The sequence below is a fragment of the Homalodisca vitripennis genome, chromosome 2 (genome assembly GCF_021130785.1).
Source record: "Homalodisca vitripennis isolate AUS2020 chromosome 2, UT_GWSS_2.1, whole genome shotgun sequence".
NCBI classification, from domain to species: Eukaryota; Metazoa; Arthropoda; class Insecta; order Hemiptera; family Cicadellidae; genus Homalodisca; species Homalodisca vitripennis.
This window is the reverse complement of record NC_060208.1, coordinates 159,086,298-159,150,000: the sequence shown is the minus strand read 5'-3', so window position 1 is coordinate 159,150,000 and position 63,703 is coordinate 159,086,298. Positions and strand designations below refer to the sequence as shown.

The window sequence follows — 63,703 nt, the reverse complement described above, 5'->3', positions numbered from 1 at the left end:
GTAAATTAACTAAAACATTCTTTTTAAAGAGTTCTGTGAACCTCTCACAAACCCCAAAAAGACACGAGAGAAATATTTTTTCCCTCGACAGAGAAATTGTTTAATAAACAAAACAGCTTACACTAAACTATGGTCAAATGGTTTTTTTAGTTTATAAAAACTTTTCATATAATCGCATATTAAATATGTTTAATTTTTTAGTGTACACTTTTTAAATTATGACTACCTGTGACTTTTTAAAATGGTATCTTATTTGTAACAACTATTAATAAAAATTTTTGCAAAAAAGTATTAATTAAAATATATTGTTTTAGGTACGCATATTGTCATAAAAACTACATAAAATTCAAACTCTCTAGGAAATCAAGAAGTTGGAAGAACAAAATGTAGTTACGAGTATTCTAGATGTTTCAACCCCAAATTTAACGCTAATGCGTGACTCAACTTTATGAATAGTCTTTCATTTTTCTGTTGAGTGTAAAATACACACGTGCGTCAAATTTCGTCTTTCTATGACATAGAGAAGTGTTAAAACAAAATATATTTCTTCTAGTAGTTGAAAATCCACTTTAACTCCAATAGGTGTTTGATTTTCTTGAACTTTGTTGCTGTTGTTTTTTTTATTTATCTCATGAGGCAATCATGTGCCAAATTAAAAATATCTGGATATTGGTAAGCAGAGAATTAGTGATGAGTTTGTATGTGTGTGTGTGTGTGTGTGTGTGTGTGAATGAGTAAATAAGGGCTTACTCTTTATGTATATTGTATATATATATACATAGCCGCATACAGTCTTTAGTAATCGTTTGTAGAATTGAGAAGAAAAGTTTAATTACTGTTGTGATAAGTTATACGATGTAATTTCAAGTTTAAGAGTTAGGTTATGAATAGCTTATACACAATACAAAGTATAGTTGAACTGGCTGAGTCAGAGCCATGCTGTAGCTGAGATCGTTGTTTTAGAGCATTACATAGTAGTGTATTTCCTGTAGTGATCACTTCTACATGTGGGAAGGAAAGAAGTGAAATTAATTTTATAAATGTAGAGTAAAGATCTTGCGAAATATTCGATCTTTATGACGCTTTGCACCCTAGTTGAGACGTAAAAAGGGATGTAAGCTTGTATTTAATAAAATAATTTAAAAATTGTTAGAAATTTCCATGATATTGAGAAGTAAATAATTGGTAATCAAACTAAAGCAGAATGTTTAACTAAAGATGAATTATGTTCTGACTTCTTAAAGTTAGTAAAAGAAAAAGATAAAGGCATAAATATGATTAAAATAGTTTGAAAGTTTCAAAAATATTACTATATAATATACAGTCTTTGCACTTAAGAATTAGAAATAAGAATAAGAAACGGGATGTCAACTTTTTTACTATTTGGTCTTTAGGAGTTAAAACATTCTCTTCAAAATATGTATTTAGTAATGGTTTAGATTTTCTCCGTCACAAACTTACCTTTATTTTAACTATAACTTGTTATTTTAGTATGTTGGTATTTATGTATCGGGTATTTTAATTTGGTGACATTTATTTATTTGTAAAGATAATAAACAAAAACATAATAATAAGAAAATATGAAAGTGAAATAGTTTATTCAGTCCTTTTACATTAGTTGTTATTTAAATTTTCTTAATTATCAAAAACTGATATGAAATAGTAAAATTTTAAAAGTTTATACATCAATAAAATATCCTACATTAATTTTAAAGCTCAATTACAATATTCTTAAATGCATTCTGCATTGCATTTCTTAAATTGCCTCTAAAGTGTTCATTAAATGTAATTTCATAATATAAAATCATGCTAATGTAATTAACAATTTTACTCTCGTTAATTCGTATTTAGAAACTCATGAAATGCGGTTTTCATTTCATCCCTTATTTGCAGTTTATAGAGTGCGTATTGCATAATTGAGTTTTATAAATTAGTATAATTAAGTATCTAATTCTATATCAACCTACAACCGAATTGAAATGCACATAAATATTTACTGTTATGTATTTATGTACTCTTATACCTACATTTTTACTCCTGACTGTATTTGATTACAATAAAACAAATTTTACTTTATATAACGTTTAGAGGCCTTCATAGTATACTCGATACTTCTCATATTCGGTACATACATGAACACGTTGATAGAGATAATACAAGCCATTAGTCTTGACAGTTGGCTATAAACGTCAGTTGATATCTTGGTAAACGTATCTTCTTATTCGTTTTATACTTTAAAAGAGAATCTAGAAGGAATGTTGCCTTTACAATTTTAGGTGTAGTCCTGTGTCATAAAATATGCCTATTATGACGGCGTTTTCAAAAATATTACTCGCTAAATGTAAAATTACGTTGTAAGAGTGTAAATCTCACAATAAGTAATATAGGTTAATCTATATTTAAATTTCTTCATACATTTTTGAATCTCTAAAGTATTAGTGAAAGATCTTATAAGATTATCAAAAGTAAGAAGATTTCCTAGGGCAGACTGACCAACCGAATTCTGAGCACGTAGGATAGTTGCGGCTACTGTATTATATACCACTTCCGCAACAACAGTAACAGTGGGTTTGTTCACCAGTAATTAGGTTGCTCCACTCTGCAGTATCAATATGGCGTGTATGCATTTATTTTATTTTCCTAAGTACGTATATTTTAAATTTCTTTTCTTAACTCCTGAATAAAAGTGAATGCTATTATTTAAATAACAGAAACATAAATATTAGTGCAAGTAATCTATGGTACCAAAGTAACCTAATTATTATTAGGAAAATGTGAAGACTATAACTAATATGCTGAGAATAAGGAAAACATAGACGCAAATTTACAAATGTGTTCAAATTCCGAGTACGTGACAAATACTTTCAACACTATTTATATACAGGCGGGTGTCTAAGTATGTTCTTAGACTAAAATGTATGTTCCTTGACATTACTCGAAATATTTTATTATTGTTTTTGAGTCCAGTTTTAAAATCAGGAATCACCAATTCTACTTATGTACAAAATGGATAAATTTATGGTTGGCACGGTTTGCTACAATTCAACATGTAGTTATGACTACACTATATTTATTTCAAACTTGGTTTTGTTATAAAATTTATATTAGTCTTAAATACAAAAACTATAAGTATTACTTTTTATAGAAATACTTTAATGGAACCAAATCTTCTCTGCTTAAAGAAAATTAGTTCATGATTTATTTATAAATACTTAAAAAATAACCTGTGATATGGATTATTCATTGATAGTTATATTAATAATGGTAGGTTTGGGGTGTTTTTGTTTCCTCACTATACATTTAAATACACTTTTACTCAGTTAAAATTTAATTACATTTTATCACGAAATGTTAAAAAATATTTCTTCGTGCGGTTTATACTATCATTAATAAAATAGTCGCTATAACTGTATAGCCGAAATATAAAATTTATGCATAATATTGGGATTACAAATTTGAGATGCTTCAAGATGGTATATGAAAGAATCATGGGGTATGGGATATGTTGGTTGAGAACGACTGTTAGCATCAGTAACAAATAAGGAATTTCCAACAATTTACTCGTACGTAGGCCCGTAAAGCTTCTAGCCTTGCCTAAGTAGGTCATTGAAATCCTCTATATAATAATTAAATTTGTCTTTAATTAATAAATAAATCCATTACTTAAGAAAAATATATGATTTAGTCCGGTGTTATAGTACCCAATTGTCTATAAAAAATATCCTTTATAGTAAAATCTTTGTGAATTCTTACAAATAATTTAAAATTGTGACAGATCACAGAGCAGAAAATTGGAGTACAGTTTTCAAATCAGGAATCACCTTTTCTACTTGTATACAAAATGAATACATTTATGGTTGGCACGGTTTGCTATAATTCAACGTGAAGTTATGACTACACTATATTTATTTCAAACTGATTTTTATAAGTTGTAAAATTTATATTAGTCTTAAATAAAAAAAAAAACTAAAAGCATTACTTTTTATTGAAATAATTTAATGACAGTAAATCTTCTTTACTTAAATAAATTAGATCACGATTTATTTATAAATACTGAAAAAATACCGTGTAATATGGATTATTCATTGTTGGTTATGAATAATATAGGTTGGTTTGGGGTGTTATTTTCACCTCTCCATTTATTCAAATCCATTTTACTCAGTTAAAATGTAATCAAATTTAATCACGAAAAGCTAACAAATATTTTTTCGTGTGGTTTATTCTACCAGTAACCAAATAGTAGCTATAATTGTATAGCCAAAATATCACATTTATTCATATATTGTACTACAAATTTGAGATGCTTTAAGCTTATATGAATGAATCATGGGATATGGACTATGTTGGTTAAGAGCGACTGTTATCAACAATAATTAGTTGAGGGTCCTCAATGATTAATGAAAAATAAGAAATTCCAACAATTTGCGTGATCCCGAACTGCATATATTCTTGCCTTAACTAGGCATGCCATTGAAATCCTGTTTCTAATAAAAAATTTCAGTTTATTTAATAAATATATCCACTATTAAAAATATTTAATTTTTTTCCTAGTTTTATAGTTTCCAATTATTTATAATAATGATATTTATAATAAAATACTAGAGTTGTGCATTTGTAAAAATATTTGAAAATTGCGACAGATCAATTTAATCCTTTAAGCAAGAAAGATACGTCACGATGAGTTGCAGTTATCGGCTTATTTACAATCCAGTCATTGAGATAACTTAGCAAAGCGAAACAATGACATCTTCAATAAAAATAACTGATTCAACATCAGAAATGGAGATATAATTATCAGACAACACTATCACTACACACGACACTAAATGTCACCGGTACACACCCGGCCGCTGAAAGTGAGGCTAACCAGAGAATGGGTTTTCCGTAGTGAGATGACGTCATACACCGTTTCAGGAATGACTAAATGTTCCAGGCCCTCTCCTAATACATATAGCCTTCCTCGGCTGTCACAACTGTCATTCTCTTAGACACTTTCAGCAAGTGTGTGCGGTACTTTTGTGTTTCTGTTCTTCAACTACACTAAGGTTAGCAAACTATTTGTTGATTCGTTTACTCGAGAATTGATATATTTGCCTTTTATCTATAATATCACAACTGAATAGTTTTTTGTTGTATAACATTTTGGAGAGCTTTCAATTTAAATGATTTACTTATTTTAAATTTTATTCCTTAAATCTTTAGCTAGTTAGTTTTAATGTGTTGACTCTTGTCACCTGGTTAGTGTTCACATTTGAGGAAAAATAAATACTGCAGTACATTGAATAGTCTATGACATGCCTTGAAAAAATATATGCCAGTATAAATATTCTACATATCCCAAACCAAAGTAAATTTTGTACACGTCATAAAAGTAGTAGACTACGTTTATAGCGTGAATTGTTTATATAAACGTTTATCAACAGTAGTGCTTGAGTATGACTATTAAAGATTAGACAGTTTAAACAGTTATACATGCAAGCATCCCCTATTTTGTTAATTTACAAGCTAAAATATATTTTTAGATGTAGGCCTACTATTTAATTTCCATGTAGAATTAACCTCTTTAATTTTCGTGTCTTACGTAATTAACAAAACCATCCATTCCTCCATCTCATTGCTCTTTCTTGGAATATTACATCTTGGACTAGAAAAAGTTTACTATTGATAAATAGTGAAACTAAGTACCTATTCATTGTTACATTTAATAAAGCGTTGTTATCACACTAGATACGCAATATAATACAGTGTGCTTGGAAAGGAACAATCAAATTCCAAAATATTACTTGTATTTTTAATTACCAGGCATATAGCGGAATAGATTTTAAAATTCATCAGTTTTCCTAATAATCTTTAATGTTCTTTAAAACTAACAGTTTTTTTTAGCAGACTGGTTATATGTCCACTGATGTGAGAGTTTATCTCATATGTTAAAATGAATCTGATATATAGTTGAATTTCAAGAATCATCTTCAGTATTCATAATGAAAATCACGCACAGAGTGTTTAATATTCAGTATTTAATAGGCAATTCCTAATTATTCCTCACAGTGATTATAGTAGGGTAATGTGTTAATAACATACATATAATAATATATATTAATAAATATGATTTCACATAACTTGAACTTTACAACTATTCAATATATATATTTTTGTACTTGAAACTAATTTGAAACTTTTTGATTTCAAATAAATGCGAATCTTCTGTTTATTAGTAAATTCTTTAAAATCTGATGAATATATATATATATATATATATATACTGTCTGATTATATAAATATCAACAAATAAGTCATTTAACATTACTGTACTTATAATACACATATAAAACATTTAAAAGTTATGTTGCAAAATATGTATTTATAACTGTTTTTGGTAATTCGATAAAAATAATTATAACTACTTAAGTTAATTAAATGACACCATTAGTTTCGAGACAATTCATTATCTAATTTTGAAAACTCGTGGTAGAAACTACAATTATTTGTTTTCCATACACAGGTGTCATATTTTCCAATAAAAATAAAGTTAATATGTTTCAATATATTCGAAAAGAACAACAAATCCTATATATGCATTATAAATAAATAAATAAATATATATATATATATATATATATATATATATATATATATATATATATAAATTTTGTACAGAATATTAAATGTACAGGAAAAGAACATGTTTAATTTTGGATCAAAGATTAAAAATGGTATACGTATTATTAACAAATATGTTAAGTTAGCCAATTATTTATAAGAAACCTGTAATGTTTAACTTCACCTGTGCTCTACTTAGGAGAGTTTTCCTGGTTTAATGACTTTAGCTTTTTTGCCTAAAGCCTTTTTGAAACTAGTAATCAATACATTAATATTACTATAAAATAAAAAGATTCAGTTGTTCAAGTCTCCAATTATTTTGTGGTACATTTAATCAATCCTCTTGTTGGACCTCATCTATATTAAGTGATGGTGACATGTTTCAGTCATGGGTATCGACGTATACTACGCTCCCGCCAGCCCTCCTAGCCGTGTCGTGTTGCTGGCAGCCAAGGCTCTGGGGGTGGATGTCACCCTCCACACCATTGACCTGATGAAAGGAGAGCACATGACTCCAGAGTACCTCAAGGTATTGCTAAATAAATACTAGTTTATTTTCGTACAGTCTAAAAAACATTATCATGTTGTTATTTATAAATTTTGTTATTTATAAATAGTAAATAATAAAAATGAATAAATAACAATACAAAATAGATTTTGGTCATTTAAATATTTAACAGATAACTGATGAAACCAAACATATTTGGCTTATATTGTGTGCTGTAGAAAAAATTAAAATTTTCTGATTCAATCCAATTTAAAAACGTTTTGTTGTTTTCAGATGAATCCTCAACACACAGTACCCACTATTGTAGACAATGGACTTGCCCTCAATGAAAGGTGAGTTTTATGAATGACTTACAATAAAAGAATTAATTTTGCAAGAAAAATTTTTTTAAACTTAACTATTTTCAAGATGTAAGCATTATTTCATTATTAATCAGGAAATTAACTGTCTATTGTTGATTTTTGAATTATTTTTAAGGCAGTTTAACCTGTCAGTATATATACTCATTATGAGTGATAAACAATATTTTCCCCTAAATGTTTCAGCCGAGCCATCATAATGTACCTAGCGGAGAAGTACGAAAAGTGTAACACATTGTATCCCCAGGACATAAAAAAACGCGCCCTTGTAAACCAGAGGTTATACTTTGACGCTGGAACTCTCTTCCAGAGATTTGCTGATTTGTATGTGAGTATTTTCAACAATTGCTTTACATTGCTACAAATGCAAAATGTATGAGCAACAAGTATGTACTGTAAAAAACTTGTTCAACTTTATTTTTATTGAATCTTAGGGGACGAAACATTTTATATTTTTATAAATAAACTAAAAACTCTATATTTTGTTTCATTATTCAACACACAAAACAGAATAATTGTGTGTAAATTCTTTTAATTATAGCTACAAGTTTTGTCTAACTAACAGAGGATGGCCATACTCTTTTCAAAACTTGTTATTATTTATCTTTGATATTACAGTGTCAATAATGAACTCTATAAATGTTATCTTTTGTAGGCTAAACTGGCAGGGATAAGATAAAAAGCAGTCATATGTTTTACCATAGAATTATCAAAACATGTTTAAAAAATATAAATAGTAATACTTAAGTCACGTTGAGAAAAAAAAAATTGTTACTTACTCTTATAGTGCCAAAGTTTCATACAGGTTATAAGAAATACCTAGAAAACATAGAGATATAGTTTTAGGGATGCTGGCTGGTATTCAAAGCCTTATTATCTTATTCTAGTGCTGCAAATGGATAAAGAAAAAGAAAAAAATGTTACTTGCACTGTTTATAAAATAAAATATGGCTGTGTTTGTTTTATTACAAAATCAGAATTTTAAGTATTTTAGTTTTTGGAAATATCAGTGCAATTGTCATTAAATAAATATCATATACATTTTGAAAAGAGACTTTTTATAAATTAAATATTGATCATATTATTGAATTTCTAAACAGTATTGAATCACAGTTACAGCATTGGTAACCGTTTAATCAGTTCTAATAGATTCGGATAGTCCAAGAATGAAATTGGATAACTATAAACATTTCTTTATGATATCTAGGGAAAGGCATATGATAGCAATAGAGAATACCTCCTGAGTAAAATGTGTAACTTCTCTTCATATTCTCAGTACCCAATGTTCTTTGGAGGAGCCCCTTTTGATGAGGAGAAAAAGAAGAAACTAGATGAGGCGTTTGGCTTCCTAGATAGTTTCTTGAAGACCAACAAGTGCGTAGCTGGCGACACTTATACCCTGGCTGACATCTCCATCGTGGTCACAGTGTCCACTGCTGAAGTAAGTACTGTTTATAGCATAATAAAGTTCATTGCTTACAAGCATCTAATCTGAAGGACTTACACCCAATTAAAACACTATTTATTATGAAAGCCTCTAGATTACTTCGTTAATATAAACACGTTTCTTTAGCTTTAGTGTGGTTATTTGAGACCAGCTTTGTTTTATTAACAACATTTATTTTCTGTTAAGAAATCACAGAGAAAGAACCATCATCATAAATGGTTTATTAATTGAATATTACTTGAATAAACCAAAACCGGTCTCAAATAATCACGCTTTTAGATTATTGAATAATTATTTTCAAGAAAATATTTTGGTTTAATAATTTGTTTATGAATTGAGTCTCCAACCAACCAAAATTTCTTTCTCCACATAGCTCTTCAAAAAATAATTTTGTACTTCATTCGGGATAGGCAATAGAATAGCACAAGAAAATGTGTACTTTGTTAATGCTAGTGCAGATATTTTAAGTTGAGCAATGTTCTTTTTCTCCGACACTTAAATATAGCCAATAAATATACTGTTCATTAGTCTGTAACAGTAAGTTTTTCTCCTGGCTACTTTTAAGACAAGGACTACTTTCGAAAATAAACCCAACATAGTTTTATAATAAATATCCCAATATTTTCCATGTTGGAATGATGAATATTCTATACATACCTATATTGCATATATTAAACGTTTCATCTAATCAATTTCGATGAAAGAAACTAACAGTTACTTGTAATAATCTTATAAATAATTGTAAATATTAATTTCTCTTTAAAATACCAATTTATATTACTAAACACTCTTCAAATTTATTTGATATAAAATTATTTTACACTGTATCATAGAATAACATTACACATGATTATAGTTAAATATAGTTTAAATTTATGTTTTAAAAGATCAAGAGCTCTTTATAAAACCATAGAAAATGTACGTGACATTTAAAAAACATAATTTACGATCTTTATTATAGGATATGATACAGCTAGATGACTATAACTAAATTGAATTTATAATTTTTTAATGGTTTATAAAATCTTAAAAGTGTGTTTCATAATATATAAATGGAAAATATGTCTTCACATTTTCTTTCATTTTGTAAAATATAAAATATTGTGACAGTTGGCCTTCATGTACTTGCAGGAATATTACGAAAATGTCATATTACTGATCTGTTATCTGGATATTATACTGATTGATTGATTGATTGATTTATTTCCAAAATTTATGTACAGAGTTAAATATAATACATAACAAAAATCTTATAGGAAATTGTCTTATATACTGCACGCGTGTAATATTTTAATACCTGAAGAGTCAGTAATGAAGAATAATGAAATATTTCCTTCTTAAATTTATTTTCCATTTTAGGGACTCAAATACAAATGGTTGAAATTCACAAATAAGTGTAACTAAACCTTTTTTGTTTTTTTTTTTTAATTAAGAGTGTTTGTATTTTGCAGGTGGTTGGTTACGATGTTAGCAAGTACCCCAAGGTCGCTGCCTGGTTGGCCAAGGCTAAGACTTCCCTCCCTGGCTACGAGGTCAACCAGAAAGGTGCAGAAGCCTTTAAGGGAATGGTCGACTTTTTGACGAAGAAAAATTAAAAAGTTTTGTTTACACCAAAGATTACTTTTAAGTGTCAATTTGGTTATAAATGTATCTTAGATAACTTCTATTATCTGAATAAATTAGTTTACTTTAATTTGGTTGGTTTATTTTACCCAGCACAAAATCAGTATTTTTTAGATAGTAACCATATGAAGTACAAAACTTCTATAATCCAAGAATCTGTCTGTTGGAAATGCTTAGAAAGGTCACATTAATAAGTTATCAATATAACTCTTTGATGGCTCATCGTTGCGTCTATTTCATTTTAATGATGAAATGTATGTTATCTAAACTGCTCTAAGGTTAAATGGAAATATATTTTTTAACTGTTTGTTGTAACATTTGTTCTGCCAGCTACTACACTGTTGTACTGTACTTGTTTGTTGTAGAATTTGTACTGCAAGCTACTACACTGTAGTACTGTACTTATGTCATAGAAATTATCAAATTGAATCTCATATTTGTTTCATTTATGCCTCGTATGCGAATAAGAGATTCCTACAACAGTCGCCGTGTGAGTGTCTGTAATTGAATGAGGCGTTTTTGGTAAGAACACCAAGGCACATGAAGATTCTACTGTTATATTTTGTCAGCAAATATTAAAGTAATTAAAAATATTATTAGCAATATCTTTATATATTGTGTAAATAAGAAATTTTAAAGAAATTACTACGAACTAAAGCACAGTACAGTGGGTAAATAGGTCTATGAACTAATACATGTTTCGTCACTAAAGTATAAAAAAGCCTCTACGCTCGATCTGATTACAGCTTATTTGTCCTATGGACCAATAACTTCTTCATAATTAAAAGATAATGGGATTTAAAAAAATTCTATCATTATTTGTTACAAAAATTAAAACCAAGTTTTAGTATTAACACACACCCTATTTTCTTTGTATTTGTAAAATACCTCTAATACACAATGGCGTATTAAAATATGTGCGGCAGTGAAGCTACTAAAATATTTAAATAATATCTGACTGGTTAACCAAGAGCACTGATGAAAATTTACCCAAACAATATCATTGCACAGAACCCAAACACTACACAACACGTCATCACTGTTACCATTTCCTACCGGAAGGAATTTGACAGAAGACTGAAGATTCAGTCCCGGTAGAGTTCAATCCCCGAAACGTAGTGTTCTTTTTTTTACTTATAACTATGACAAATGTCAGAAATACTATTATCCGTCCAAACGAACCATCGTAAATCAAAATCACTAAGAATAGTTTTGTGGCATCTTATTTATTACTTAACACAGTGTGGTTTTTATTTTCTATCAAACAATTTCTTTATGCCAAATTTATTTTTTTTAGAAATAGATGATTTAAACTAATAATAGGATTACGGACATTTTAGGTTGTCTTAAATTAGAAATAACATGATTTTTCCATGACATATTTTTTACTCTCAGTTACTAGGTAAACGCAAAAAAGAAATATCCAATGCAACATATTACTGTATATATTACATAATATACGATTGATGGAAAAAATTAAAAAAAACTAAAATTAACTACCACACATTAAAAACTACGACACAACACAAAAATTCTGCTAAAACCCTTCATACGCGCATGCTTCAACGAAAATTATTAATTTAACTTACGTAATAATATTATTTTCTGATGATAACTTATACTTAACGTAGTAAGTCAATTAATACGTTGTGCTGACAAGCAAGTCAGTCAGTTGATGCTCGTTAAAAAGTTATGACGCTATTAAAATATCGAACGAACTTAAAAGTTGATATAATCCGAACTTCCGGAAAATATCTTTTGTATTTTTGTTCTGGCTATTATAGCATGTAATCTTGAAAAATACTAATTATTGTTTTCTATATCACATGCAAGTATTTAAACTATAAAGGCCCGCTAATATTTTGACCAAGAAAATTTATAAACTAATATTAATTTTTGAGTACTTATACTTATATTTATTTTAACAATGTTGTGAAATTAAATTTGTTGGTTTTAAGGCAATTTAATTTATTGCTAATTGCATTTTATTACTTCTTTGTATTTTATTAAATGCCTATAGTCTTTTTATAGCAACACTGGATTTGAACGTTTTTCCTTGCCTTGGTGTCTGTGAAATGTAAACAATGGTAAACCGTGTGGACAGTCACTGACACAGTGTTTGGCAAACCACAGTGCGTTCTGTGCGAACGATCAGATTTGCCGAGTAAACAAACCCTGCACTGTTTCCATTAGGCGTTGTTTTGCTTAAGGATTAACCACTTTACTGGGGCAAGCCAGCCCTGAAATACCAAAACCAATATGAAAGCGAAAACCCTTCTATAAATTACTGCTTCAAATGATGCAATTTGGAATTGGTTATTTATATGGTTAACAATCACTACTGAACTTCTGATCATTGCTCCATACATTTAATATATTCCAATACTATAAATATTTGTTTTGTAATTTGTAATAGTGAATTCTGATATACACTACAAGCAATCTACTCGGATGTAGTCAATAACACCTTTCCCGTACAGTTCGTGCAAAAAAATAAAAACGTACATACTTTTGTAATCGTTGACCATGTTTAGTAATTCAGCTTGTTGCTTGCTATAACTATAAAGGGTAAAAGTATATGAGCTCAAAAATGGAAATATTTAATTAAAATATACATATTAACATGTGAATCACCTTTAAGTAATTTTCAATTTCAAAGAGCTTCAAAAGAATAGAGACATTGTAAAAAATAAGAGATCTGAGTACGAGTATATATCTTCCTTATTCAAAGTGGTGACAGAGTTAACCTTTAAATTAGGTTTTAACATTATTTAGGTTTTCTAATTTGCTATTAATCTATTTGCTTCAAAATACTTAAAATGCAATACAATACAAAATATACATATAGTTCAATTAAATGTTTGTTATACTATTATACTATCAAACTACGACTAATAAAGGATGAGGTAACCAGATATTGATGCTGCAGAGCAGAGCTAATCAAATCACTGAGGAGCGTACGAGTACATCGTCAGATACTGTTGCTGCAGAAGCGTTATATAATGTAGAACAGGTAAATTATAATAGTACGAAGCGTTCATTGATATTAAAGTCTTAATTTGGTTTGAAACTAAATTTTGCAAACAAAATCAATTTATTTTTAATTTGTTAGGTTTATTTACATTTTTTAAGCAGCGTGAGCTACTAACCTTTTACTTTGTTTGAAGTTCTAAGGTAAAAGTAATTCCTCGGAATTATGTGACCAAGTCGAGAAGAGAAAAATTTCTTTACAAAAGTTTAATGACTTGCCTGTGCGGGATTCGATTATCTGGTTACATAGTGACGTGCGAGTTTTCATTGGTGCCGCGATAAAGAAAATACGTCAAACATATATTTTTTTTATTTAGCAACTTCTTCATTCATATTTAATTTTTAATATTTGCTAAGAATGTACAGTTTAAAGTATATTAACAATGACATTATTTAAGAGTTTTTTTTTCTCTATGAACTGAAAAATATTTTTGATCTTTTAGAGCTGGAATTGGTATATTCGTTCAAAAGCACAGTCAAGTGAACTTTCATATAGCATAGTTCTTACTACTCTCTCAACGGAGTCTTAGAAGTTAAATTCTTACCATCTTATGTTTTAGGACATTTTCTATGGTAGGTTTCTAAGATCGAGTACTTAATTAATTGCTGAAATCTTAAAACTAATGGTTAATCCTTAGAGAATTTACGCACTATAAATGCAACAAAATTAGAAATAGTGGTTAAATTAATTAAATTTAGCTTAATTTATGCTGCCGTAAAACAATGCCTACACATAGCATTTGATTAAATTTAACAGGTTCTTCCAATTAATATTTCAAAACTTGATGGGAGATACCAAGAGATATTTATCTACTTTAATGACCAGTGTGACGTAACTCAGAGGTATTTTTGGAATAAGAATAAGCCTATATTCACCTCAGAAACCTTAAGAATGTTCGTAAAATTTCAGTACAACCGGTTGAATAGTTTAAGCGCAAAAGAAAAAGAAACAAACAAAGGCACTTTCGCATTTGGATGTTTCTATATCCGCTGTCCTCTCTAATAGAAACTACAAGACTAGAAAATAAAAAAGTAAATTAATTACTTTCACATTCACTGGTCCCTTAGAAACAAAACTTTTTTCTACAGTATATTTCATTTATATTAATTACAAGTATTACTGGGGTATAACTTGATTTATTATTACTTTAAGATTTCCACTGGAGGCCTCCCTACAATGGAGTTAATTAATTATAAAATGTGATGCAATTTCCAAAATACTTTAGATCGAGATTTTTAAAACCCTCTTATTATAATGAGTGGTAATCGGGTTCGTGATTAAAAGACTGTTTTGTACGAATAACGTTTGTATAACTGCATCCATGCAGTCATTCTCTAATATGCCCCATGAATAAATTTAGACAATGTAACTTATTCGTATTACCTGAACATAACGGGTTGGAATTATAGTAAGTCAATATTTTTTTTGCATCCAGGTAAACAGTAAATATCACGAAACTCCAAACTTTGTATTTGATAATTGTTAACCTTTTTCTTAGTAACCTCTGTATAGTTTTAGAACTTACGTCATAGTGTGAGGCCAAAAAAGTAAATGGAAATATAATTATCTATTCAATGCATAATTTTAAATTATCATTTTAAAATAAGTTAAATAATTATAAAGGACAGTACTTGAGAGAATTATTTTCCTAAAGCCACAGCATAGCAAATGAAGAGCACTGATAGAGTTACAATCAACGGACAACATGGTTAACTGCCAGGTTTTTTGTCACCTTTTATTGTTGATTTGTTTGTTTGAACACTCCTAACTCGCTTTTTACCTGTTTTGTAATATGATTCCTATCCAAAATTTTTTCTAGACATAAAAAAGAGTCCTAAATGCCTTAATACAGTTTTAAGAGTTGTTAAGGTTAGTGATGATATTTTTGTGAAATATCTAGCTATCCGTAGTATCACACTTCTCTGCACAAGATCGCCATTTATTGTCCTTAGAAACACATACAACCTTGACAGTTGTTTGTGTGCTTTGTAACATAATAGTTTACTAATATATGCTGATATTTTTAAGTGCATTTAGTAAAACCCACTAAAACGTACAGTCCATAGTACAGAACAATATTCGTGACTCAGGTGCAAGCAAGAGTGCCATCTGGGGTCCGGGATCAATATTGGGATGTTGGTGTTTGGTGCTGAATATTTAATGCAGCTTAAGTTTAACCTTTCCGGCTTAGCTTCTCGGGTTCAATTTTCGTAGCACCTTAAATTTTAAGTCATGCATGGCAATGTTACAAAACATTTTCCAAACACTCTTAGCAGCTTCATATACAAAATTTAGAACTTTTGTGATTCATCTTTGCCTGTCCCATAGTTACAAAAAATTAAGTTTATAACTTTTTCCCCCAGTATTCCTTTATTATTTCTACGATTTGTTTTGTTAATATTCGCTTCTATTGCTGACAAGAAAAAAGAAATGGGGAGTTGAACTAGCATTTCATAATATTACCTTGTGATTAATAATAACAACCCATGTAAATGAGTTATTAGCAAAGTCAATGTTTATCAATAATTACATAAGGTCTATAAAGTTGGAATATTCCCAATATTGTCTTCATTTTGAAGAAATCACCAATATGAAGGCAATACAGTATATAGCTGGTTAAGCTAGTTATGCCTCCTTGTCATTGTAAACCTGGAGAGACACAGAATTTTTGCAAAGCTGGTATAATTAGGAAGTGATATGAAAGGGAGTTACTGGGAAAAAAATATTTCGTAACCTATATGAATACAAATATTCAAAGAGTAAATTAATACCCTTTATCTATAAGTATTAAATCAAGAGTTTCAATACCACCAAATTTCAAAGTATTTAAAACGCATTTTATCATTAATTGTACTTTTTATATCTACTAAGTCTTTCTTATTATACTAGCAATTACACGTGGCTTTTGCACCCAATTTCCTACGGAACAAGTGAGATATGATAGGCATATCATAACATGTTGCTTAACGTAGACTTATGTTTCGCCTAGTCTAAACTTCTACATGATAATCACTACACTTGTTAAATCACACACCTAACCCTCCGGTGATATCCAGCCAATATCTATGTCAAATTTTGTCTCAATTTGTCCTCTAGATTTTGTGCGATTAAATATAAAATATTTAAAAACCCTAACACCATTCCTAAAAAATGTTTATAAAATTGTTAGTATTAAAATACATGCATTTATAGTAATTAATAATTAAAATTTAAAAGAAATTACTATTAGTCTGTAAATGTCACATCTAAAAATTAACGTATTTGAACTCGTGAACTAATTGAAACTTAGTTAAAGTTTTACACATTTTATTAGATCATGTTACTAAGCTAACATACATAAGAAAAAATCCGTCATTTATTTTTTTGTGAAAAATCTGTTAGATAAAGACTGTTTTGAAAAATATACTAATATCTAATAATATAATGTCTTATAATATTAATATATAGTATTTTAAAATAATTCTTCATCGTACATGATTAGATTGCAAAAATTCATGCTAATTATTTACTTTAGCGGGATAAAGGGCTGACAACAATAATTATTTAAATATGATCGTCTAACAATTCTAACAATAATTGCAAACATATCTCACAAAAATTATTATTAAACACTCTCTTCCCTAATTTTGTACTGTTGATGTACTGACATGTCATTTAGAAGTAATAATACTCTCAAAACCAATCTTGCTATGGTAGGAAAATTCCAAAAGGTCGTTTTACTTAATAATTTAAACATGTATCGAAACTGTTACGGGCCCTGCCAAGGACATGTTGCCTTAAGTAAACTTTCAAATTTTTGTGAGCATCTTGGGAGGAAGCTTTTTGTAAGTTTATAAACCTGAATAGTAAACTCCAGATTAATACAAGTATAAACGTTGGATTGGACATTGCAGACCTGTCTAAACTAATACTTACATTCATGATAGTTCTTTTGAGATTTTTTATGTCTTTTATGTATAAAAGCATAGCATTTCATAAATATAGACGGAACTTAGTTTCTCAGTTATGAAATAGAGAAGAAAGAAGGGTTTGTACGACTGCTTGGTTTAATTGAAAAATGTCAAATTAATGTCTTTCTGAGAACTATTTTGCAGTTTACAGAAGCATAGTTATAATTGTATCTTCAGGTATATTATTTTGTGAGGCTTTGTACTTAATGTATAGTAGTTTAATAGTAATTATCTATTCAAATTAATAATAGCTAGTGGTACTTATGTTATATTCTGAAGCATTAAAATTATGTATTATACATAAACAAAATAAGCAATAGTCAGTTAAATACCCGTATTGATTAATTGAAATAAAACACATGGAGACTGTGAAATATAATAGTGAACAATAACAGCTAACGTTACTGCAAGACATAGACATTCTGTACTTTATGTGTTATGTATTGTCTAAGTTAGCAAACAAATACTATACAACAATGCAACAGCTGGCAGCTGCCAGTACAACAGCTACTACACCGAACAAGTGCAGTACAACGGTGTAACAGCTGGCAGTAAAAAATGCTACAACAAACAACAAAAGTACAACAGTGTAACAGCTAACAGTACAAAATGCTACAACAAACTACTGTAGTGAAGTAAAGCAGAATAAAAGCTGACAGTACAAATGCTACCCTAAATCTGTGACTAATATCTGCTCTCAGTTGCTCTTATGGCTGCACCTCCTCTTAAGAGTTTTGGTTAACAAAGCTTAATCTTAAATGAATATATTTCATATGTATGAGAGGTTTATTTCTTACTCTAAGAAATCCTTAATATAATTTATGAAGTTAACTTATGATAGTTATGATAGTCCATCATCTTAATTGCTGAAAAACATTGTTTGAATACTTAAAAACATGTCTTATACAGTAAATTCTTTTCGCTTCCTGCAAACAAACTAAACAGTAGAGTTAAAAGATGTAATGTAAAGAATATGCTTTTTAATTCCTCAAAAGAAACTAAACAGTAGTGGTTTAACATGTAAAGTGCAAAGATTACTTTGAAAAGCTGAATGGCGAGATTTAATATGCTTTGATGTATCAAGCGTGCAAGGAAATACATTTTATCTTCTGTTGCAGTGAAGAGTCACGTCTCTGTTAGTCTTGTTTCGTCAGAGTGTCATTCTGAGAAAGACTAATTAAAATTTCATTTAAAAATGTTCTGAAGTCAATTATCTATCCTTTTTATTACTTCTGGACGTAGTGGTTTTTTGAAATATGTGTTTCTGAACAATTAGGTTTTATTAGTTTTAAACTCAATGAGCACTTTTTAGACATATACAAAGGCTCTATATACAAGTTATGAATCATATTTTTAATACATTCGAGTTTTCACATTAATGCCGTAGCTTAAAAGCTTGTAAAAGAGCGAATTGGTGACTGTGAAGTGGTAAAATAAAAATAAATTGCTAATTTAAATGGAAAATTACTCCTATGGAAAAAATGCTTTATTTCCTTGTGAATGTAATTATTTACAGTGAGAGGTATAAATAATTTCTAAATAACCATGGCTATTACCAGATTACTTCAATTGTATCTAGAGTATTATTGACCTATGTATAATCTATGCTTACAGAAAATTTGATGCTCTTTCTAAAGTTTCATACACTTCATACACCGAGAAAAATACGTGGAAGATAGATGTCATGAGTCTTAGATTTTATTTTCCCAACACGAAGAAACTATTTGTTCCAATAAAAGGAGAATATCACTGGTGTGTTGTACCGTGCAGACCCGTTTGCAAAACGGTCATTTTACAAGTCAGATAAGCTGATTTTGCAGTTAGATGAATTATTTTACTCTGTTGCCATCTAAGATTACGTCATCATTGTTGGATGCTAAAGGATTTCTGCTGAACAGGGGTAGTATTCTTATTTATCTTCTACACTGTATATACCTGTAAATGGGTAAGAGACTAGTATCGAAAATTGTTGGAGAATAAACACCATTGGTAAATGGTACAATCACTGTATGCTACGAAGTTTGACGGTACATAATAATATATAATAAAGCCTGATCGATAGTATGTAAAATACTACCATTATAAGAACTCTTGGAATCCATATTCATTGGAGGTCTTGGACTAAGGAAAGACTGTAGCTAATAATTTTTGTGTGTAAGTCATGCTCTACAGCAATTTTATGGCGGGAGACGTAATTGGTTAAGTGGCTTAGCTTCAACGTGGAAACTGCTTAAAAGTAAAGTTTCTTGTAACAGATGATAAATTAACCTTATGATTTGCCTGGTGAAAAGCTTTTAGAATCAAAAGTTGACACACACATTTGTTAAATTTAAAGATCTGTTGTTAGTCGTGTTATTTGGATATATTGAATGAGTATATTTCTTAATCAAGTTTTGTATTATGCAATAAGCATATGGGAATTACATGTGATTCTGTTTCTTAGAATTTTATACTAATTAGAGCATGGTATTAATCTATTTTTAAGAGAAATAAATTCTGGTTACCACGCCGGTTTTTACATTTAGAAAATGATTATGAATGAGAAATGATTTATGAGTATTAGAAAGATATACAGTAATTTGTATCTTTAACGCAAGTATAATTTGTATTAATAGTAATTTTAGTTTACCTTCCGATTATGCAGTGGCTTAGCTTCAACGTTGGAAACTGCTTAAAAGTAAAGTTTCTTGTAACAGATGGATAAATTAACCTTAAGATTTGCCTGGTGAAAAACTTTTTGAATCAAAAGTTGACACACACATTTGTTAAATTTAAAGATCTGTTGTTAGTCGTGTTATTTGGATATATTGAATGAGTATATTTCTTAATCAAGTTTGTATTATGCAATAAGCATATGGGAATTACATGTGATTCTGTTTCTTAGAATTTTATACTAATTAGAGCATAGTAGTAATCTATTTTTAAGAGAAATAAATTCTTGTTACCACGCCGCTTTACATTTAGAAAATGATTATGAATGAGAAATGATTTATGAGTATTAGAAAGATATACAGTAATTTGTATCTTTAACGCAAGTATAATTTGTATTAATAGTAATTTTAGTTTACCTTCCGATTATGCAGTAATCCAAAGAAGATATGCACCCAACGCTAAAATCTATTGCCACTTGAATGCTTGCTCGCTATCTAGCTGTAAATAATAAACAGTAAAAAATAAAACAAACAAGCAATAAAATTTGTATTTTGAATAATAGCAGTATAAAAAAGTAAATTATAAGCTTTATGATTCAAAATGACATGAGATGGCTAACATAAATTACACCTATAATCAAAATATTTAGCAACTAGCTTTACCTCAGAAACGTTTTGTCAAGAATATTAAAATGGATGCGTGTTAGGGGGTTTTATTGAATGTCGTCAACGTTTTGAGTACCTTAGTCACTGTTTCTGTTCCGAAAATCAAATTAATTGAAATAAAAATTGCATTTAAATCTGGGAAATATAATATTAATCTACAATTTTATATAGGAGTCAGTGATTGGGAGATGCTTTTATTATTAAACTCTTAAACTATAATGTACATCATATAGTTTTTGATGACAATCGTTCATAAATATTCTTGGGAGATTGAATAAATTGAAATAATAAAACAATAAGAAATTTATTTAATTAAACCAAATTATATTTACAACATAGTTTTTCAATTCATTATAGTGTATTATTAATTCACTGATAAGACAATAAAAATGTAATTTATTTTTCACATCAAGTCAATGAGAATACAACACAAATAAGTACTACATAGATGTGCAAAAGATTTGGCAGAAGAGAATGACACGTATAAAAATGTAATTTCTTTAATTAATTCATTACAAACACATTATTTTAAAAATAATATATAATTTCAAGTTTTAAATTTTATAAATAGTATTAATTTAAAAAATCCAATACCATTTAATTAGATTTCACGTGCATACTTTGCACATATTTGCCCACTTGTGAGCGGCAGAAGTCGAGAATGTACTAATTCGTACAAGTATACTATAACTATAAGTAATTCCTCAAAATATTTTGAATAAACCAAAGAAATACAGATCTAGACTGCGACCGCAATATGTTAGAAAACAGCTAAATCGCATTGAAATTAACTTTGAATGAAATAAAATTTAAATGTGATAGATAGAAAGTAGCATAAAGCTATATACATCAGGTCATTATGTGTTTGGAATAAATTGCCTAAGTTAGCAAACAAGTACAGTTCAACAGTCTAACAGCTAGTAGTATAAATGCTACAAGTACAGTGTAACAGTCTAACAGCTAGTACTAGTGTACAGTGTAACAGTCTAGTATGCTACAACAGTACAGAACAGTCTAACAGCTAGTAGTATAAATGCTACGACAAACAGTCTAACAGCTAGTAGTATAATGCTACAACAGTACAGTTCAGCAGTCTAACAGCTAGTAGTATAAATGCTACAACAAGCAAGTACAGAACAGCAGTCTAACAGCTAGTAGTATAAATGCTACAAACAAGCAAGTACAGAACAACAACAGTCTAACAGCTAGTTGTATAAATGCTACAACAAACAAGTACAGTGAAACAGTCTAACAGCTAGTAGTATAAATGCTACGACAAACAAGTACAGTGAACAACAGTCTAACAGCTAGTAGTATAATGCTACAACAAACAAGTACAGTGAAACAGTCTAACAGCTAGTAGTATAAATGCTACAACAAGCAAGTACAGTAAAACAGTCTAACAGCTAGGAGTATAAATACTAAAACAAACAAGTACAGTACAACAATGTAACAGCTGGCAGTATAAATGTTACCTCGTGACTGTTACTAACATCTGCTCTCAGTTCTGATGAATGCAACTCCAACCCTCCTCCTCAGAGTGATGATCATCAGAGCCTCATTTTACATTGATATTTTACAAAACTCCTAAACTACCAATATCTAAATGATATTTTTCTTCTGTTATAAGATTCTTCACAATTTATACAATAAAATTCAATGCGTTTTTTTGAAATTTAAAACTGGATTTTTTAAATAAAATGTATGGTTTTTTTTATTGACTTCTACTTATATTTGTATATCAATAGAATATGTGTGTATGTATGTCTAAATAGTATATATTTACGCTCGTATAAGAATATAAAGAATATTAACTTAAATTTGTGAATAAATCGAAACAAATATGTAATTTGTTATACAATTAAGTTGAAATATTCATGCAATATATAACAGAATCTGCCAATGTTTCATGAGTTTTATTACATCATAGAGGAAACCAAAGCCACAATGAGAATATAATGGGAATGCTTAATTAATGTTTTAAAAGCCCGACTTGATTAAAAATTCGTTTTGTTTTAGAGGGTGTATTAAGTTTATGAAACTATTTATACATATCTTTTTGAAGAATTTATTAGTTCGTATTTCATTCAGAATCAATACAATATAGAAACTGACACTCATAAGTCTAAAAATACTTTAAAAACAATGCTTTGAAAAATATTTTATTTTTAAATTATATATTTTATGTTCTTCAGTTCATATATAAATCATTTGGCATTTAAGTTAGAAATAGATCAAATCCCAGAACATTTGAAACAAAAGATTATATTTTCGTTATCTCACTTATTGCGAACTTTCAAATTCACTAATTTTATCTCATAAATCACACCAAGACAGGATTATAGTGTCTAGCTTCTAGAATCGCAGGTTACTTGCATTACACGTATTAGAATAATTACAACTAAAAATCGAGGCTTGAAACATAAATGAAAGAACATAATTTTTTCGTAATACATTTTCGAAGAGATATACTAATTTACAGTTAGTCTGCATATATATTGAATGTTGTGGAATGTGTAGAAATACAATGTTAAAAAAGACACAAAAATACCTTACGTGGTAATGATCTAAAAATAGAATTATTGTAGTGTTAATTGTCGACATGAAATGATAGATGGTATTTGTTAATGGCATTAGTTGCCGATTTTTTGAATATTGTTATACTGGTTGAGAGCATTTTAAAGAGAAGGGACTTTTGTGACCTGTCTCAAACACTTATTCAAATGAATTCTTTAGCTTCCAACTGTGGATTTGAACACGCCTTGTGAAGCATGTATTCTAACTTTTATATTCATAGGGACTTTTGTATTCTAAAGAAATTTTTAACCATCTTTTGGTACGACAAATTATTTTACTTAATTTCTTTCTCATAAATACTTATTTATTTCACTAATTCTTGACTCATTGAGGTGGCTGTGTTATGATCTTTTGTTTGTTCCAGATCATACACAAAAGAAGTTTATTATAAATCGTCTCGATTGCTACACATTTGTAGCCTAAGTATCTATTTTAGGCTACAGTAGCTTACCCTAGATTTCTTATGGATCATTAATTTAGAAAGCATAAATCAAGAATCTTTAGTGTTTAAAATCGGATGATCAGCATCAAAAACCAAAGTTTCGCCTAGTTTTTTTAAACATATCTTCCGTGTTCAGAGGAGCTTACATTTTATAATGTGATACATGCTATAAAATACTATAGGTAAAGATGTCTAAATAAAGTATTTCCACAAATACGAACGGCTATCATCTTATAACCTTTAATTTTGTTAATTATGGCTATAGGACCTTTTTATGATGTTGTACCTCCCTGCCAAGTGTAATTTGATTCCATTCAGCATTATAGAACTTATTGTGTTTAGTCGCATAGCCGAAATGCCACACTTCTCGAAGTTATGCCCGGTTACTATCATGAAACCTAATCTAAAAATCTCATATAAGAATATAGTCTAAAAAGGTTGTAAGAAAAAACGTTCCTGTAAAACTCCAAACAATTGAAAACAAACCTTTCTGAAATTACGATCATGAGCAATTGATTAAATATAATATTCTTTTTCAAACCTTTACATTGTCTTCATCCTGTAACATTAGAGATACAGGAATGTATGTAAAATGTAAAGTTACAAAAATACTTTATATTGTTGTTTCTCTTGTGGAAAATGAAAGAAACTAATATCAAAATTTAAGATTCAAGTATTGTAATAAAAAATATGTCGCTGTATTATTTACTTCATATTGGCTAATACAAAGGCATATGAAAGTTATAATCTTACAAAGTGTAGCTATAAATTAGAAATTACATAAGTTGTCTTGTCCACAGTTCCACTTCATATTAGACATGTGTAAGTTCTGACAGCTGTGGTTTTGAGGTCTGGAAATCGTGATCGAATATAATACAAAGCATCTATCGAAACCTCCGTCATAAGGGTGATTGCAGCATATCTCTATGACCTACTCACAAATATAAAAGTCACGCCATTTTATTCTCTTCCTACTATTTATAAATGAATAAAAAGATAGAATATATGTTTTTCCAGGTAGAAAACTACGTATACAGGTTCAGTTCTTGGCCCTCTTCTTTTCTTGATTAGTATTAATGATCTACCTTGTAATGTCAAGACCAAAACATTTTTATACGCTGATGACACGTCTTTTATTAGCATAAGTAATAGTATTAACGACTTTAAAAATACTGTCCATTCTGTGATGACTGACGCATCTGTATGGTTTGAAACAAATGGCTTTTATCTGAACCAAAATAAAACTCAAAATATTGTGTTTACCTTAAGGCCTTTTGATCCAACTGACAGTAATCTAGTAACTGTAAATGATGTAAAATCTTTGGGTGTTGTCATAGATAATCAGCTTACCTGGGGTACTCATATAGACCACTTTGTACCCAAGTTATCTCGAGTAATCTATCTTTTAAGGCGTTTTAAAGTCACTTGTTACCTTAGACTATCTTAGAGTGGTTTACTTTGCTTATTTCCAGTCTGTTATTAAGTATGGTCTGTTATTCTGGGAAAATTCAGGTCGGTTAAGTGAAATTTTAATTCTTCAAAAGAAAGCTATAAGAATCATTGCTAATGCTGAACGGCTTGACCACTGTAAACATATTTTTAAAGAACTTAAAATTACTACTATTGTAAATCTTTATATTTTCGATCTTGTTGTATATGCTATTAACAAATCTTTTGACTGGTTGTTTAACGAGGATGTTCATGCTCATAACACGAGAAATAAAAATAATTTATCCTTTGTACACTGCAGGCTAAGTAAAACCTTGAAAAGTCATACTGTTTTGTCAAAGAAAGTTTATAATAAGTTAAGTCATCTGGTATTTGTTATCTTGTTATCTATATAAAAACTTGTTAATTTCTCTAAATTTTTTAATGAAACGTGTTATTTTTATTGTTATTTAATTTTAATATGTTGTCTGTTACATATATTGTTTTTAACGTAAACCTAAAAAAATTTTAAATGTTTTGTTAGGCTATTTTATAATTATTACTAAAATGTTTGAATTTTCAATTAGTTTGTAACCCAAACTAGGACTTATGGCAAGTTTGACTGCTACCAGTTTGTGATTGACAAAACCTGTTGTCAATGCATGTAACTGCCTTACGACAATAAAGAGAGATTTGATTTGATTTGATATATGGCAATGTGCCAGTAAATGAACTTTACAGCATATTCTAAATTAGACTTAATACGTTATCTCAGGTATGATTTGCGGAAATAAACATACACGTAATAACAAATATTATGGGCAGAAAGTCAAGTACAGACAGTACGGCCAGTCAATTCTTATCAATATAGATTTAATCGTTGTTCAATCCGGTCATAGTTAAGAAGTACGAATGTACATAGTGATTTACGCTTAATATTAGACGAATGAAATAAACAATATCGATTTTATCTGTGTAATTATAACAGTTTTATACACCTCGTGGTTGGGTTTTACAAAATTATAATCTGGTAAAATAGTTATACTATGAAACACCAAACTGAATTTTCTTAACACTTCTTCTAATACACCTATAAAATGTAGTGCTAAAACTTTGTTATTTCAACTTTAATTAGTTTTAGCTGTAAATATTAAATAATTGTACGTATATTATATACAGATGTAAAAAGTTTAAGGTTTATTAATCTGTAGTAAATCAATTATGAGGACAATTTATCTTCTATTATATAATACACAGGAGCTACTGCTACGACCTAGAGATCACAGGAAGAATCTGTAAATGGAATTCAAAGAAGTAGTTTATGTAGTTGTAGTTATATAAACAATTAATGCAGTAGTAATATGTAAATTTACATATCGCTAACATACTTTCATATTGTAGAATAAAGTGATAATTTTTAAATATGTGTAAACAAAACAGTACAGTGTGAATGCCCACTAAAAGCAACTACGTGTCATTTTACGTACAGTATTAAAATGCCCAGTGAATCACGAGATCCACGCTATTATATCCATAAATAGCTTATTATACCCATAACATTATATCCATATTATAAATCCTCTGATATTTTAATATTATAAAATTATCTATAGCAAAAATAAAATAAAAAGTAAACTACATTTTTTCAACGAAAAATACGTTAAGGACGAATTTTCTCTTAGTTTCGACATATTTATGTTCTTTAAATTTTAAGCTTTAATTACATATAAATTAAAAGTAGAATAAACGTGTTATCCTCTGTATATATATTTTAATTTACTCTATAAAGTGATTTGTTAAAATTCGTGTTAGTTTAAATTTATTTTATGGATGATATAAGTTATTTATTCCAACCACTGAAAACATAAGTTTAACTAAGTGTACTACAATTGGCTTCACTGACTCACATGTTTTTTCAGTATTGTCATGAAAATCCACTAAAATCTTCGTAGCGACATATTATTTATTTTACCGTTATGGGTCTTGGCACTTTCTAATAATTGTTTAAATAAAGCAAGTTTCGATTGTAAATATCACTATCTAGATATGAGAAAGGTTTCGTGGGAGTAGGTTTTATAGCTTTTATTTTTATGACAGAGAGATATCAATTTCCCTCTTATATATCAGAAGCTGAGTGGGCTTGAGGCTGTTTGTAACTATCTCTTCTGTTTATTTTCCTAATTAATTCATAAGGTTCTTATAATTATAGGTTTCAGGAGATTTAACAAGTTACAAGGAAAAGTTGAAATTATATTGCCCATGAAAAATAAATTAACGTGAAAAATAATTCCAAAAATAATTAAATTACTGTTTATCATGAAGGAAAATAGTGTTTATCTTATGAAATTATTGTCAAATTAATTTTTAGTCTAAGAAGGACTACAAAAATACTTATTTTGACTTATTCGTAAATCGAGTATCTGATAGCGTAGAGTAACATTGTTTGAAACCACCTTGAAAGTCATCTCAGCCCCTACAACCTCCTACCACTAACCTCCTACCCACGTCTTCAACTCCTCAATTTATCTCAATTTACGTGCTCTTGCAGCATCAAGGATAATATCGTTACACTTTTATAACCTCGTCTCACTTTGCCTTTATATTTTCTCATCCAGATCGTTGGTATCAACAAATAAAAATACTTTTAGACTACGGTTATTATAACTTATTTGTTTAATGGTTAGAATATATATATATATATATATATATATATATATATATATATATATATATATATATATAAATATTGCCTACTTAGAAGTAGGCAATATTTGTAGTCAAGATATTTTTATTTTTCAAAGTTTCAACGACTTAAAAACGTATATTGTTTATCGGCTGATCTTTAACGAAGCCCTGACCCCGAGAGAGTGTAAAAATTTTATTTCTGTCTCTTTGCCTATCTATCCGTAAATCACAAGAACATTTGACCTGTAGCTTAAAATTTTGCACGAAACTTAATTGTAATAATGGTTAAGTTATTTATCGTGTCCTGAAATGTCCTGCTCAAAATGTCGTTTATTTGTTAACAAAAATAATTCATAAACAAGTAGATTCCTTATTTGTTATATTTCATTATGCTTGCAGTTCATTGCAATGTGTTACGCTGTTTATTTTAAGATTATACTTTTAATATAAAGCTTAAACTCAAGAGAAATGTATTAGCTTTTATGATAATTTCCGTATTGCATCTAATAAATGATGAAGGTTTTCATTATATACACATACTATGTTTAGTGTTTGCAATCCAAATATAAATTTTAAATAGAAATCAAGATCTTATTTGCTGGTATCTCACTAATATCGTAAAATTTAAACGTCTCTGATCCTTGGTAAAATATAGGCTTATTATCCTAGCACATGTTTTACTTTACATGATCAATCTGAGAAAGTGAAGGATTTAAAGTTTTCTCCTAAACAGATTCCCATAATAATGTAAGAGCTATAAATAAAGTAAAATTTCAAGGAATCATATCAATGAATCAAAACTGTTTATATATATATATATATATATAATTTATATATGTATATATATCATTTATATATGTATATATATATATATATACTGTATATATATATATATATATATATATATATATATATATATATATATATATATAATTTTTTTTTGTATGAAAACAGGTGTGTTAACATTTATATTCATAGTAATAAAGAACTCGACGGCACAAATGGACATGAAGTGATAAAGCTACAATAAACAAACAACCTAGTTAAATGTCGGGGTCTGTTATCACAAATCTTTGTTACTTGTTACAGTGCATTTATTGTTTTCGGCGTTAAAATTTCACAATTTACTTTTGTTATTATACTTTACTACTTGACTTAACGAATGAACCAAAAACCTTTCAGTGATGAAACATTTATTTCAACGGCTATATAGTAAAGCACACTAGTGAGTACTGGTGGAGTGAAATAATTCATAATTTAATAATATTTATGTTTTTAATTCAATGAATATAAATATTGATTGGTGGAATTGCATTACAGTTAACGTTTTCAATAATGTTCTGGAATCCATTAAAATTAAATCAAAGGCAAAATTTTGACAATCCATTTGTCAAATATGTGCAATAAAAATACAATTTCTCAGATGAATATTTTTCGTAACAAGTAAAACTGACATTGACTTATGATCTCTTGGCACGTGTCTGGGTATGGGTAATTTGTCATTCGTGTGTCAGTTTGTTTTTATTCCAGATAGTTGCAGTTGTTATATACAGGATTTTGTTTCGAAATCATGTCCGATATTTTAGGAAATTGTTCCTAAAATCTTTTTAATAATGGTAAAGATTTTGTGTGTGTTCTAACATATGTAACGTAAGTACTCAAAATATCCTTTATTTGTTCAAAAAATATGTAATGTGTATAAATATACATGTAGATTGTATAGTTTTGTATTTAGTATATTCATATACTTATAACGTTAAAGTTAATTTTAACGTTAAGCTTAAAACAAATAAAAAACTCAAATACCAACAAATATAAAATTAGTATTAGTTTAGTTAATAAAATGTAAATAGTCTTTTATTACAGCAGATAGTATATTTGTGGTTATTATCAATACATAGTTTAATTATTTAATGTTATCACTAAACATATAACAACTTTCAGAAGCAATGAATTTGTAATTTGAAAGGCCATTTTGTAAGACCTATGAATTAAAACATTTATCCAAAAATTATGTAATTCCAATCAAGTTAGATTAGCTTTATCTATTTAGTTATACCCGGATACCAAACGTATCCGAGTATATATATATATATATATATATATATATATATATATATATATATATATATATATATATATGTATATACACAGACACACACACGTATATATATATACATGTATGTATGTATAGTGAATATATGATAGTGAAATATGTGTCATATTTAGATAAGTATTTGGATACCAAATTTATTTAGATACGGCTAATAATAACTGAGCTATACAGGTTTTACTGAGGGCCATCCCTTACTTAAATAGGAATTTAAAAATTTGGAGTTTAAATACAAATCCAAAAACTAATGGCGATTAATATCTCCATTAATTAAACACACACATTAATATCTCACATTAATATGTTATTCATGTGATAATTGATAATTAACTGATATTGATTTAACAGATGAGATTAATAGCTCATTGTTGTCATTTAAAAACAAATTGTTATGAACTTTTTTTTCAATGCATTACTGTTTTGCCGAACTGATGTTTACAATTTGTTTGATTTGTTTATATACTTGAACTAAATTCCACTTTTTAAACATACTATTTGTTGGTTTACCCACTTGTTTATTATATATTTGTATTAATTTAAATTGAGTTGATTTATTGAAAAATAAATTAAATTAAATTTCTAAAATAATATAATAACATTTTAGTACAATAAACTTTTTTATAGTTACTGGCTCATATTAGATGAATGTACTTAGCAAACAACTTAATTCAATGTAAAAAATAAACAATACATTTTTATAAACTAACTCAATTCTATATTTTAAAATAAGTATTGTTATGATAATTGTTGCTTTGTTTCGTTGTAAAATAACGTCCCAAAATAAAGTTTTGAGTTATTTAAAGAATGAAATCCATTTAAAAGATGAAATAAGTTTAGAATGTCAAACTGCTTAACAGAGAAGTTTTAAATTATTGTGCTTTAATTTCAAATCTAGGAATCAATATATAACTAATAATACACCAAATTGTATACTAAGGTTCTTGCTTCCAATGTTCATGATAATTTAAAGAAAATAATTTTAATTTAAAACACTTTGCAATACTGAAGGTGAGGAAAACAGGAAGCTTAGCTAGCTGATATTAGCCCACGAAGCAGGAAATGATGTTGCTATTATTACAAGATAACATTTTTATTATATTATTTATTATTTTATATTATTATTATTGTATATTGTAATTGTAATTACCTTGTTGATCTATGGAAATATCTCTGAGAAGTGCTACAGCATAAGTATATAAGTACTACTCTAATAAGTACTACAGCTTAATATCTTAATTCCATTAACATTATATTAAATCATAAGACAGTTAATAAAGAATAACAACATGGGTGAACTTTTAAAAGTGTAACGATATTATTGTTGACGCTATAAGAGTGTAAATTGAGGAGTTTCAGAGACGTGGGTGTTTGCAGTGGGAGGTTCTAAGAAACAAGGTGATTTTGAAAGTGTTTTCAAACAATGTTACTTTGCGCTATAAAATAGTCGATACAAATATAAAGTTTCTTTAGTTATAAATAAACTCTATCAAGTTAAGTGAAATGAAAACATGAGGGGATATCTGTAAAGATAAATGATGAAACACTTCATGATTAACATTCATTATTCTTCGTTACAAAAACGTTTTTTTTCTCTTGGTCGAAGTTTTACAACTTTATATTGTTTTATTGTTTTAAATGTTCTGAGCAAAATGTCTAATACTTTCAAAGACTAGGCTTAAAAAGGGAATAAATAATGCAAAAAACTGGAAATCCAGATAAATAATTCAGACGTAATCTGTAAATTAACTAAAAATATATTTTTTTATGATTTCTGTGAACCTCTTACAAACCACTAAAAGACACGAGAGAAATAGTTTTACCATTAACAGAGTTAAATTATTTAATAAACAAAAAGGTTTACACTAAACTATGTTCAAATGGTTTTGTCGGTTTATAAAAACTTTTCATAAAATCGCATATTAAATATTTTTCATAGTTTGGGTAAAATGTTGTAATTTTGAATATCTATGATTGTTAAAATTATATGTTATTTGTGACACTATTTAAATTAATCAAAATGTTTTTAATATAACTTAAAAAAAAAAAACAAATATTATATTTTAGGTACGCAAATTGTCATAAAAACCAAATAAAATTCGAACTTTCTAGGAAATCATAAAGTTGGAAAAACAGTTGTAGTTATTTTAGATTTTTCAACCCCAATTTAACACTTATGGATGATTGAACTTCATGAACAGTCTTTTATTTGTTTGATGAGAGTAAAAGACACACGTGCGCCAAATTCCATCTTTCCATGACATCGAGAAGTGTTAAAACAAAAAGTATTTCTTTTGCGGGTAGCAATTCCATTTCAATCCCAATAAATGTTTGATATTCTTGAACGTGGTTGCATTTCTCTATTTAAGTCATGAGGTAATAATATGTTCAATTAAAAGTATCTGGGATATCGGTAAGTAGAGAAGTAGTGATGAGGTAGCGCGCGCGTGTGTGTGAATGAGTTAAATAAGGGTTTCCCTTTCTACATTATATAGGGATAACTTGGAAACCCTACTTTATTCAACATTTAAAGTATCATAAACATGTTAATACTTAATTCAAACAATTTAAAGCACGTATTAAAATTAAAGTCCATTCAATTAGAGTTTTACCTCACAAATAATTGGAACGACAATCAACCTTCTTCCGTTACACTCATGACGAAGGGAATAATTGGCGACAGCGTTGTATTTCACTGCTAACATCATTATTATACAAGTTATTTCCTTCACGTCGTAATACGAAATTACGTAATAATGAAAGTTTCTCGTAGTGGATGTAATATGCGTAAGTTTCAATAAATATATACAATAAAAATGTTTGCTGTAAAGGAAAAACTATGTTAATATCACAATAAACTATAAAATAGAACCAGATTCATTGTTTCACCATTTACCTAAATATAACCAATTTTAATATAATTTGATAATTTACATTGATATAAAAATGTATGAAACTGCAATTGATACAAACAAAAGATTGGCTTGTGTTTCACCTCACGTGAACATAACTGAATTAGAAATTGTCTTAACTTGTCTTTACCTACGCCTGGTTATCTATACATACAAATATATATATATATATATATATATATATATATAAACACGTTAAATTGTATAAATGGCAATAGCCTTATTTAATTTCAGTAAACATTGAATCACAAAAAGTACTTGCTCCGCCGGGAGTCGAACCCGGATCTCTCACTTGCCGGGTGAATGTGCTACCATTACACCACAGAGCGCTTACTTTTTCCGATTCAATTATTTTGTATTTGGCCGTATCTGTCACATATGCGTTTAAATAAGCAAACTAACATATGATCGGAAGACCAAATTTTGTTTAAACTGTTTTTGCAATCACTGTTAAACATAGACTTTACTATCCAGATAATACAATTCAAATTTGACGTTTAACTGGCTCATGCTTGATCAGAAGAGTATAAAGAAATGTTATAAAATCAACCTTAGTTGTTTTTTTTGACAGAAGTATGGTTCTCAAAACTCCGTGTGTACATATTCTCTCGATCGAGACAACAAAGCAAGCTCAATCGTGGCATCGGAGATATAACTAATTTAATCTAAAATTTATTATAGTAAAAAAAAAAAAATTACTAAGTAATATAAGGACTTCGGTTCTTAAGATTTGCGTGCGAAGCCGTGGGTAACAGCTAGATAGAGGCAGGAATATGGTACATACCTTCATAATACGCCCAAGAGGCTCACGATGGAACGACTATCAATTATCTCAGCAATGTTTAGAATGTGATAGAAAAAGAATAAGTGAATATAGTGTACTGTTTTCAACGGGAAATTGCGTGCGAAGCCGCGGGCAACTTTTGCAAAAAATTATTGAAATGCGCAGCAAAGCGCGCCGGGCCCGCTAGTATATATATATATATATATATATATATATATATATATACAATGTTGTGTTAAAATGTTATTGCATTACTTAAATTATTTCTAAAGTGTTCGTAATTAAATCAAATGTAATTTCGTGATATAAAATCACGCTAGTGTAATAAATAAGGTCTATAATATTGCTCTCATTAATTTGTGTTTCCAAATTTATGCGTGTTACATAATTGAGTTTTATACATTATAATTACGTATATAGGTTTATATCAATTTTAACTATAATTTTCATAAAGTATTTAGATATTTGTAGTTTGTTAAGTAAATTAAAGTATTATGTTTATAATATCTTAATGAAACGTGTAAATGATAAATGAACATTTATAATGATTGTAGCCTACTTACAACCAAAAACAGAATGGAATTGCATATAAAGTTCTACTGTAAATTATTCATATGTCCTTAAACCTAAATTTTTACTCCTAGCTATACGCGATATTAATAAAGAAAACCGTAGCTTTAAGGCCATCATAGTATAGTCCAAGGTTACTATACTCTGTGTAGTAACCTTGAGTATAGTCGATACTTCTCATAATCGGTGCATACATAAACGAGCACGTTCCTAGAGGTAATACAAGCCGTTAATCTTGACAGTTGGCTATAAACGTCTGTTGATATCTTGGTAAACGTATCTTCTTATTCCTTTTATACTTTAAAAGAGAATCTAGAAGGAATGTTGCCTTTACAATTTTAGGTGTAGACCGGCAACATGACGTGTGCCTATTATGACGGCGTTTTCAAAAATATTACTCTCTCTCTAAATATAAAATTACGTTGTAAGAGTATAAATCTCACAATAATTAATATAGATTAATTAATAAATTTAATTTATATTTAAATTTCTTCATAAATTTTTGCGCCTCAAAAGTATTAGTGACAAATCTTATAAGATTATAAAAATATTTTGTGATAAACTCATGTTACCAATAGTTGTAACTAATGCATGTCGTCCTATTTTATATGACTAAGAAGATTCCCTTGGGCAGTCTGACCAACAGAATTCTGAGCACGTGGGATAGTTGCGGCTATACCCTCTTGCTACTGCATTATATAACACTTCCGCAACAACAGTAACAGCCGGTGGTTTGTTTTCCCATAATTAGGTTAACTCCACTTCTTTGTCTTATTGTTCTATTAACGAAGTAAGGTAAAATCGTTAATCTAACTACAGCTATTTAGGTCAGCTAAAATAATCCATTGAAGGAGGAGCCCCTATTATTGGAAAACTTTTTGCAAAACAAAGAAACTGCACAATCAAAGTTATTGGACGATTGTGTAACTTCTCTCTACTGCAATAAAATAGTAAAGTCTACATTTATTTTTTAATGTATTGCGGATAATAGATTCAAGAGGATTTTGCAGAAACTTAGAGCTCTTTAAAATTTAAAGCTTAATCAAAACACTGAAGAACTTGTAACGTGATAACCCGATTTTTTAGCATCAAAGACTCTTGTGTGATGCTACTCCTATGTATCAATTGGAAGTGTGCAGATACGTTCACTGGAACATCTGAGAATTTCCTAGTTGGGAAAAATCTGCAAAAGTATCCTTAATGTTTTCTTCTTTGAATATTGGCGAACCGTGATAAACCTTTTATTTTCGAGTAATTTTGTATTGACACGATAAATATGGTGAAAATGCAGGTTCAGGGTTCCCAGGTTCATCTTTCGTTTCGAATACCTGTATAAAATGATGCCATTGACGATTTGTAAAAGTTTTACCTGAACATGAAAATGGCAAGTGAGTTGAGGTTGTGGTGCTTATTCTCGTACTCAAATGATTTCAAATATTGTCTCATGTTTACAGATTTTGAGAAGGCTATAGTATTAACAGGTATAATTGTAATGAGGAGTGCTTGTCTTAAGTGAATTTTTTAAAGGTATCACATATTTAGTAAGCAGGTTGTTTTTGACAGTTATATTAGAGAGTTCTACTGATAAGGTGTCATTAGCCAGAGGAAGAAACATGTATCATTCATTCCTAACGAACTTTTTCATAAATATATAAAACAGTGCTATGTCCAAGATTGTATTACTTTATTGTAAAGGAGATAAAAAAATATACTTTTTATTTATGTCTGTTTTATTTACTATTGATGGTAGGCAGGCCCGTACTTAGACAGGGGTTTTCGATCTACTATACCGGGGCCCGGGTCTTCTGGTGCCTATTTGAATGGACCGTGGCGGGAAATGAATGGACCCTACCAAATATCTTTTTCTGAGTACAGCTCTGGTAAGTAGGTTTATGACACTCTTATGACATAGAATAGATCCAGTATGATTATGTAGGATTATGTTGAGCTTCCTATGTAATGTAATTAAATGTCACTTATAAGTTTTAGTTTCGTGTTCTGTATAAAAAAACGTTGTTTATCAAGAGTAGAAATTCTTACTCTTTAATCGTGGGTTTAATCGTGAATCCAATCACATGATTCATATATATAGTCTCTAAACCAATTATATACACAAAATCAGATCGAAATAAAAAAGTTGTTAAAGACTTAATTAATTAATTATATTATTTTCGAATAGCTAGCCTACACTTATTCTTTAGTTCAACGAAGGATGACTGACACAAATTTTTGGTCTGGAAATCACTTTATATATGTACAAAATGAATACATTTATGGTTGGAGCGGTTTGCTGCAATTCAACGTGTAGTTATGACTACACTATATTTATTTCAAACTGATTTTTTAAGTTGCAAAGTATATATTTCTGTTAAATAAAAAGAAACTAAAAGCATTACATTTTAGGAAAATAATCTAATGGCACCAAATCTTATTTAATTAAAATAAGTTTACCGTTTATTTATGAATACTGTAAAAATAACGAGTGATATGGAATTTGAATTGGTGGTTTTGACTAATCTAGGTTGGTTTGGGCTGTTGTTTTCCCCTCTCTTTACATTAAAATTCATTTTACGGGGTTAAAATATAGTACAAGTTTTAACGAAATGTTAAGAAATGTTGCTTCATGTCTAATACTGTATGTGTGTTCTGTACGTGTTTAATACTGTAAATATAAAAATAGTTGCATTAGGTGTACAGTCGAAATATCACATTTATTCAAAATATTGGGATTAAAAATTTGAGATGCTTCAGTGCAATACGAATGGATCATGGGATACGAGCTATGTTGGTTGAGAGCGACTGTTATTAATAGTAACAAATAAGGAGTGCCTTGATTAGTTAGGTAATTGATATAATGTATCTAATAATTAAATTTGTGTTTGTATAATAAACAAATCCATTACTTAAGAAGAATATTTAATTTGGTCCGGGGTTCTAGTACCCAATTCTCTATATATCCTTTAAAATAACATCTTTGCGCATTTGTGCAGATATTTTAAAATTGTGACAGATCCACTTAATACTTTAAGCAAGAAAGATACGTCACGATGAGTTGCAGTTATCGGCTTATTTACAATCCCGTCATTGAGATAACTAAGCAAAACGACACAATGACATCTTCAATAAAAATAACTGATTCAACATTAGAAGTGGCGATATACCTATCAGTCAGCACTATCACTACACACGACACTAAATGCCGCCGGTACGCACCCGACCGCTGGGAGAGAGGCGAACCAGAGAATGGGTTTTCCGTAGTGAGATGACGTCATACACAGTTTCATGAATGACTAAATATTCCAGGCCCCCTCGTAATACATATAGCCTTCCTCGCCTCTCACAACTATCATTTTCTCAGACAACCTCAGCAAGTGTGAAAAGTACTTTAGACATTCTGTTCTGCAACTACACGAAGGTTAGAAAACTATTTGTTGATTAGTTTACTCGAGAATTTAATCTATTTAATCTACTTATTAGTTGTCTTTTAATCTATATCGCAACTGAGGAGTTTTTGTTGTATAATATTTTGGAGCGCTTTCAATTTATTTTATCTTATATATTTTTTAACGGTTACCGCCAGTTTACGGTAGTGCATTAAAGTAAAATCAATAAAAATAGACAAATTTAGAACTAACAATAGTTAACATCACAACACCACGTATGTACATTAACACGCAATAAAAATTATGATTAAATAACAAAAATTATATAATGAACTGAACTTATACCAATAATATAACAACCAACAATATAATACCTTATACTAATATTGATTTACTTTAAATAAATAAAAACTAAAATTTAGGTAATTAATAAAACTCTTCAAAAGGAAATTCAAATAATAATACCATAAAAGGGTAACCTTAGACTCTATACTAAAAGTAACAATAATAAACTAGACTAACAAAAACAAACTAAACTATAAGCTAAGCTACTGAAAGTGTTTGACATATTAAGAAAACAATAATAAATATAAATATAAAAACTATAAAAAGAAAAGAAAGAAGAGAAAACAACATCGATGACCGCAAAAACACCAATGAGAATTATTATACATACATACAAACTATAGGCTACTAAACGATTACTTAGTTTAAATTTTATTCCTTAAATCTTTAGTGAATTAGTGTTAACCAACGTCAGTGACCTGGTTAGTGTTCCCGATTGAGGAAAAGTAAATACTGCAGTACTTTGAATAGTCTAAGACACGGCTTGAAACATATGTTAGTATGAATATTCTACAAATTCTAAACCAAAGTAAAATGCGTACACGTTATACAAGTAGTAGTTCACGTTCATACAGTAATATGAATTTTTTACACAAATGTTTATCAACAGGCGTGCTTGAGGTATGGTTATTAAAGATTAGACGCTTTAAACAATTATAAATGTAAGCATTCCGTGTTATTTTAATTTAAAAGCTGAAAGTTTGAGATGTATGTCTACTATTTAATTTTCATTGTTAATTCACTATTCTATTCTGGGATCTTACGTTATTAACAAAATCAACCATTCCTCTATCTCGTTGATTTCACTTGGAATATCACATCTCGGACTTGGAGACGTGTACTACCAATAAATAGTGAAACTAAGTACATATTCATTGTTACAATCAAAGCGTTTATATCACACCAAATATTTAATATAATACAGGGTGTTTCGATAGGAACAATCCAATTTTAAAATATTACTTGTTTTTTTAAATACCTGGATTGCTTTTAAAATTCATAGCTAACATCAGTTTTCTTAATACTCTTGAAATATTCTTTTAGACTAAAATTTTTAGCAAGTTGGCTATATGTCTAATGATGGGAGAGTTTACCTCACACATAAGTGTTGAAATAAATTGAATTACTCTGATATAGTCGAATTTCAGGAATCATCCTCAGGACTCATAATGAAATTCAACCACTATCAGTATAGTATTTAATAGACAATTCCTAATATTAATCCTCACAGTGATTATAATAGGTTAATATGTAATTAACATATATTTATTTCATATTAGTAGAACTTTACAACTTATTCAATATAGAAATGTTTTTACTTTAAAACAAATTAGAAACTTTTTAGTTTAAAATAATGCAAATCTTCAAAATCTTTTGTTTATTAGAATATGCTTTAAAATCAGATGAACCTTAATAATGTCTGATTATATAAATATCAAAAAATAAGTAATTTAATATTTCTTGTAATACTCATAAAATTTGCTAGTCATATTGAGTAAAATATATTAACAACAGACTGTTTTTGGTGAATTTTTAAAATCAGTTAAATGAATAACACCATTAGGTCTGAATGACACCAATATTCTATCAAACACACACACACACACACACACACACACACACACACACACACACACACACACACACACACACACACACACACACACACACACACACACACACATATATACATATATATATATATATATATATATATTATATATATATATATATATATATATATATATATATATATATATATATATATATATATATATATATATATATATACAGGGTGATTCATGAAGTTCTCCTCCCCACTTCTACAGCACATTTTACTAGTAAAAATAATGAAAAAATGTTATATAAACATAGCTCCGAAACCGCTTCGTTAGCGAGTTACAGGCTAGCGAAAAGATTTCGCCTGATATTCCTGGGTAAAGAGTAAAATAAAGCCATACTGAACTTTTGGAAAGGTTAATTAAGTAAGAAATATCGTGGATTCTTATGTATTTTTTACCTGATAAAGCTAATAAAATAGGTTTCAGAACTGTACCTGTAGTAGTTTTTGAGGGATTCAGGGTTAAAAGCAAAAAATTGGGGCACGAAACAATGTTTTTTTAAGTTTGATGTACAATAACTTTGTTCAATTCGTAATAAATATACATAAAATCAACAAACATTAGTTGTAGAGAATTTAATTTTGAGAAAATTTATATAATCAAAGTCTAAAATAAAACAGAAATAAGTACCAAAAAATCGATTTTATTCAGTATAATACATTACTAGTTTTAAGCAAAATTAATCAGGTTGGGCCAACCGTACGCACCTTTTTATAAATAGATGTTCGAAAATGAGGCCATCATTATCAATACATTTTGCAGCACGTTTGTGTATTGCTTTTGTTGCGTTTCTTAATTTTTCAGGACTTCCTGTATCTGCACAGCCGAATCCATAATACGGACAATTAATGCATCACGGGAATTCACTTTTGTCTTGTATACAATGTCTTTCATCCATCCCCGAGATGCAATAATCCAATGGAGATAGATCTGGTGATCTTGGTGGCCAAGGGTGAGGCCCTCCACGACCAATCCAGTGTCCCAGGAAATTGATGATTTTAAGTAAGCAGAAACGGCACGATGAAAAGTGGGAAGGTGCTCCGTCATGCTGGAAGTACAAATTTTGTCTGAGATGTAAAGGAACATTCTCTAACAGCTGCGGCAAACCTTCTTGAAGGAAATGCCAAATAGAACTCAGGTAAATTAGGCGTCCAGGTAATATGAAAGGTCCAATCAGCCGATTGTGCAAAAGGCCACACCAGACATTGACGCTAAATCGGTGTTGAAAGTTCTGTTCCACTACCCTCATGTGGATTTTCTTCTGCCCATGAGTGTTTATTGTGCAAGTTATTGACACATCCGAGTGAATTATGCCTCATCCGTAAACAAAATACGCTTGTAGAGTTGATTATTAATATTCAAAAAGTTGCAAAACTCCAAGCGAAGCGGACCATCCCCTAGCTGTAGATGTTGAACCTTTTGTTTATGAAACGGATAAAATTTGTTTCGATTAAGTGACCTCCACACCTTTGACTGCGAAACTCCTATCCGCCTAGAAATACGTCGTGTACTTACACCTGGACTGCGATGAACAGCATTAATAACAATATCATCATCAAGTTGGACAGCTCGTTCATAATTGGTTCTAGTACTTGGTAGTGAGCCTGTTTCCCGAAGAGTACGAAAAGTTCCTGAAATTGTTTTGGTATCTGGAATCCTCCTATTAGGGTAACGTAGTTCATATTCTTCTACAGCAGCTCTAGCATTACCATTACAGTAACCCAAAATAAAAACCATATCAGCGTATTCCTCTGATGTAAATAAGTGAGGCATTTTTTCGCTGAATAAACAATCGAATTATAACTCACAGAAAAATTGCATTTAATAACACGATTCACAGAACCCGATCTCCTGCTGTAGCTTGCAACAACACCACTAATACACAGTTCTAACGTAACAGTACAGAATACCATTGTGGATCAGCTGTTATTCGTGCGTTACCAACTTAGAAATTAATAAAACAAAATAACTGCATTTCGATGATTAGTAAACAATAATGGGAAAATGTTTGCTTCATTTATTTTCGAACATTTGATGTAAATTTTTATTAAAAAAAAGATACAACGTAATAAAACATGATATTTTTATTTTACAAAACAAATTTTTAATTAACAGTTAATCTTGTTTTCTTAATTTATTTCATCATTAAGGAACAAACATTTTGTTTTTGTTTTATTTTAAAACTAAATACCGTACGGTATTTCTTTACAGCTGGTAATGTATTATACTGAATAAAATCGATTTTTTGGTACTTATTTCTGTTTATTTTTAGACTTTGATTATATCAATTTTCTCAGAATTTAAATTCTCTACAATTAATGTTTGTTGATTTTATGTATTTATTACCAATTTAGCAAAGTTATTGTACATCAAACTTAAAAAAAACATTGTTTCGTGCCCCATTTTTTTGCATTTAACCCTGAATCCCTCAAAAAATACTACAGGTACAGTTCTGAAACCTATTTTATTAGCTTTATCAGCTAAAAATACATAAGAATCCACGATATTTCTTACTTAATTAAACCTTCCAAAAGTTCAGTATGGCTTTATTTTACTCTTCACCCAGGAATTCAGGCGAAATCTTTCGCTAGCTGTAACTCGCTAACGAAGCGTTTTCGGAGCTATGTTTATATAACATTTTTTCATTATTTTTACTAGTAAAAATGTGCTGTAGAAAGTGGGGGAGAACTTCATGAATCACCCTGTATATGTTTGATAGAATATTACATGTGATCATTGATCATGAACATAACTGTGATTAGGACAAACAAAGACAATGTTTAATTTTGTGTCAAAGATTAAAAATGGTTTACGTATTATTAATAAATACATTAAATTAGCCAATTATTTATTAGAAACCTGTAATGTGTAACTTCATCTGTGCTCTACTTAGGCGAGTCTTCCTGGTGTATTGACTTACCTTTTTTGCCTAAAGCCTTTTTGAAACTAGTAATCAATAAATTAATATTTCTATAAAATAAAAAGATTCTGTTGTTCAAGCCACCAATTATTTTATTTCGTACATTTAAACATTCCTCTTTTTGAACCTTAACAGATAGAGTTGTTGGTGACATGTTTCAGTCATGGGTATCAACGTCTACTACGCCCCTGCCAGCCCTCCTAGCCGTGTCGTGTTGCTGGCAGCCAAGGCTCTGGGGGTGAAAGTCACCCTCCACATCATTGACCTGATGAAAGGAGAGCACATGACCCCAGAGTATCTCAAGGTATGGTCCATTAAATACTAGTCTATTTTCGAACAGTCGAACATCATTATCATGTTGTTACTATGTTGATATGTTAAATATCATTATGTTAAAAATAAATAACGATGTATGGTACTGTATATTTACTTATAAATAGTAAATAGTAAAAAATGAATAAATAACGTGAAATAAATACCACACGAAATTTTTTAAAAATATATTGTTTTTTTAAGCTTGTACATTACGTATAATGTTACAACGGATTGGAATAGTAAAATAATAACTTCAGTTGTAAGTATTTCAATTAATTTTAAGAATCCTCTTAAGATAGCTCCACAGATTTGTAAAATATGTTAATCAGAGTCCTGTTTAGTTGAAAAGAACCAATATAAATACTTTCAAGTCATTCAAGTATTTAACTGAAAACTGATGAAACCAAATATATTTGGTTTATTGTATGCTGTGGTAATAATTTAACATTGCTCAGTCAGTACAAATAAAAAAAAACTTTTTCTTGTTTTCAGATGAATCCTCAACACACAGTACCTACTATTGTAGACAATGGACTTGCTCTTAATGAAAGGTGAGTTATAAGTTTTATTTATAAATGACTGTTTACAAAAAAACCTTATTTATCCTTTTTTGCTATAAAATTTAAAACTTAATTATTTTCGCAAGGTAAACATTATTTTATTATTTAAGAAATTCATTTTTTATAATCGTTTTTCGAATTTTTTTAAGACAGCTAAAATGTTTTTATATATACTCATTATAATGAGTAATAAACAATCGTTTCCATTAAAATGTTTCAGCCGAGCCATCATAATGTACCTGGCGGAGAAGTACGGAAAATATAGCACATTTTACCCCCAGGATCTCAAAAAACGCGCCCTTGTAAACCAGAGGTTATATTTTGACGCGGGAACTCTCTTCCAGAGATTTGCTGATTTGTATGTGAGTATTTTCAGCATTTGCTTTACATTGCTACGAATGAAAAGGGCATGGGCAACAAGTATGTACTTTAAATGTCTAGTAGTTGTCTAATATATGAAAACTTGTTTTAAACTTCATTTTTATTGAATTTGTGAATCGTTAGAGGACCAACGAAACACTTTATTTTGTAAATAAACTAAAAACTCTGTATTTATTTAACTATACAACACACAAAAGCAGAATACTTGCGTATAAATTCTTTGAATTATAGCCACAAGTTTTGTTTAATTAACATATGTTAAGTTGGATGGCCATACTCTCTTCAAAACTTGTTATTATTTATCTTTGATATTACAGTGTCAGTTACGAACTCTATATATTTTATCTGCTGTAGGCTAAACTGGCAGGGATATGATAAAAACAGTCAAATGCTTTACCATCGAAGTATTACTAAAAACATTCGAACAGTACTTTTAGAATGTTAAAAAATATAAATCGTAATAGTTGAGGTACTTTGAGAAAAAAAAAACAATTGTTACTTACTAATCCTCATAGTGTCAAAGTCTCAAACAGGTTATAAAATATACATAGATATAGTTTTAAAGAACGCAAAAGTTTGGTATTCTATATTGGTAAATAATGGAAATGTATATTAAAATACCATTGTAAAAAATAACATACTGTACAAAAATTCAAAGGATGCTGTACATTCTGGATGAATTAACTATATATTCTAATTAATTAAATGCCAACCTTATGATCTTATTCCAGTGCTGAACATGGATAAAGAAAAAGAAAAATGTTAGTTGCACTGTTTATAAAATAAACTATGGTTGCGTTTGTTATTTACAAAATTATAATTTTTAAGTATTTTAGTTTTTGGAAATATCAGTGCAATTGTTTTGCAACATGTCACTAAATAAATATCATAGAAATGTTGAAAAGATACATTATATAAATCATTATTATATACTTCGTATAAATTAAATATTGATCATAATGAATTGCCAAACAGTATTGAATCACAGTTCAATCGGCTCTAAGAGATTCGCATAGTCCAAGAATAAAATTGGATAATTATCAATACTTCTTTATAATATCTAGTGAAAGGCACATTATAGCAATAGAGAGTACATCCTGAGTAAAATTTATAACTTCTCTTCATATTTTCAGTACCCAATGATCTTTGGAGGAGCGCCTTTTGATGAAGAGAAAAAGAAGAAGCTGGATGAAGCATTTGGCTTCCTGGATAATTTCTTGAAGACCAACAAGTATGTAGCTGGCGACACTTATACCCTGGCTGACATCTCCATCTTGGTCACGGTCTCCACTGCTGAAGTGTGTACTGTGTTTAGCAACATAAAGTCCATTGCTTCCAAGAGTCTAATCTCAAGGACTTACACCCAATTGAAACACTATTCATAACGAAAGCCTCTAAACTACTTCGTTGATATAAAAATATTGCCTCAGCTTAACAATCCTTTAGTGTGGTTATTTGTGATATCCATTTTCTGTCATGAAATCACAGAGAAAGAACCCTCATCAATGTTTTTTTGACCGAATATGATTTAAATCAAGCAAAACATGAATTTACAGTCATTACTATAGAATATGATAAAACTAAATGATTATAATTAAATTAAATTTATAGTTTGTTAATGACTTATAAGATCTTAAAAGTATATTGCTTAATATCTAATTAGAAAATATGACTTCAAATTTTCATGGCTTGTGTAAAATGTAAAATATCGTAACAACTGGCCTTTATATGCTGGCAGGAATATTATGAAAATGACATATTGCAGTTCTGACATCTGCATGTTAGACTTCACGCATATAATATTTTGATACTTAATTTCAAAGGGCTCAAAACAAATGGTTTCATTATGTATCTAGATTTACAAACAAGTGTAACTAAACCTGTTTTGTTTTTTAATTTATTTTACTTCAAAAGTGTTTGTAATATTTCAGGTGGTTGGTTACGATGTTAGCAAGTACCCCAAGGTCGCTGCCTGGTTGGCCAAGGCCAAAAATTCCCTCCCTGGCTATGAGGTGAACCAGAAGGGGGTAGAAGCCTTTAAAGGAATGGTCGACTTATTGACCAAGAAACATTAAACACTTTTGTTTCAACCAAAGATTACCTCTACTGGTTAATTTTGTTATAAATATTTCTTAGATACGTTATTTTATGTGAATAAATTGGTGTCTACTTTAATTTGGTTGGTTTCTTTTACCCAATACAAATTCAGTAAATCAGTGTTTCTAAGATAATAAAAATATAAAGTAAAAGCCTTCTATAATGCCAGAATCTGTCTGGCTGTTGGAAATGCCTAGATAGGTCGCAATAAGTGATCAATATAACTCTTTGATGACTCATCATTGGTTGTATTTAATTTAAAAATTTAATAATGAAATGAATGTTCAGTGAGTTGCTCCAAAGTGAAATGAAAGTATATTTTTCAACATTTTAATTTTCCCAAAGTTTTGGTAAATATATGAACTTTAATCTTTCAAAAATATAAACAAAATTTTTCTTTAATTGTAATATTTAATAAAATATGTGCCCTACTTCATTTTAATGTATCTTATACATTACCCCTACTAAATCTTATCCTATTGAAAATAGAAATTTTTAAAAGTTTTTGCCGCTCTTCTCCGAGCCAGTATACGAATCATATACTTTCTTGCAAAACATACCAATGATGTATGATTGCATTGTAATGGAAAATAATTCAAAGAATTTTATTACAATTATATAATAAAACTAAGAAACGTTTCATCAAAGCTCAATATTTTTAGCGATCCCACTCACTTTTACTTTCGAACTTTTGCTCTGTAACTTGGACTAAATAAAATAACTCCGTGTATTACTCATGAAACATTGTCTACCTCGGTTACATAATGGATGATTATTGTGTGTCCATATATATTACTTTAACCAGCTTGATTCAGTAGTTTTGACACGATAAGTGTCCTATCATAACAATGTAAGTTTTTAAAAGGATAAAACAGAATGATTTAAGATAACTTCGGTCCTTTATTTTTGTTCTGATCTCAGAGTCATTGTCTGTGTACATATTGTATTCGTTGAGGTTTGTTCGAATATTTAAATTTTTAGATTTTATAGCTAAGCTTGTTTATAATTTATGTCTCGTATGTGCAATTTTATGTCTTGAAATAATTAAGTTCATAAACTTGGAGTGTAGATTTTTAAAGAAAAACGTGAAAAATGATGACATAAGCACTCCTGCGAATCCTACTTTCCTAGTGCCAAGTCCCTTTGACATATTCTTAGGTGCTAAATGTCCTTAACGAATCACTTATGAACTCACAAAACATACATACAACACAAACACACAAACAGGCACCAAAAAGTGTCTGTCTGGATAATATCTCCTCAAGAAAATTCCAGAGAGTTCGATCTAGGGCTTCTTCATAACTCATCTTCTCTTAAGTTTAAGCACTAATTCAGAATAATAATACAACACTTTACTGTTTTACAATTCTACAATTTATTTCGTTTTCCTGAATTTTCCTCCTTAGTTTTGGAGGAATGTTCAAGATCTACCCCTTAAATTAGCTACTCAAATATTCTTATGAAGTGTGTCATCCATGTACTTAACAATGTAACAATAATGCGAGAATGTATTGGAACTGCATGAAGATATTTCCTAAGCTCAAACGATAATAGGGCAAGATATTTAGTTTAAATACGATTTAAACTAGAGCCTTTGTAAATTTCCAAAAATTATCTTATTGAGTTGAAACCAAGTATAATATAATTGTTATGAGATGTGAACTATGCAAAATCCTGGACTGCTCCACGTAATAGTAACATTATTTTAACGTTAAACGAATGAAAAGGATAGAAAATTTATCCTGAGCGTAGAATATATTTGTAAAGCTCTTTTAATTAGTCTCTCCTCGAATGGCACTCAACGAAACGAGGTTAACAAAGGAGACGTGTCTCCTCACTGCTACAGTAGATAATCGTATTTCCTGGCATGCTTGAATATACTTCAATGTATATTAAATCTAGTCGTTTAGATTTTCAAACTTTTAAAAACTCTTTAAAATTTTGAAATAAACGTGAGCACTTTACATGTTAAAACCGTACTATTCAGTACAAACTGAATAGTACAATGTTTTACTTTAACAAAAAAGTAAAAAGCATATTCAACGTTTGAGAAATGTTTTGAAGGAGTTGTTAAAACAATTGTTCTCTTCAATACGTTGGTGGGTGATCTTACAGTAAGTGAAAATCGTTTGAAAACTAATAATGCTTAAATGTTTAAAATACGTTTAATATAACGTCATACATTTTTTGTACTGCATAGTTCCATTATATAAATATAATCATAAAAAAAAGAAATATAAGAAAAAATGATGAAAGTGAAATGGATTTTCATGATTGACAAACCTTGTCAAGTGCATTTCTTAGTAGCTTATGCCACAAACATTACGAACATTTTATAACAAATTGTAAATTTATCGCAGGGATTACGAAATCTAATTTACAGATATTTTTTAAAGATTGGTTAATCACCTATGTAATAGAAAACACAAAACCCGAATGTCCATACACTGTAAAGGTTTGAGCAGTAGACCGTAGTTAAGTTAGTTTTACACAACATGATTATGTGTTAAATGTGTCACGTCAGGAGCACAAACGGTATTAACCAGTAGTTCACTATCTTGACTGCACCAAACATCAAAGTGTGCACATATAGACTTTGTAAGCAGCCCTCTGTCTAGCCAACCTTGAGATCTAGTTTGCTCTAAACCCGCTTTGTCAGCAGCCACCTGCTTAACCTACTAACAGAGCAAACTGAATATATAGTAGATTTACCGGTGGATTTCATCATCCTTAAGTATGATAGACGTAGGCTTTGCTAGTGGTTCTGTGGCTGGACATATAACGGGATATCCGGCAGGTTTAAATATTCCTTGGAGATTGTTATTCATTTGGGTTCCGATGGTTTTGTGCCACTCAATACACCCACGTTTTTCTAAATATTTTATTAAAAAATATTGAAAAATCTAAGATGCTTACACTCATCCACTTGTTATTATTCTCTAGTTGGATATTTATGGAGAATAGCACTATTTTCATGGGATTACCAGGTCGAGACAGAACCGAGCCGGTGGGGTTATAAAATCGCACGTGACTTTACTGGCTCACAACGTCTCTTATGAAGTCCCATTAGGGCTTGTAAACTAAAATTCATTTCTCATTTCAAGTTTTTGTCAGAGTTGTCATGTAGAGACTCACAGTGACCATATGAAACCAGGGTTGTAATACGTGACTCGGTGGCTGTGGTTTCATCTCACGCTATTTAGACTATCGCACAAGCACATGACACTGAAGTATGCCACCGTATGTTACAGGTTCGATACTGAACAAGAAAATTGAGATAATCTTCAAGACTTTTTCTGTCACAATAGTAGAATGTCGAAGACAGTAATATCATGTCTTCGTTTCAAATCACTTTGCACGGGACATAGCCTCCTCAGAGTTAGTTCTGGTTAAACTAGGATTAAATTTAACGGTTGTTTAGAAAATGACGAATAATACTTTCTGGACCATTTGTACTAACTTCTCCAGCAGGTACATAAAATAAAACCACAAGTATTATATCTTGTGATCCGTCTTGACAAACAAACAAACTTATCAACGTCTCGCCATCCAGCAAATACACAAGATTTAGATCCGAGTACAACATTGTAGATCACGATGTTATTTCTCTTATTATCTCAAGTATGTTTCAGAAGTAGTCTTTTTGTTGGAGAACAAAGAAAATTGTACGTATTTTTGGAGCCCAAGATATGTGTGTCAATGAAAGAGACGAGGTAGTATGAGGAGATAGAGATTTCCTGCGACTATTGTTAATAACTCTGTAATCTCTTAAATCTTAATTGAAGATTCCTAGATCACTCTTTTTTAAATCCATAGTTTGTAAGAGAGATGCTTGGATTGCTCTCATGATCACATTAAAGTTTCTGGGATGAAATAAAAAAATTCAATTACATATTTTAAGACTTATATGAAGAAAATTTTACCCATCATTGTTACCAATAAATACTTTGTGATGATAGGCAATGCTTGTTAATAAAAGTACCGTTACTGCAGGTGTAACTTATTGTAAATAGTAGAAAATGCCTTAAGTAATAAAAAGGAATTACTAAAATATATGCGGTATATCTAAGACAAAAAGTTTTTTATCCCGTGATTCTCCGTGATTAATGTTTTAAATACTTAAGATATATATTATCATATTTTGTGTAAAGGATTAATTATACAAATAAGTATATATGTATATTTGTTTATACAACTGTTTAACCAATATACTTATCCAAACTTAGTGGAAATCGCAGTTTTACTGGGAATAAAACTGACAACGTGAGGAGGCAGGCAAAAAGCGAGTTACGAGTGTTTAAACAAACAACTCAACAAAAAAAAGATGACAACAAACTGGCAGTTAACCATGTTGCCCGTTGATTGTAAACTCTTACTGCTATTCAGTTATGACGCCGTGATTTTACGAAACTAAATCTCTCAAATATTGTTGTTTATAATTATTTCACTTTTAATTTTTTTATTTTAAAGGATAAAGGATATTCCTTAAATAGCTCTTTAATACAAGATCATAGTTCTAGCTCTTGTATAAATGTTACTTAGTGTGTTTAAAAAACACATTTAAAAGCTATACAATTCAAAACCTACACAGTAGTTATTGGGTAAGAGTAAAAGTTCGTTAAAATGTTTTTTGCAAAATTTGTGGTTTAAATGAATCTTACCCTTTTGTTGTGTATGTGCGTATTAATATTGTTTATTATAATAATTTCAGTCTATTGTGTTCAGATAATTGTTAAAATCATACAGCGCGAAAGAGTCATAAGAATACAACAAATGCAATCATTTTATTTCATGATAACATTATTCCGACTTGTAACAATAACAAATTGACGGTTTAAAATATCCTGTAAAATTAACTTTAGGGCGTTCAATAGATTAAGGAAAACGACAGTAGGACGGCACTAAGCATAGAACGTAAACATATTAAACGGTATAATAAGCCGAGTAATATGTCAGTAATACTCAGGAACGGTAGAATTAGAACGTGTTTCAACCAAAAATTTCTCTGGAGGACGGAAAATAAAATATGGGGTGGTGAAATGTAATTTTTGTTTCTGTAAATGTTATTATTGTCGTTATAATTGTTTGTTTTTATTTTAGTTGTATAATATTGTCTAAATTAATTGGGTTTAGGTTTTTCCATTATACATATTTTTATATATATATACATATTAAAATGAGTTAAAGCAGTATTAACAGTACAGTTAATTCACCCCCTTTTTCTCAAATTCGCAGCTCATGTATGTAAGGAAAATAAACTTAACTTACTTGGCTCATACTTGGTCAGTCGTAGGTGGTTAGTCAACGAATGTAGACGTGTTGTGACCTGTATTCTGCTGAATTCTGTAGTTCTGTTTTAAAAATTAGTGTTGTGTTTAGTTTTGTATTAAGTGCATGGTTTAGAGTTAGTGAAGTTGACACACAACATGGTAGTTCCTGAGTTAGGCGTGTCACAACGCTCTGGTATGATTTGTTTAATTTAACCTAGTATTTAAATATGTGTTAGGTTAGTATTTACCTGAAGAAGAGATCAGATTGCAGATCTCAAAAAGTAGTGTTATTGATTTTTTGTTTCACTGAACGATGGAAGATGTTATCTTAATGAGGTATAACATTAACATAAGAATATATTTTCCAACTTAAAATTCATTTATTTATATATTGAGAAAAGATTCTACCGAATGCTACGAAGGGTTAATCATACTACTTTTAATTACATAAGGTAAACAATACTGAAGTAATTTGTATTAATTTACCTATTTTAAAAAGGGAAAATGAACAGTTAAATACACACATAACCCTTTAATGATATCAATAATTGTGTTACAAAGGCTGTGGTTAAGCACAAAGTATAAGGTAGAGCGCAGAGGCAAGCTGAGAGAATAACACCATTATCTCAGCTGATGTGCAGTAAATTGAGACGAATCGAGGCGCTGAAGGGTGAGATTGGTGGGAAGGTAAAGTCAAATTGTGAGAAATAGAGGTGAGAAACCAGGTATCGTTCTACGGATCGAAATAGTGAGAAATGTCAAAATCTCCTTATGTTTGCAACGATAAGAAGTATTTATGTAGGTAAATAAGCTGTTTTATATGTCTTTCACTAAAAATGTTCGTTTTACAAGGAAACCGGAAGGAGATTTCCATAATCGGTTGCCATGTGATAGAGACTGTAAATGATGTGTAAATGAAACATGTTAGCCGTTGCCAGATTTATATCAAGGCTCATGGCAAGAGCACTAAGCGTCATGATATTGTATGTGCTATAGTGGTGATTTTAATCTGGCCCATGATCCTTGGAAAATGGAAGAGACAGCTATATTTTCGATTGAATAGTTTAATTACAAAAATAGTCATTTTTAAAGTCTGTGATTTTTTAAAGTTTAGAAAAACCACAACAAAGGAAAGTGAGTTTTAGATGGCCTAGTACATTGCAATGCCCTTTAATACTTATGAAAATGTACATTTTGGTCTAGATAGAGGACTTTTACATTACGAAGTCAACGGCTTGTTAAAATAGATATGTTTTCGCTTTCAGTTTTTAAATTTTTGGAGCTAGGAACTAATTTGAATCTAGATGTACGACTGAGCAGAAATGTGACGAAGATCATAGAATAGTTAAACTAAATAATTTTAGCGATTGATTGTCTCCTAACATATTTGAGTGGGGATTCTCTTAAGGGACTATCATAGATATTCGTCAAACTTTTAAAATATAACTGTTTAAATTAAAAAGGAAAGGTAAGAAATAAACTTATTATTGACGTTTCTAAGTAACTAAAGAATTTTCGGTTAAAACAATAGGTAAAATAATTCTTGTGAGTCCACCACACAGCCTGAATGTCTTGCCTCATAAGCGATGTATCAAGATTTCTAAAAGCCTTCAAAGTATATGTTTGTTTTGCTTTGATATTTTAATCATTAGAATGATTTTTTATAATAACTGAGTTTATTAAGATATAACATTTAGTGAATAGGACACAGACATAAAGTCGTACAAATAAAACAGTTGCTGTCATTATAATTAATCGTATCAAAGTAAAGCAATAATTAAAGATTCATTTGATATACTACAATATTGGATTAGAGCAAAATGAGATCACGTGATTTTTTAATATCATTAAAGCAGCCACATCCAAACCAAAAAATGGGATTCTGAGTTGCACTCCTTAGTTGCAGCTATCCTCCCCTGCTACTGCTACTTTATTATATAACACTTCCGCAGCAAAAGTATTAGATTAACAATAAGAAACCAACAGTCCAACAGTCGTGCAGTGTTACCAACTTAATGCTTCCACTCCATTTCTCACATATTATACCACCATCAGTTTTTGTTATCTTTGCTGCTAATTTGGTATCTGTATGTAATATTTATATTCTTTGTTATTTTATGCCATAGTTTATCATGTTATTATTGCTATAGTTACTGCTTTAATGTTATAGTTGTTGTTTTGAAACATTGATACATATATTCTTGTTATATTATGCTATAGTTTATTATGTTATTTCTATTGTTATAGTTTATTTATTGTTACTGTTTTCCTGTTAGTATTGTTACTGTATTAAAAAATTTATTTATATTCTTGTTCTGCCATAGTTTATTATGTTAGTGTTATTTTTCAGTCATCCCCATGTTTTGTTTGTAGAAGTTCTTGTTTAGGTTAAGATGTTTATATGTTAATTATATGAACCTTAAATATAAAATGGAGAAGTATGCCCGTTGGAAATACATAAATAAATAAAGACTTCCACGTGCAATAAGAACAAAAGGATTCTAAGCAAAACCTCTTAACTGCGGCTATCCTCCCCTGCTACTGCTACATTATTATATAACATTTCCGCAGCAAAAGTATCGGATTAAAGATAAGTCTTCCACTTGCAATAGTAACAACGGAATTCTGAGCATGCTCCTTAGTTGCGGCTATTTCCCCCTGCTATTGTAAAAGTATATAACACAGTAATCTGTCGGTGTTTTCCCCCCGTGATTGGATTAGCTTTTTTTCCGCAGTATCAATATCTGGCTACCTCACCGTTATTCCTCTTGATTTATTAATAATAACAACGCCTGAGTTCTTTATTAGCGTATCCTATTTCATAGAATCATACTTGTCTGCTCGTAGACTATAGTTTAAATAATAATATTTTCTTTTTAGTATTTTGTTCAATTTTTGACACATATTGATAAAAACTAATTGTTTGTGTTTTAAAAAGTTCATTCCACGAAACTATATAGCGCAATGCACTTTATATATATAATTTAGATACATATAGGTAAATAAGTATATCATTAAGTTGGGAATGATGTTTCTAATAATAATACAATATAGCTGGTAAGAAGTAATTAATCAGGACGTTTAGTAGTGTCAATAATTCAGGCTCGTTTAGTCAAAACAAAACTAACCACTAGTATTAAAGAAAATATCTTTATGAAATTCACACCTCTAATAGGATAAGTTATAGGAAACAATGTAAGTAATTAAGTAAAATTTCTAACATAGAACTTGTTGTTTAGTTTTGTGCTTTATTGAATTTTTTCGAGTTTTCAAAAATATGGTTTTTTTTAAATCAAAATATTAAGACGGTGCATCTTATATGGTTATAAGAAGCACTCATTAAACATTCTTATAACCTTAAGGATCATCATACTTAGTACTCATACAAAGTATTATAGCCTACCCTAAGTTAGACATAATTATCTTAAGGGACTTTAGGAAATTATCACAAGTGAAAACATAATATTGAAATACCCAGCATATGACTTTTCATATCTCTAAGTACCTTATGCAATTTAGAACAGAATGGTACGATCTTAACTTCCTCTAATTAACTCAAAATGCATATAGCAATATTCGTTTTAACCTGAACTTTTTTGCAACAATAAATGACCCACTTAAACAACATGTAAATTTTACTGGCTGTAAAAAATGTTAATAACACAACATTTTGGTAAGATGTTTCCTTGTGATAAACATTAACCCAAAAACTGTTTGTTTATGTCTTAAGGAAAGAATTAATCCTCAATGCGGTTTTAATTAGCCCTCACCAACAGCGATATTCCGACGAAGTGAGGATGACAAAGAAGACGTGCCTTTTTACTGTTGCAGCGGATAAACATAATACCTTACGAGCTTTTTATTTCTAAGTATATTAAATATGTTCATTCTGCTCATCATAGCTTTAAAGCTTTTTAAAAACACCATTTTCAAAGAAATGTAAACATTCCATTTTTTTCTTTCACTTTATTATATAACTGTTCCTTTAATTTAGGGAAATAACAGAAAGAGAATTTTTTACAACTATGAAATCCATTCCGGTTCAGTTGGAAGAAAGGTATATTTAACATGTAGCCGTCATCTCCAAATGTCACACTGAAGATGCATTAATTGCATAATTTTAAACGGCCACTATCTTGTAACCTTAAGAGTTATTGAAAAATAAGTTATAATAAATGTTGCTTGAAAATGTTTGAAACATTTGAAGAAAAATGTGTAATTTTGTGTAAGATATATGTTTGGAAACCCGAGATAAGGTTCGGCACAAACTTGAATGTTCACAATCTTGAAACGTTACATTGGTTAGACTGGCTAAAACTCAACCAAGTAGAATGTAAATACTGTCTCTGAATCATCTTTGTTTTGATTCTATTACAAAATACGGCAGTTATCGTGAACACAATTACTCCCGCAATGTTGTATAAAACTACTTAAAACTTTATACTCTCGACATAGGGAAATAACATAGGCCTAACCATTCTATTAGAAGCTTTTGAATGGCCTTCATCTTGAAACATTAAGAGATATAAAAAGGTGTATTAATAAAAGTTATTTATGATTAATTGATATATTTTATAAATGTACCTTTTAAGTCTATTTTGGGACTTAGTCGTGTTGATACTTTTGCTCGAAACGAATGACGACCATCGTGAAACGTTTCGTAGGTTAAGAATAGCTAATGAACTCATCCAACCTATGTGAAAGTACTGAATTTTAACCAAGTTTAGTCTGGATATTTAATAAAATACGGCTGTTATAGTGTTTAAAATTAATCCCGCCATGCTGCATACTACTTCAAACTTTATATGCTCACTATCTGTAAATTTTACGAGATATAAAAAATCACGTAAGTACAAACGTTATTGTAAGTTACCTGAGAATTCTGAAAAACTTTGCGCTTGGATAAAACTATTTTGCATATAGTACAGGAAAAATCCTTTAGTTCAAGCCTCTAGTGGGATATGATTACTTTTAATGGCTGCTATTCAAGTTGTACTGGATAGATGGGGTTCAGTTTGTTCTAAGTATGGTAAAAACAGAAAAATCTCCCTCATTCATACACATACCGTATTTGTCAAAAATTTGATTATTACCTCTCTTTACAAAGTCAATGACGATAGAATCCTTCATCTTCTCGCACCATCGAGCGCCACTCTTCTATGTATAAGAACTGTAAAATAATTAGTAGTAGGGAGCTTGTAATTGTTCAGTATATTTTATGAAAAGAATAAATGAAATAAAGTTTCATCGATCTTGGCACTTCTGAACAAAACTAAAATAATAAATTAAATTATAAATAATTTTAATATGTTCAGATAATAATAAGACAAAAATAGCAATGGAAGAAAATAGTAAAATGAAATTTACACGATTGAAACACTAGAGAAGTCAGTTAAAATTGATTTTAACCAGAAAATGGAATTAACATTTGAATACATTTTTTAATAATAGGTGGTTTTATATAGTTGTTTTTGTTGCACCTTGAACTTGATTAATGTTAAGGTTTAGTGTGTAACTTGATGTAAACTTGATGCAAAGTGTAAAAATATACAGAACTAACACATTCAATTATCAAGGATCCCTGACACCTAAGCGTCTGAATGTTAAGTAACTGAGTGTGACCGAACTTCTGTTCCTGACCTCAGTGGCATGATTGAAAATACTGCAGATACAGTTATAATTAATTGCTGCAGAAATATGAATTGTTGTATTTGAGTCAAAATTAAGGAGCTCGATGACACCGCTCGCAAACAGCTTCTTTAAATAGTTTAGGGAGACGATATGGGGTGCAGAGCTGGAGATTTCTTTGAATATTCATAATTTACGTTAGATATGATTGTGGAATTCATTAAATCGACTGATTAATTTATATACTATTATTTATTAATTATCTTTGCGCTGCGTTTCAGACTGAAAAGTAATTAATACCTTAGGTCTGTTACGTATGACCATAATATAAGTAGTATATTTAAAAAATGTTGAAAATGTGATAGCAAAGACACCTTTAACGTGATCTAAAGTCAATTTGTATTGAATTTGATTGATGATGGAAAACGAGTACTTTCCTTAAAGAGTTTATAAACCGAACAAAGAAGCTTATATTGGTGGATTGTGCTTACCCGTTAGCATTTAAACAATAAAATGTTAATAAATATTTAACATTTAACTGTAGAGGTAAAGGGGATGAAACACGAGTCTCACAGTAAGGGTATCATAGCTGACATGCCTATTAATAGCCGAGACTGTTTATACAATCTCCGGCTCTCTGCTGTTGAATGAAACAGCAGATTATCTGTCACTTCCGTGACAGCTGCTTAATCTTTGACCTCAGCGACTAATGAAACTTGGAACTTGCTGCTAAACGGCCAGAGACTTACCCAAGTGATTATTTCCTTCTCCTCCAAAAACTTAACTTGTAGTATATATACATATTACGACTTAAAATATGTAATTTTATGTAATCATATTATTTCTTCATAAATAATTATATATTTAAATAAAATTTAGTATATAACATATTAAATAATACAAATACAATATAAATATTTTAATATAAAACAATTGTGAACGTACTTTTTCAAGATATATATATATATATATATATATATATATATATATATATATTCAGAGCCCGTTATAAGAATTAGTCACTATGTCGGTCCCTCCTTTGCATTTCAATTTTTTCGCATGAATATTACAAGAATGAATTTAATTAACAAACTCATTAATTTCTGATTACATATACTTAAAAACGTAGTAAGTCAATTAATACTTGTATAATTTATGACGCTAATAAAATATCAAACAACTTAAATTTTATTAAGTTGAATTTCCGAAAAATACTTTTTATATTTTCGTTCCGACTATTATATCATGGAATATTTTCAAATACTAATCATGTTCTTTGTGTTTCCTTTATCACAGATAAGGTTTTATACTACAAAGTTACGCTAGTATTTTGATCAAGAAAACCTATAAACTAATATTAATTTATAAAAACTTATAGTTATATTTATACTTATTTTAACAATGTTTTGCAATTAAATTTATTGCTAATTACAATAGATCACATCTTTATACTTTATTAATGCCTACAGCCTTTTTATAACAATCTTTTTAATAACTAGATTTGAACGTTTTCCTTGCCAATGGTGTCTGTGAAATGTAAACAATGGTAAACCGTGTGGACAGTCACTGACAGTGTTTGGCAAACCGCAGTGCGTTCTGTGCGAACGATCAGATTTGCCGAGTAAACAAACCCTGCACTGTTTCCATTAGGCGTTGTTTTGCTTAAGGATTAACTACTTTACTGGGGCAAGCCAGCTCTGAAATACCAAAACCAATATGAAAGCGATAACTCTCCTATAAATTACTGCTTCAATTGATGTAATTTAGATTTTTACAATTTATCTGGGCTATGTGTATTGAGGTATGTTTATACGTAGCTATGTATTGTTAACACTCACTATTAAACTTCTGACCATTGCTCTTATACATGTAATATATTCGAATACTATTAATATTTTTGTTGTTATTTGTGATAGTACCATCTGATAGTCTCAACAAGCAATCTACCCGTATTTACTCAATAACCAACACCTTTTTCCGTAAAGTGCGTGCAAAGAAAAAAAGAGTGTAACTAAAGTCCCGAAATACGCTTGTAATATTTGACCATGTTTAAGTAAATCAAGTTGTTTCTTGCTATAACTATACAGGATAAAAGTATGTAATGGTTCTAATAAATGGAAATATTTAGGGCAAATATACATAATAACATAGCAATTTTCAAGTAATGCTTGGTTACTGGAGCTTTAAAAGAATAGAGAAATTGTAAAAATAAGAGACCTATATCTCTTTTATATATGATAAATAAAATAACAAAAAGTGCCTCTAGTAGTATTTTACAATGATTTCTTTTATACCTTTTTGATCACTGTATTCATGTTATTATTGCCGTAAATGTCCGAAATATCGCACAGTCTGGGTTTATTCTTGCTTCTACAGACTTTACTACTTATAGAATTGTAAGGTTATGTTACTTAGGCTCAAATTTAAAAGCTGTCGGAACTAAAAAATCAATTCATACTCTGCTGTTAGTAGCTATGTTGACTTTAACACTAAGAATCTTCCATAAACAATCTCATTAATATAGACAATCGTTGCAAAAAGACTAAAAAAATAGTAAAATATTGGTTTTAAAAAGTATACGAACTAAAAATACATTAATAATAAATCTAACGTACAATTCATTAACTTACTCCATAGTTGAATAGCAGTATTTAAAGCTCCTCAGATTTTAAATTGAATTTCAGCAAATTTAATATTAATTCGTATTCCAGTTCACTGCTAGTTTCGTTCTGACAAGATTAAAAAAAGGATTAAACATAAATTTATTAGATCTTTTATAGCTAATAAGGCCGTTGTGGAATTTTATCCTGGAAGAAAATGAGTCTTCCTGTAGATTATAATTATGAAATTAACTCAAAATACATTGGGCCTTACAATTTGTTAACTTAAAAAATATATGATATAAAATGAGGTTTTAATAAGAATGTTACTGAAGAAACGTCAGAACAATTGATTGACTTTTTAAGATGTATTAAATGTAACCATCTCAAATGATAAAAAATAAATACAATGGCAAAATAATAGATCCTTTTATTGCAAGAAATTTAGCAGAATTTAATTCTAGAGTTTTTTTATTTCTTATTTTAGTTTTTGTAAATCATTTCCATAATTTATTTTTAGAATATAACAACAATGAAAATTAAGTAGTTATATGGTAAAATACAAGATTGTTGTGAAAATGATACCAACAAGAGTGTAGAATCTAATTTAAACGATAATAATGCCAATATTTTGATGTATTTATTACTTTAATATTGAAAAATTCTGTGATCATTGTTATATAAGAAATGTAAAAAAATATGTACAAAATTAATAGAAAAAATATAATACTCTTTTATGTTAAGGAATTGAGTCTCATATATTATTTTTAAATATGTAGAAATAGTATATACATATAAAATATATTTTATAATATAAAGACTTAGATTATATAAAATTATATAATTTCTATATAAATGATACATTTATATAAAATTGTATATATATAATACATAACATGATATAATAAATATAATAAAAATAAATATAATATAAGTAACTAAATAAAACAATTGAGAACGTCTTTTTCAATTTTATAATATTTTATATACATATATATTTTTCACTTTCACATATAATGATTAGTCCCTTATTTCGTCCAGTCCTGCGGCTACCTTTCTATTTTGTTATTTGTTATTTAATTATTTGCTTCAAAATATGTTGAATGTGAAAGAAAATACTACGTACACATACAGTCTAATTAAATCTTTGTTATAGGTAAAGCAAGCAGGTGCCTATTACCAAACAACGACTAATAACGGGTAAAGTAACCATATATTGATGCTGCAGAGCAGAGCTAATATAATCACTGAGGAGCGAACACTGCCAGATACTGTTGCTGCAGAAGTGTTATATAATGTATTAGCAGGGGAAGATAGCCGCAACTAAGGGGCTTGGTCAGATTTTTGTTGTTCCAAGGCCAAAATTATATAAGTGTTCGTTAATATTAAAAAGTCAGAATTTGGTTTTGAAACTAACTTTTACCAACTGAATTGATCTATTTTTAAATTTATTCGGTTTGTTTGTATAGTTTTAACAAAGCGAGGTACTAACCTTTTACTTTGTCTCAAGTTATCAAAAGGAACTGCAGGGATTTATGTGACAAAGTTGGGAAGATAAGAATTTCTTTATGAAAGTTTAATGACTTGCCTGTGCGGGGATCCAATAATCTGGATACATTGTGACGAGCGGGGAGGTGTCGAATTTATCACCTCAATAACTTTCTTCTTAGTTACAATAAACGTAATTAAAAATTTGTTTTACCACCTTTATATGAAGCTTATCCAACCCTAAAATCTGCATTATCTGTGCGACATATAATTTAATAAACAAAACAACTTGGGTATCTGATACAATTTAAATGCTGGTTTAAAAATGTTATATGTAAACACATATGTAAACAGTGTGTAATAACCACTAGGGATCAAATAACCAATTAACAACGCGACAGTATGAATGGTCATGGACTCGATCTAGCTCAAGGCCTCAATGAAAATTGATGCACATTGTCAATTCAGGCGTAATGATAATGTGATATATTCTAAGTGTAATGCAAAGTAATACTGTTTTTCCAGTACTCAAAATAATTTTAGAAATACGACTAGTTGCTCATCACCTTTTTCTTAGTTCTGTTCTCTATTGAGTAGCGTTAGAAGCTCAGTTGAATGTAAATAATTCTCTCAATTAAATGTGTTTTATAAATCCGCTTATTTGTTTAGTGCTTCTTCCTTGGCCATTTGATACGAGTCATGAGTTTTGCGGTGTCTACCTGTACAACCTGTACAAGTCTGGTATGTGAACCACGACGAGATAAACAGTTTAGAATAAGTTTATTTTGGGAGCATGAGCAGAATGTGTAGGAGAAAGAATGGATAAACAGCGGCAAGCGAGACACAAAAATTATGGATTAAAACGTATAAAAGTCACTCGCCAATTTACCAGAAGTTTGTGTTTGAAAACTGATACAACGAATTAAATTTTGATTTTGTGAATAAATAATGCACGAGAAAATCTATGTGAATATCATGTGAATATCATATCTATGTAATCTATGTAAAATTTCAGTTCAATCGGTTGAAAAGTTTACGTATGAAACCAACATAAACAAACAAAGGCAAACTCGCATTTACAATATTCTTAGGATTTTTCTATATACCCCATTCTCTACTCTAATGAAACCTACAATACTATAAAATAAAAAAGTAAAAAACACAAACACAATTTATTACATTATCATTGACTCTCCGAAAAAACCTTTCTACAGTATATGTTATCTACTCACGAGCATTAAAAATTTATAACTCGATTTATTATTAATTAAAGATATTTACGATTTCCACTGGAGGTCATTCTAACATCAAGTTAATTAATTGTACAAAGCGCATAAAAGTAGCAATTTACAAAATAATTTAGACCGTGTAAATTTTTACAACCCTGTTATTATAATGACTGGAAATAGGGTTCGTAATGAAAAGACTGTTTTTTATGTACAAAGTTTGTGTAATTGCTTCTAGATGATCGTGGCATTCTATAATATAGCCTATGAATAAATTTAGACAATGTAATTTCTAGTATTACCTGAACATAAATGGTTGGAATTATAGCAATTAAAAATTGTTTCATACATATCACGCATCCTAAAATTTTTTTATTTGAAAGGTTGTAATGGTTTGTAACCTCTTTTATAGTTTTTGGAATTTCCGTTATAATGTAAAGCAAAAAAAAGTAACTGAAAATATAATTGTCTCTTCAATATAATGGTCTCTTCAATATAATTGTCTCTTTAATGTTATTACGGTATTTAATATATGAATTTAAATCATTATTTTAAATATGTTATTTCACACTCGTTAAATAAACAATTGAAACCAAGGTTAAATAAGTGTCAACGATAGTACTAGAGAGAGAGTGATTTTCCTAAAATCTCGGCACCAAAAATGAAGAGGAATGATCAAGTTACAATCAACGGACAACACGGTTAACTACCAGGTTTATTGTCACCTTTTGTTGTTGATTTGTTTGTTTGAACTCTCCTAACTCGCTTTTTACCTGCCTTGTTAAGTTATCTTTTATTATCAGTAAAAATACAGTTTCAATAAAAGATTAAGTTAAATAAGAAATGTTACTAGTATTTTTCATAGACAGTTGGAAAGTAAAAAATTGAATCATGGAAAGATATATTATATACTTTATTTAATTGTAAATTATATTTTAATACATTTTTATAAACACTTTTTTATCATATTCAACAAGTTAAAATCTGTTTTTATGAAAAAAGCATATTAAATCATAAACTATCTAATACTAATAATGTTGTAACATTTTCTATGTCACAAAACGCACAATTGATATTTACGATTTTTTTTTGCAAAACTTAATATGATTTCTATCTTTAGTTATATTTATAAATTTAGTTAAAATAGAGTCCAAATGCCTTAATACAGTTTTAAGAGTTCTTCAAATTAGTGACAATATTTTTGTACCTTTAGCTACCCGTAGTATCACATTTTTTTGCACAAAGACCGACATTTATAGTACTCAAAAACATGTACAACTTTGACAACTTTTTAGAGACATAATAGTTTTCTAATATATCTTGATATTTTCATGTGCATTCAGTAAACCTTACTAACACGTACAGACCATAATACAGAACAATATTCGTGACTCAGGTGCAAGCAAGCAAGAGTGCCATCTGGGGTCCGGGATCAATATTGGGATGTTGGTGTTTGGTGATGAATATTTAATGTCAGCTTAAGTTAAATCCTTACGGCTTAGCTACAGAATATTTATTTCTCGGA

The 63,703-nt window shown here is 29.4% G+C and overlaps 1 protein-coding gene across 1 annotated transcript; it reads left to right on the top strand.

Moving 5' to 3' along the window:
* Positions 1–4,852: 4,852 nt before the first annotated feature.
* On the top strand, positions 4,853–45,959 carry LOC124355869 (glutathione S-transferase theta-2-like). The gene is made up of 11 exons (XM_046807023.1): positions 4,853–5,045; positions 6,987–7,129; positions 7,382–7,440; positions 7,654–7,795; positions 8,744–8,908; positions 10,366–10,507; positions 42,775–42,917; positions 43,421–43,479; positions 43,709–43,850; positions 45,003–45,167; positions 45,801–45,959. Exons 2-11 carry the CDS (start codon positions 6,989–6,991, stop codon positions 45,942–45,944), a joined length of 1,302 nt encoding a protein of 433 aa, XP_046662979.1. The 5' UTR covers positions 4,853–5,045; positions 6,987–6,988; the 3' UTR covers positions 45,945–45,959.
* Positions 45,960–63,703: the final 17,744 nt, after the last annotated feature.

Bases quoted from the DNA above. Each gene is read 5' to 3' on its own strand.
- LOC124355869 (XM_046807023.1), top strand. From the start codon at position 6,989: ATGGGTATCGACGTATACTACGCTCCCGCCAGCCCTCCTAGCCGTGTC. The intron at 8,909-10,365 runs GTAAGTACTGTT...TGTATTTTGCAG, and splicing joins TCACAGTGTCCACTGCTGAA to GTGGTTGGTTACGATGTTAG. The intron at 10,508-42,774 runs AAAAAGTTTTGT...GACATGTTTCAG, and splicing joins CTTTTTGACGAAGAAAAATT to TCATGGGTATCAACGTCTAC.